The sequence below is a fragment of the Mchenga conophoros genome, linkage group LG5, assembly GCF_057382185.1.
Source record: "Mchenga conophoros isolate Kocher_MC1m ecotype Shallow Benthic linkage group LG5, M_conophoros_male_GT1.1, whole genome shotgun sequence".
Lineage (NCBI taxonomy): Eukaryota > Metazoa > Chordata > Actinopteri > Cichliformes > Cichlidae > Mchenga > Mchenga conophoros.
Window position 1 is genome coordinate 7,149,369 of NC_140530.1, and position 60,458 is coordinate 7,209,826.

Genomic DNA, 60,458 nt, shown 5'->3' on the forward strand with positions numbered 1-60,458 from the left:
GTAACACCAGGCAGACTGACCTGAGTGGGACTGTACAAGACTAACGGTCCACTCATAACATCCATTGGGAACTCACTGGGACTGTGGAGTCCAGCTGCAGTCACCATCAAGTGGACAATATAACAGGGTGATGCAGCACATGTCCGTGCTGCTGTTCTGCATAGGCCTCACACATCACACATAAAATATCTGTCCAAAATATTGTCTAGTGGACCTTTCCTCGTGCCTGGGCCTTAGTTTTGAGTAGATATTAAATATTTTATCAATCTTGACTTCACGCATCTTTTATGCTGTCAATGTGTAGCACAGTCCTCTGCAGCGGCAGCAAGGTTGTGGATGGCAGTAACATATATCACCTGCAGAGGGAGATGTGGTATCATATGATGGTTCTGCCAAAAACCAAAAGCGAGCTTATGCCCTTAATGTAAAACACTTGTTCACATGTTAGACAAAGATTTGCTCTGTGGTTTGTCTGCTGCTGCATCTGCTCCAGCAGCAGCAGCAGCAGCACTCCCAGCACTTCCTGATGAGCACTCCCAGGAAAAGTGTGTGACTTATGATGGAAACACAACTTAGATGACTGGTAAGTTTTTAATTTAAACGAAAGTAAACGAACCAAACAATATTAATGAAGCCGGTGTTCTGACAAAACGTCCTGCTTTGGCAAAACGTCCTATTGTAAGTAGTTTATGCACATTTCTGCTGTCACAGAGTCATTCCAGCACAAATTAAGTAGGTATGACGGTTTGCCACTTAATTTTAGCTGTTAAAGTATGCTTGTACGTCACATTTACAAAGGTAGGACGGTTTGGCACTTAATTGTACCCATCAGAGTATGTTAGTAGCTTATATTCACATAGGTAGGATGGTTCGCCACTGAATTTCGTGTTGCGTAGAAACAACGGGTAGGATGGTTTGTCAGGTAGGATGGATTCCCAGAACACCCTGCACCATCATTATGGCCCATTTTGTCAAAGCTGTAGGGCTAAATAGATCATAAAAAAGTAATAGCATATCAACTTCTTCTTATTTTATTTATTTACAAACTTAAATCAGTCATACACCCAAACTAAGGGACGGTCATACCCACAAGCCACCAAGGAATTACTGGTGACACACTTTAACAGCAGAGTCGTTAAATTATTCTTATCTTGCAAGCTTGTTCGGCGATTTAAAAATAATAATTTTAGAAATTATTTTTGCTTCTTAGCATTTTGACAGCACATTTTGATGTAGTTTACGCCTTTTGATGCAATGTAATGTAAAATGTAAAGCCTACCTTTGCTGTGTTTTTACTGCAGTTGCTCCTTTGGTTTACAAAGGGTCTTATCTTCAATAACATCAGATGGGAAATGTGTCCATATGTCTTCTGGTCCTCCCAAGTGTTGACATTTTGTCCCATTTTCATGAGAACATGTGAGGGTCTAAACTTACTGCACAAGGATATTACTCCTGATCAGAAGGATATTACTTCTAATTGGATCACTTCCAAACTTTCATCTTGCTTTTATTGGTTGATGAAAGCATCAATACATTTCATCACAGTTTTTGTCCTCCGTGTCCCAGGTGTAAACTATAAGAAAGTCTAAAATACTCTGCAAATAAAAACAGCACTTCAGGGATTTATGATGCAGTGCTGGATTTAATTATTTTTATTCTAAAAATACAAAAGAAATCATTATTTGATAATTTAATGGAAAATAAAGGGAGTAATTATAAATCAATGTTTCTAAATGAGTAGCTTTTTCTTGTGTGTGGTGGTGTCAAAAATGGAGTTTAAGTTGGAGGACTTCACGTTCAGTCCAACTAAAGAAAAGGTGAATAGACGTCAGAAGAATGACCTATTACATATAGCATTTTTTTCCATGTGCCAGTGCCCCTAAATGCAAAAAGAAAGAAAGAAAGAAAAGAAAAATAGCTGAAGGAGCTCTTGGGGATTAAGTTGGGTGAAAGGGGTTTAATTTGGTGAGCAGGTTCCTGCAGAAGAAGTTGAGCGAGGTGATGTTGCTGGTGTTCCTACTCCACTGCAAAATCTCCTTCCTCGAGCAGGCAGCTCCTACAACAGTGCTAACCAGCTCCCTACCAGGCAGCCCAATCTAGCTGTAAAAGGCTGATCATAGCTTCTTGTGTGGGTATACAAAATTAGGCTTTATTCTGCGCCACAACATCAATATAACACAATGAATACATTACATCATACACAAAGTACCTCCCAATATGGGAGAGAAAAATTCAAGTTAAACATTGCAGATTTGGCACGTTGCTTTTTTGATTTTTTTCTTCCTGTGGACAGTACAGTACAACATTCAACAATCAATAGGAAATCATTGTGCCATAAATAACAAGTGGTTTAGGCATCATTCATAAGCAGGAATTTTCAAAATCATCAACACCAAGCTTACAAACATGGCTTGAATCACACTTTTTTTGCATTCATGAACTACCGACGTTTTGGTGCCTTTTGTTGGATGTCCATTTGTTTCTTTATTGTCAATGCAGGAGTATAATATGACAGGATGAGCTTCTAGAAAAGTCTCTGACTGCACAGAGGAATGTCCAACAAACAGCAGTGCATATCCAACTGCGTGACCCCTGTAATGTTTTAGTGCAGCACCAGACATTTTTATCTTCCAGTGATACAGCACCCATAACTGTCCCTTCATGAATGGGTGGCCTGCTTATAATTAGGAATTTCCGTTATTTTTTTGGGAATGCGACAATACTTCCAGTTCTTTGGAACAGCTGCAGGTGGAGGCTCCGTTCAGATCTAAGCTTCAGAGGACGCCTGGGGTTTGAGTTTGGCCTTTTCCATGGTCGTACCGTATGGGTCTGATCTTTTAAAGAAGCCCATCTAAAGCAAAGGATGAAGAGATTAGATGCAAAACAATAATAACGTGTGAGCTTCACAACTGATACGTGTAAAAAAAATACACTGTTCCCTGATAACTTACCCAAAATGCAACTCACAACTCTTAAAGAATAGTCACTTTTACAATATCTGGTCAATCCACAAACACTATCTAATGACAGCCATACTGATTTTTCTACAACACATTGTTTTTCTTGCTTCTGTAATGGTTTTTGTTGGGTTTTTGTTCCCGCAGTAACAACTGAAAGACAATCTTACAATTTCCGTGTCCTGCAAGCACAGCTTTAGTTCAGATCACAGCTTTCAGCAGTTATAAGTAAACAAACTGACTAAAGAAACAAAAATCTGTTTTTGGGGTCTTTGGCTCAGGCTGTAACTCAGTAGAGCAGAAAAGCCCGAAGGTTAGTGCTGTCAATCTCATATTTATCAAGAATATTACAAAAACTGCAATGTGTAACAACCAAGTTATTCCAGAGCTGTTTTTCTGTGATCATGCTAAAAGTAGGGTATTTGAACACCTTGTTACCTTGTAAAGTAAGTATATGAGCAAGGCCAGCAACAGCAACCCAGCTAGAACAGCCAGGATGATGATCCACACAGGAACCGAGTACTGACTGTTGGGTTTATTCCACATCACAGCAGTCGCCACCTGAACAACAGGAAACCGCAGAACTGATCCACCGTGCACTGATTTTCATTTGTAAATGAAAAATCTAAAGAGCTTGTGAAATTGTAAAAACACAGAAAAAAGCTGTTGATGTTACCTTTTTGGATCCTGATGGCTTTAATGTGGGAGAAACAGAATACGGCATCCTGTCCACGCTGAAGTGAACGGAGCACTCCAGCGTGTACTGCTTATAGGCTCGCTGTGGACGATCGATAAACAAAAGTTTAATGAGGAAACTTTTTTGTATCTAAGGAAAATCAAAAGCCTCTGTGATTTCTGCGAAATCAGTTTCGTACTATTTCTTTAAATATTAGTTTATCGTTCCATACATCATCTACTCTGTACTGTGGGTTATAGTAGGCTCAAAATTTAATTATAAAATGTCACAATTAACAGTAGAAAGCCTATTAAGTTCATTAGGAAAACTGTTAGGTATGAATAATGATCTAATGTGGATGAGACACACTGTCTGTTTTTGTCGGTCGACAGAGGGCAGCATGAGCACAGACTCCTGCAGGTTCTCGCCTTCATCCGCTCTAGTCTGTTCCTTAGTTGAGTTTCTTCTTCTCAAACTTGAAAGACATGACTGACACTACAGAGCAGTAATGCAGAGTTCAAAGTCCTGTAGTCTCACCTCCATGAACGTTTCAGCCCAGACTCTTGAGCGTACAGTCAGGATGACACTTCGTCCTCTCTGCAGCAGCCCCACATTACACTGCAGCTGCCAGCACTCCACTGTACTGCATGTCTACAGAGGGACAGAGCAGGCACAGCACATTCCAGTTAACCATTCACCGTCATTTCTTTCATTACTAATGACTAATTACTGCCCTCACAACAGCAATTTAAACAAAAAAAAAAACCATGCAAGGATTTTTCTACTACATGATGCATTTGCATACATGTGCTTTACTTTCCTTAGTTTGATAAAAAGTTTTCCATTTGTCAATTTCACTGTTAAGCGTTAATTCTCACAGCCTCAGGGACTGAGAAGCCTGCAAAAGTCTTTTAAACGTTCCTGATTTGTAGGATGATTTGTTGAGTGTACTTCCGTACTTTGTGAGCTTTGGCACTTCAATGCATCATCTGGCAGTCAATATTCGGAGTGGCAGTGACTCTAAGCTCAAGACAAATTTCCTGTAAGAACTATACAGAAACAGCCCCATCTTCGATATAGAAGAGAATACCTCACATGCTGTGATATAACTGCATAACCATAAACCCTAGCAGTCGTTTTTGTAGCAATATAAACACATGGATAAACAGAGATTATGTTTCTTTGTATTATGCTTAGCATTAGTATTGTCAGTTATTATGACTTTGAATTAAGCTAAAATGTTGAAACATGTTCTAAAAATAAGACGGGTCCTCTGGAAAGGCTCACACAGTTAAATGGTTTTGGCAGCACAGTGACAGAGTAAGAGCAGATTACAGTGCAGTGATGATATAAGATGTCAAAGTCACCGGTGCTCTATACAGAGTTGATATGAACCAGTTTGAGCGCCAAGAAAACTTCATTCAAAATCCCACTGACTAAAAACTGAACTTCATTCTTTGGATATAATCAAAAGAAGATTGCTGGCAATTCACATGCCTCTGTTCTCAGATCCCCACAGCACACACTGAAACTCCTGTGATGTGTGTAAATGAGTAAAGTCGTGTATTGAACAAAGTAATGTTGTTGTTTATTTAATATTTCAGCTTTCAGTTTAACCCTGTGAGGTGTAAGTCATTGTCAGTGAAACCCCAGCCCTAAACCCAAACCCTATATATTTTTAAAAAGCCAAGAGGGTCTAAAGTGTCCCTTTGAAATCAACAATTACCAACTGAGTAGGGTTCACATCGTGAATACAGCCTGTCCTAACCCTACCTACACCAACAAGATGTGCCTCCCATAAGCCCCAAAAGAGAGAAATCCATAAATGATTCCAGGGGTCATGAACGGTTCATATGTGTAGAAATATGATATATAACCAACAGTGTTGGTGTGTTTTATGATTATGAATGAACCACACTGTCTGGGTTTCTAGTTTCCTCATGGAAGCGTTAGTCTCCCTGTGCCTGTCCATGAAGCCAGATAACACACACCAATGAGTTAAATTGCAGGAATGTCTTAAAGACATAAAGACCTGGATGGCCGCTAACTTTCTGCTTCTTAATTCAGATCAAACTGAGGTTATTGTACTCGGCCCTGAAAAGCTTAGAAATATGGTATCTAACCAGATTCTTACTCTGCATGGCATTACCTTGGCCTCCAGTAACACTGTGAGGAACCTTGGAGTCATTTTTGACCAGGACATGTCCTTCAACGCACATATTAAACAAATATGTAAGACTGCTTTCTTCCATTTGTGCATCATCTCTAAAATGAGAAATATCCTGTCTCAGAGTGACGCTGAAAAACTAGTTCATGCATTTATTACTTCCAGGCTGGACGACTGTAATTCATTATTATCAGGATGTCCAAAAAACTCACTGAAAAGCCTTCAGCTAATCCAAAATGCTGCAGCAAGAGTCCTGACAGGGACTAGAAAGAGAGAGCATATTTCTCCTGTTTTGGCTTCCCTTCATTGGCTTCCTGTTAAGTCCAGAATTGAATTCAAAATCCTGCTCCTCACATACAAGGTCTTAAATAATCAGGCCCCATCTTATCTTAATGACCTTGTAGTACCATATCACCCTATTAGAGCACTTCGCTCTCGCTCTGCAGGCCTACTTGTTGTTCCTAGAGTATTTAAAAGTAGAATGGGAGGCAGAGCCTTCAGTTTTCAGGCCCCTCTTCTGTGGAACCAGCTTCCAGTTTGGATTTGGGAGACAGACACTATCTCTACTTTCAAGATTAGGCTTAAAACTTTCCTTTTTGCTAAAGCATATAGTTAGGGCTGGACCAGGTGACCCTGAATCCTCCCTTAGTTATGCTGCAATAGACGTAGGCTGCCGGGGGATTCCCATGATGCATTGAGTTTTTCCTTTCCAGTCACCTTTCTCACTCACTATGTATTAACAGACCTCTCTGCATTGAATCATATCTGTTATTAACCTCTGTCTCTCTTCCACAGCATGTCTTTTATCCTGTCTTCCTTCTCTCACCCCAACCGGTCGCAGCAGATGGCCCCGCCCCTCCCTGAGCCTGGTTCTGCCGGAGGTTTCTTCCTGTTAAAAGGGAGTTTTTCCTTCCCACTGTCGCCAAAGTGCTGCTCATAGGGGGTCATATGATTGTTGGGTTTTTCTCTGTATCTATGAAGCGCCTTGAGGCGACTTGTGTTGTGATTTGGCGCTATATAAATAAAATTGAATTGAATTGAATTGCCTACAACAATCGTGCATTGCATGGCAGACTGTGTGATATGTTGGAAACAAAACTAGTGACTGTCACATACCACAGCAAGTCACTGAAGCTACAAGTTATCAAAATTAAAGCTTTTTATCTCTTAAAAATAACCCAACAATGCACATGTACAGTATTCTGCAGCCCTAACTTTCTTCTGGGAGTGTGTAACTGTTGTTCACACTGACCTGTGAACTTCTATTAAGTTAGCACCAATTCATTAATACTAAAAATACTTTAGTTTTTAGAATTCCCACTGTGCAGCACGGTTTATTCGAAACATTTCTGTGTGCTAAGGTTGTTTGGTTTCATCCGAGTGCCATTAGAGATGAGCTGTCAAATGTCAGCCGCACAAAAATAACTCAGTAAATCACAAACGTAATTAACTTCTTCTCACAAACAATTACAGCAAGCAGCTGTCGATGTTGACCAGAGCTCATCATCTTTATTTCCATTTCCTCTGTTGAAACAAACAATCGAATCAGAACAAGAAAAGGCAGAGCTACTCCTTTCTGCAGTCTCATTTGCATCTTTTGGTTTCAGTGCATTGCATACATGTGTAAATACCACTGAACACTACAGTAAACACAGTCCCGTAGAAACTCAGAGAGACTCGACACCCAACAAAAGAGCTTTTGTTTTAAAGTGTTTGGGATCTGCAAGCTAATCTCGCCACTACTCTCCACCCACGTGTCAGACACTGAGGACAGAGACAAACATGACCCGTGTCTTTAAGGGACACATGACGTCCACTGATGAGGAGCAAATGTTGTCACAAGGTTGCAGAAGAAGGAATAAAGTTGGATATTCAGTTTAAACTTGAATTTAGCTAGGTTTGCTACGAACTTACCCTGCTGTGTGTGTTTGTGCTAAGCTAGGCTATACATAGGTTATGGTGCTACAGTGAAGGTTTGGCATGAAGTGCACAGAGATGTCAGACTCTGCTTAGCTCCTGATGGCTTTAAGCTGAGTTAGCTGCAGCTAGAATCTGTAATCAAGCATTTCCATTCATTAATCAAAGAACAGTACATGTTCTCTGTAAAACTCCTTCACAGGTTGAATTTCTATATTCTGTAATGTCTCACCAGGTTTCCTTGTTCAGCCAGAGGATCTCTGTGCACGTCCCTCTTCTGGATGCGGTGCTCAACATTGGACTTCAGTGATGCTGGACCCTCTACTGCCCCAGGCTGAAGCTGTAAACATAAATACATTAGGAGTCATTAGCAAACACAAGCCAGTGTTCACAGTCAAGAATAGACTAACAACAAAGGTGTAAGTGTGTGTCCTCACCTTAAGTTTCAGTGCATTTAAGGTTGTTTTGGAGAAGCAGCTGAGTGGACCCTCAGTGACCACCTCCAGAGGGTAGAGCAGCCAGTGACCATGAGCCTTCAGGGGACATTTCACCACTAAAGATGTCTGGCTCACCACACTGGGACCGTTATTCACCAACTGAGAAAGAGTTTAACATGTTATACTGTGTCTTCTTTTAGTACACTGTACATTGTGTACTGCACTTTACAAACAAACTCCCTTGCATTGTGATTTTAGTAAAAGGAAACACAAGTCCTACGCGTGAAATGACATTAGCAATGTTTGACTGTATCAAGCGCGCCAGCACAGCCATCCACGTCATGATAGTCTTGAGAGCTTAATAAAAGAAGCCGACTGGACTGGTTTGTGAACGTTTCACCTCTCTTCAGTTCTAAAACAAGTGGTCCAGTTGTTCAACAGATGTAGCCCGGATAAAATGAACCGGCTTTTTCCTTTCCATGGATCACGTCATCCAGTTCACTTTTGTCCTGGTTGTTCAAAAGAAGAAATGAACAAGACAAACTGGAGGTTTGATCTAGATTTTTTTTAAAAACCCAAAAACTATTGGATTATCTGATCTTATCCAATCAGGTAATCCTGTTTTCCCTTTGAACAGGTTTCAGGATCCGTTCTGACTGGATTTATCCTACCAGATTACTTGTGAACAAACGCACCCAGGTTATTATCCACTAGTGGAGGAGACCCACTTTGAAACCCCTTGTAGCCACATTTTTAAGGAAAAGAAGACTATCGCACATCTTAGTTAAGACCGACGCATCTCAATATTATCAGCTGACAAGGGGAGGTGCAGTGCTGTTCTCAATTCATCTGATTATCACTCCAAAATGACCACACTTTTCAACAATTTAAGGAGTGTGGTAATATTTTACAGCAACACTTATGAGTTCTTAATGTAAGACACAAGCAGCTACTAGATGAAAGACATGAATTGCATACAACAGCTTAAAAGGGAAAAAGCTACTGACCACCATACATACTGATGCCTACACCGAGATGTTACACCCTGCATATGCATGACTTTCTTCTTGTATCTGCTTATGGGGGTCTCATAAGTGTTAGTGTCACTGAGGAGTGTGGTAATTTTGCAGTGATAATCAGTTGACGATTGATGCTTCGGTCTTTACACAGGAATGTTACTCAGGACGCCTCCTTTTTCTGGATGGTGACGTTAGAAGGAGGAATTCCCTCACTAGAGTTTAATCACCTGCCAGTTTGTTTTAGAACTGAACTCCTCAGATCTTCACAGATCTGAAAAAGTCCAGGATCTTTCAGGCTCTCAAGTTTGAAGATTTGCAACTTTTTGTAATGACACATAATAGTAAAAATAAAACAAAATGAAGAATAAGATCATTTAAAACACATAAACATACAGAAAGAGCATAAGAAAAACTAATGATTATGGCTTATGAACAGCTCCCTATTTACCTTGTAGAACAACCTTAAGCAGTATTAACTTTTAGTCTCTCACATAGCTGTGGAGGCATTTTGACCCACTCTTCTTTACGTTGCTGGAGGTTTACAGGCTTTGGTTTATGCACAGCAGTTCATTCAGGTTGGGGTCTGGATTTTGTCTCAGCCATTGCAACACCTTGATTCTTTTTTCAACTACTCTATTGTAGATTTGCTGCTATGCTTGTTATCATTTTCCTGTTGTTGATCTGTCTGTTAGGCAGATGGCCTGAGATTTTATTCTGGAATATTTATACAGAGGAGTTCATGCCTGACTTGGTGACTCCAATATTCCAAAAAACAAGCCCAAATCATCAACCCTCCACCACCGTGTTTGACATCTGGTCTGAGGTATTTTCCAAATATGCCACTGCGCATTATGGCAAAATGTCACCACCTTGTTTCAGAAGTCTTTTGGTTCGTTTAGATGCAACATTACAAAACTGTAACCATTCTATTTTCTTGCTGGAGAGAAGAGACAATTTGTTTTTTAAAAGACGTTCAGTCTTTTCCTAATTGTACTGTCATGAATTTCAATATTTAACATGCTAACTGAGGCCTGTAGAGTCTGAGATGCAGCTCTTGGACAGTCATTCCTGTGAACACTGGCACCTATGTGTACTTTTTTTGTAACCACAGCTGACGTTTTAAGCCTCAGAAGATAATGTTAGCTTCTTTTTCACAGTGCAAAATGTTTTAGTGAAATAGCCGAGCTCCTATTTTACACGACTATTAATTTAAGCTCACCAACACTACTATACTCACATTAAAAGTTGGTGAATATTTTGAATGTATTACGCTTCTATGTTTCAGTGTGCAAACGTGATAGGACTAGCTTCTTGTGTATCGTAGATGTTATTTTTACCTCGAAGACCTGCTGAAGCTCAGGGCCGATCTCCTGCTCCTCCCCCAGACCCTGTCGCACAGTCCAGTTGGGAGGAGGAAAGATGACTTTGTCTGGCCGAGAAACACTGCAAACGGCACAGTCACACTTTTATCTTGGCAAGAATGAAGGTTAAGAAAAATGATGTCATAGTTATGTGTCTAAAGTGAAGCCTCACCCCTGGAGAATGATGTCAGCCATGGCAGAGACCTTCAGCTCATAAAACACCACTTCGCTCTCAGAGTTATTTGCATTTTTACTAGAACAAACCACAAAAACGTAATGTTACTGAAACAGCCCTGATCACCTGATCAAGAAGCATTAAACAGCTTTACAAACCTGAATTTTGTAGACTTTTAGTGAAGCGAGCTGAGAAGTTATTAAACATATATATATATAAAACTAACTTTGCAAATGCTACCAAAAAACCCTACAAGATAAAATGAATCAAAAATATTTGGATAACACAGTAGGAACATGTATTTTCACATGAGGTATTATTTAACCAGTGGGAGTTTAAGTTATTTTGCACGCTAATAGAGACTTCCATCTGCCACTGAAGGTGCTCAAGAACTTCTACTCCTGCACCATCGAGAGCGTCCTGACGTCAAACATCTGCACCTGGTTTGGGAACAGCACCAATCAGGACAGACGAGATCTGCAAAGGGTGGTGCGCTCGGCAGAACGCATCATTCAATCAGAGCTCCCTGACCTGCTGTCCATCTACACCAAGCGGTGCAAGTCCAAAGCTAGGAAGATTATGATGGACCTCTCCCATCCCAACAATGGACTCTTCTCACTGTTGAGGTCTGGGAAGCGCTTCCGCTCCCTTAAGGCCAAAACAGAGAGAATGAGGAGGAGCTTCTTCCCCCAGGCTATTCGGGCCCTGAACCAGGTGTAGGACTGGACTCTCCCAAACACGTCACTATAAGACTGGACTCTCACACACGTCACCACACGCACCACCACACATTTCCTATAATCCTATAATTCCTATAATTTATAATCCTTATCTTTATAATCTCTTCTGCTATTTGCACATTCTTTACTGTAAATTCCTAAGTTAATTTGTAAATTTTTGTAGTAAATTGTAAATATTGTAAAACTTTTCTTCTGTCATTTAATGGTCGGGCATTGTACAGCTACAAGCATTTCACCCCCATGTCATACTGTGTATGGTTGTGTGTGTGTGACAAATAAAATTTGAATTTGAATTTGAATTTAATATTCAAACACACAACATAAAGACCCCACATTAGTAGATGCATTGCTGGTTTGGAGGAAGTAATTACTGAAGTTATTACAGAAAGTTCAATCAGAGAGAATGAGTCTAAATAAATATCAGTAGTACTGGAAGTAGCTGCTCATTATGAATCTTTTTTTTTTTCTTTAATGGTTAAAATTTTACTTGTGAACAAAGTCATTTTAATTCAGATTCAAAGAGTATTTGGCTCAACCAAGCTCTGACTAAATAAACCTGGGGTTGTTCTTGTTTTCAGCACTGAATCAGTGACAAATCGTAAGATGTTCTAACTTTACAAAAGGTGTTTTCTAGTTGCTGGAGAAAATCTTGTTCACTTTCCACAGAAATAGAGCAACAAACTCTTTTTCCAAGCTAAAAAAAAAGCTCTTTTAAATTAGCAGGATGCCATTTCCTCTCCAGCTTACAGGTTAACTGCTTTAAGGTACGCGTTGCTGAGTATTTCTCATATGGAGCCTTTATTTTTAGAGGAGCCAGAGTATCCAGGTCACTTTCCAGGTCCACAGTCCCTTTTTTTGGTAGGATGAGTAACATTTTTTTCTTGGCATTCTTCCTCTTGTCTCAATGAAGCGTGTTTTGTCAATTTCAGTTTGTTCAGGTTAAGAATTTCCAAACTTAGTACAACTTTCAGTTTGGAAGACTAGATGTGGATCACCATCACCTTCTCAACATCAAAATGTTTGCTGGTGTGATATCACTACAACGCAGCCACATTAACCGCGGTTCAGTCAGGATCACTAAAACAGGCTGTTTCCATCTGCAGCAACTTAAATGCTACTCAAAAAATGAAGGGATCACTTAACTCAGACATCAAGTCTTCATGAATGAAATATTCAGGTTGAAAGTCTTTATTGACACATTGTGTAATTTGTTTTGGTTTCAATGGAAATCCAAATTTCAACCCTTCCAAAAAAATCCTAGGAAGAACAGAGCAGGCATCGTGACAGCAGCCTGTTAAAGGGGAGTTTTTCCTTCCCATTGTCGCCAAAGTGCTTGCTCATAGGGGGTCATATGACTGTTGGGTTTTCTCTGTATGTATTATTGTAGGGTCCACCTTACAATATAAAGCATCTTGAGGTGACTGATGTTGTGCTGTATAAATAAAACTGAACTGAATAGATCAAGGAGCTGGGGTTGAGGTGCAGCAACGTTGAAAGCAGCTAAAGCAGCCTAATAGCATGCCCTATATGGGATTTACCATGTGTAGAAAGAAGTCAGCTGGTGTGGACTGGCAATGACATCAGCTGAGGTTGACTTCAGCATGAGTTAGCACTAGTAGTATGTATGTTTAACTGCTCTGTTATTTCCTGAGGGGTTTCAGATGGATGTGCATATTTGATTTGGCACAGATTTTACACTGGATACCATTCCCAGCATAACCCTCCTATTTATCTGAGCTTCAGAGCAGCACTAAGAGTACACTAATCCCTGAAGTGGCTTTGTGACTCCTGTTCGTCCTACCAGAATCAAACCGAGGATCATTATGCAAATGTGTTAACCACTACACCACAGAATCACAATAACAGTGATGATTACAGATTTACTTGGTTGCCCTAAAGAATTTTTTGTTAAAAAAAACTGTATGTAGCTTATAATAAGAATTAAGAGAATACTTTGGATTAAAATCTGCTCCACTGGTATGCAGTTGCCAAAGATACCCCATCCCACTTGAACTGGAATCCCTAAAAAGTGGCCTACCTTCGTATCTGGAGCTCAAACTGAACAGTATTGTAAGTATCACTGAGTCTGGGGATGGTGAAGCGAAGACCGGCCCACAGCTACAAAAACAGCCACAGAAAATTCACGCAGTTATTTCAGGGAACATGAGAAAGGAAATAAATGTGTTAAATAGAGTCTGGGTTCTTTTTCTTAGAGACGCCCACTTTGGAAACAAGGAATGAAAACTCTTTCAACACAAAAGCAATGTTTATCAGGTTTTATCAGGTCGGTGAGAAAACATGTCGAGTTTGCTTATGTATGAATTAGGCAAGTCAACTTGGCTTAATTGTACTGAGACACAAAGAGTGGGAAAGGCCAAAAATAACATGTGGGTCTTATTGGCTCTTACACTGGTACCAGACTTCATGGGGTTTCCCAGATCACACACGAGATAGCGGGTCTGGTTTTCTGCCTCGTAGCTGCAGGTCAGCTGAGTCAAGCTCTGGAAAGGACACAAAGAAATAAAACTCCATCATGTATTTAACTTTATTAAGTGTACTGCTGTAAAAGCTAAAGAGCTGTTGTCTTGATGCATGCTCAGCTATCCAGGTAAGGAAAGAAGATTCATCTGGACGTAGCGTTTTCAGTGTGAGAAACGTTTCGTCACTCAGCCAAGTGACTTCTTCAGTCTCACGAGTTGTTAGAATAATAAATCAAAACTCTGACTAGAGTTAGAGTGTGACTCTACCAACCAGCTGCATTTCAGGGCTTTCAAAAAATGTATTCAAAACGTAGTAAGTGTATTCACGTTCTTTCACGGCTTTAACTCAACAAGGAGGGCGTCAGGTTGAGAAAACTCTTTTAGCGTAACATTACGATGGCAAAGTGACCTTTGACTTTATGCAAAGTCAAAATAATTTCCACATTTTATTTGCATTAAAGCATTTTTATGCATAATTATCATTTGAATGAAAAAACACGGTGCTTCTGACCGTGATACTTAAACCTCCTTTTAAACGCCACCGACTCACCACGTTGTTGCGTGCTATCCCGCTGTAGTCAGCCTCTGGGGGAAGCGCCACATAGAGCTCAGCCTCGTACGCACCTCCCTCTCCCTCGTTCCTGGCATTGAAGGTCAGGCTCACGGAGTTTTCGCCTCCCAAGTAAACCTCTGTCTTGTCACTGGGCAAAGAGAAGCGCAACATCATCACTACGTTTTCACTGAGCCTTACCTTTTTGAAAGCTGTTGAAAGCTGTTAAAAGAACAGTTTATGCAGACTTCCTGTTGCACATAAAACCATAAGTTCCATGTAACACTGAGAATTGAATCGATTTATCAGAGAAAAACAGTTTTTGAACCAGATTTTTATTTTTTATTAACCTAAAGTGATATACTATAACCAACCGTAACCAAAGTACCCATCATCAACAATGACTCCAACCCTAAACTAGTGCTGTCAGGCTAACATTGAAAACACTCTTCTCCAAAACACAGGGACTGGGTTGGGTCATTACCAGTGATGAGACGTCAGGGTCAGAGGGTTAATATATCACAATCCTAATGATTACGTAATGCACAAAAAGTGTCTGATTGTGCAAGAGTTACACAGTCAACAAACAATCATTTGCAGTCTGCTTTAAGCCACACGATTAAAATAAGCACTATAATCTCCCTCCTGTAGATCTGTTCTGTTCTTCAGCAGCCCCTGAGGAAGCTACTCATCTGTGACTCTTTAGCTGCTTAATTCTCCACAGTGTTTCTCACTCATGTTCGGTTCTGCCAATCGAAGTTTTCAAAGGTTTTTCAAGAGCAGCAAGACTGAACAAAAACAGCCAAAGCAAAACAAAGAGCTGAAAGCAGCAACACTAAGTAAAGTCGGGATTCAGCGTTACAGGCTAAGCTCATTGATGTGAATGTGAATATGCCAAAAATTATCAGTACTTGATGTATTATTTTGTGATGCTGCCACTGAAAGTTGAAACTCTTAATAGAATCTAAATGTAAATTATTTTTTTAAATGACCTGGGGGGTCAGAGTACCTTTTGACTGCACTTTCATAGGTTTTACAGCTTTCCCTACTGATACAGACCACCCCACACCATTCATACTACAAGTAATTAAGTAATATATGAATAATTAAATTCATCAAAACCTCCTGTTTTATTAACTATCTACTACAGAAATGTTTTTTTAATATATAAAAATATATATATATATTCAAAGTGAAAAGAAATCAGTGAATTCACAAGAACTTTCTGTTTTATAAATTCAGGACAGTCTCGGGAATGAGCTACCAAAACTTCTTCTGTAATTTGACATATTTATTTTTTTAATAAAAGCCCAGCATGTCATAGTAATAGATTACAGCAGCATTTCTTTATCATGCGGAGAAACTGAGATGTACTGTTGAAATTATCACAGGGATTTAAAATTAAGATCAAAGTGGGCTGTGTGTGGTCCACAGTGAATTTGACATGCCTTTTTTAAATACACAGATATCATATATGATAGATGATTGTATAATAATGCCATCTTACCATAGTATAGTGAAGTCCTAAGTACATCCTTATACAGCCACTTGCATGGTGTCAGACTCATTTTCTGGCTTTTGGTTCCCTTGACTGTCACAGGCCATTTATTATTCCGTCTTGAAAAGCTAGTTTATTTACTGTAATCAAAATGACTGAAAACAGCAGCTTTCACACACAGCTTCTACGCCAGCAGAGTTCACTTTTCCTTCATTTCCAGATCTATGTCAAGTCACTGGGTGCAGGACATGACCAACGTGGCCCAAAAGAAGGTAAAACGTAATGAAAAGCAGGGACATAAAGTCTTTCCACACAATGAATCTTTGTTTCAGTCTGTCCCCAAAGGCCATTTTCTCCGACATATCATGTCATGAGTGACATGGGAAATGACCCAAATCTGATCACTGTGATTTGTCTCAGGAAACCGACCCCCACCTTATTCTTCGACTTCATAGTGACACCCCTGTGTGCAAACACATTTTCAGAGAAGTGATAAATCCACTCGACACCCTTCAACTCTGGCCCTCCCCCATCAGCTACACTTGGCAGTAGTAAATTCACGTTTCTATTGAGCAGGAAAGGAAGAAAGGAGCGTGGCTGAAGGTTGGAACCGGGGTTCATCTTTCACTCCATTCCCCCCCGCCCCCAAAAAAGGGGTCTGGACACAGTGACCCCAAACTAGGTAAGACGACACCCAGATGATTTTAATTAACCTTGGGCAAATTTAGCAAATGCAGAGGAAGCAACTCTGATCCCACAAACAGCAGACTCTCACAGATGCCAGGAATGGGCAGGAATCAGCAGCTCACAGCTGACACGTTATACTACACTGACTTCGCTGGGAAAAATATAACAGTGGATCATGAAGCTCATAAAAGCATAATTAAAGCCAGAGGATACAACTAAAACACCAGCGACAGACCTTTAGGTTATGAATCTTAAACATCCCACTGTTTGCAAATTCTTGGCAAAGAAGGGAAATCGCTGTGTGCAACAGTCAGTGAAGGGAAACTGTGTTTTAGTGGAAGTGCTGAATCATTCCAAGTTTGGTCCTGTGGCAGCTCCAAATGCAGATCTTTGACTTTTCATGGGAAACTTTTAGCACTGATTGTATTTCTACAGCTAAGAGAAATCACATGGCCATGTAATGCAAAACAGTCCACATATCAGAGCTGGCAGGCTGGGAGGAGAAAGTCTGGAGTGTGTGTTCGCTTTGTGAATGGGCTGAGGCACAGCCAACTATCTGGCTGGAGCCTATTCAGCAACAAGGATTCAGGATTAATATACAATGATATGTTATTGTGCCAAGAGCTAGGAGTCATTAGTCTAGATCTTTACCCCAGTGCACGCATGTTCTGAGCTGTAAACAACCTCCTATTCTTCCTCAGTGAGGGAGAGGGGGATGTGATCATGTCTGACAGCGAAAAAGACTGACAAGCTGGAGTTCGTGAAACATGTAAGCTCATTCAGTTCTGCAGTGGATCCAGATCACGTTCTTTAACCCTCCGAGGTCTGAGTCATCGATGACACTAACCTGCCTAACCTGAACCCTGCATGGTTTTATATGTAAATATATACTGATTGTGCCGGGTTAGGGTTGAGCTCAGGTTTAGGGTCATCGCCAAGATACCCAGACCTCAGATACTGGTGGAGGATTCACTCTGTGTGTATCAGGCTTATATCTTCATATGTTTTTCCTTAACTTCTTTAAATAAATGACTATTTTATAAAGAACTATAGAATTAGAATTATAGAAATTCAACCCAGACCCTAATCTGCATCAAAATATGTTGTTTTTTTAAATTTTACAAAATTATTTTTCCCCAAGTCTTGACAATCAGGAAACAGAGAAACAAACAAAGAAATGATTCTAAGTGAAACACTTTCTGAAAAACGTAGGGAGGGTCGGGGTTAGGGTGTTAGGGTTATCACCTGTGACGAGTAAGACCTCAGAGTTAATTGATGGCTAAAGTCTTTATTTTATGTTTTGCTAAGAATTTGTGATTTCATTAGATAAATAACTTCGAAATTTGCATGAAGTTTAATTCTGTTACCACTTTTTTTCCTGTGTGTCCAGTTATTTAGTACTTAGTAACATAAAACCAGAGGACCTCCATTCCACGTTTTCTGTCTTTCTACACTGAAACTTTCAAAGTAAATTAAATAAAATAATTCAAACAAATATAACTGTTGAGCTTTTAACATGCACCAAACAACCAATCTATGGCTTGGTTATCATTTAAGTCACAGGTTAAAATGACGGTTTGTCAGCAACAGTGTTACTTTTTAAATGAAGACTGAAACATTTAGGCGTTACAGTCTTCCTATTAATAGATTTCCATTTGGGGATTTATTTCAGATGAGTCAAAGTAAAAGAAAAACGGGTGGAACCACATCTACACCTGTCCCAAACCCTTCGCCAATAACAGGGGTTTTTCTTCTTTGCTCGTTTGCTTGCTGGGAATTGTGTGACTGTATAAATGGATATTGCTATTAGTTTTGTTCATGTAAAACAGTTTAAAAAGAAACAAGCCTTTAAAACTGCAGTATTTATATGTATTTAGTTCATATGCAAACTAGTCATGATACTACAGAAAATGAGCAAATGATCATTTTCCCCAAGTTCACTATTTTAGCATCTTTCAGCTCCTTGTTTTGGTTTTAAGGCCTGAAAACTGTGTCGAATTCTGTGATTCACTCTCACCACTCTTATCTACTTTGTATTACGTTACAACTGGAAGTGTTTTATTCTTTGCTTAATTCCCATTGCCGCATGGATAGTGTTAGTAAGTTAACATAACGGAGCTAAAAGACGAGTGAATGCTGGATTTGCATTAGCTACGCAGCCAGGAGCAAGATTACTAACAGCTTAGCAATATTGACTTCATCAAATGACAACATGTCGACTTCTGTTGGTCTTCCTGGCTGCAAAAAGTCGAAGCTTTTCTTGGAATAATTAGAATTGTTGTTGCGTGAGGGACAAAACTATGGCAGTTTAGCTTCAGGTGGCTAGCAGTTTTAACTTGTGTTTATTGGATCAGGTGGTTTCCTCTCACCCATAAACAGCCAGCTTTAGATCTGGGACACAGATGTTGTCATCTCCACAATCGAGCTGAATCTGGGCCTGAAAAAAAAGACCGAGATAAATGGAATAAATAGGAGCAGTAAGTTAGATTTGGTTCCTTGTAAAATCAAAAGGTACAGGGAGAGAAAAGCTCTGGAGGAAGTGGGTGTTGACAGAAGCCAGAACAACAGATTTGTGATTTAATGAAAGGATAAGAGAGGATACAGACTATACATATCCTCTATATACACACAAAAAACTGTAACAATATTTGCATCTACCAGATGCTGGGAAGTTGTGAGAAAACATGACCCTTTAATGTCTGCAGAGTAAAAGTAATACGTGCCTTACACGTATGTGGGAAGGAAGAAAAGGGAGAAAATATGGTGGTGGAAGGTTTAAGAGAATCAAAGGATAGTAATTCCATCTTAACAAGTATTACATTTTTGTGGGAAAGTCTTTTTCAAAAACAGAGAAAAGCTCATATTTTAAAGGCAGTAGGGATTAATCTGCCCTTTAGTCTTACGTGACAGATGACCACAGTACAAGATAAATGTTATTTGATTTAGAAGTATAGTTTTTCTTTAACGTGCCCTTGAGCGTTTTGCTTTATTCCCTCCTTTCTCCCTTTTTTCTGTCTTCTCTTCTCTGTTCTTCCTTGTAGCTTTACTGTCATCGTAGCTGTGGCATGTCTCTCCAACATATGGGAATCATTAGATTCCCAAAGAATGCAACAGAGAGCAAAGAATCAGCCTGGCAATGGTTAACAGTGTCTCAGTGGAGATCCCTGCTTCAAGTTCCTAGTTTTACATCTATTTAGGACCCAAGATGCTATCGGCCATTTAATAACAAACATGCTTGAGTCTAAATGCTATGCAGGTATACACTGTACACTTCTAAGCGTGAAGTCTCTTCCTGTTAAAACTCGCCCACAGTCACCTGTGTTTGCTAATATGAGTTCATTTCGACCGGCACTGGATTTATGTGCACAGACATAGAATTGGAGGATGGATGCAGAGCATAACAGAACTTCCCCTTCATCTGTTTTGGTTTCAGCTGTAATAAAATTTAGCCAAGACCATGTAGTCAAAGTTCTTCCCATCTGCAGTATTTTATACTTGGCAGCATGGCTCTGCTCTGGGAGATTCCTGACTCAATGACAACAGATATGACACTGATAGAGGAGAAGCTGAGGTGGAGGTGGGTGGTAAAGCAGCTTGCAGATGTGCAGAACATTACAATGGCAAAGTGACCTTTGACCTTATGCAACTCAGTTCTTATGTGGGTAAGAACTGAGTTTAACTGAGCTGCTGTAATTATAGTTGCCTAAAATAAGTTACCATCCACGTGCATTGATAAAATTCATTCATGTAGTCCATCCATCCATTTGCTTTGGCTTATCCAGGTTGCAGAAGCCTAAGCAGACACCTCCCTCACATTCTGATAGTCTACACTCTTTGAGATCTTTGAGTTTGGCCACTTACAACTAAACACAGCTGCTTGACGGCCCAGTACTATATTGCGATTCTTTATTGTTTTCTACATAAGTACTCTGGGCCAGCCTTATATACTGGGAGTCATGAGAGGTAAGACGTAGGGTCAGAGAATTAGGTCAATATCAGCCAACATGTGTGAATGTGGTTAAAAAAAAGAGTGGAATCATTGTCTGATTTGGCCTGTTGACTGTTTGTGTTGGTGAGTGCAGTGCTGCTTATGGGGCGTCGCTGTGACTGCACCACTGAGAATAACATGCTCTGTGATACACTTACTAAGATCAAGTGATGAGCTCTAACCTATAATCTCTTCCTTCTAAAAACTCTTCATCTGTCGTTCACTTTCATCTCTTGATCCTCACAAATGTAAAGCATGTTTCCCTCCAGATCTTAAAGGAGCAGGCTATTCTACTGCCATCAACTTCATGTTACAGTGAAAACTCCAAACAGCATCACAATTAGATCTGGCATAAGTTCAGTTTCAAAACAATTTACTGGAAATTAATGACATGTGTCATAACCATTGACCCAAGCGACATTATACAAAAGAGAAGATCTTAACCTCCTGAAGTCCTCATCGTCAACAACCCTAACCTTAACGCTCATCCCAGATAAAAAGTTTTTATGAAATTCATTTCCCAAGTCTTGGTAATCAAGGACAAAGAGATATAATCATTTTCACAAACACTGTTTTTCTCCAAAATATAGGGTTAGGCTTAGACCTCAGAGGGCTAAAACTATATGCCGTCAACCCTTCTTTAAATGCAAATACAATATACATGTTTCATTTTTTGAACTGCAAGACCTTTAAGAGCACATCAACAGCTTGGAAATGTACTGAAGAGACACATTCATCTGGACCCAAACACAAAGTCTCATAATGGTTTGGATAGAAGGTCTTTCCAGCTACGACAGCAGACGAGAGACTAATTCTGCTCCAATGGACGTCTGACTCTTTCCCCAACACAAAAACAATGATGATAAAATGAACTCATTAACTGGACTAGTCATTGACAGCTCAGCAGACTGTGTCATTCTCACTAAACATTGTAATATAACAAAGCAATTACAGAACAGAAATTAATTAACTGGATATTAGTGAAAAGCCATTAATACAGTGAATAATGAGCTCTGACATCATTTCAATTTTCTGCAGTATCCCTGTAGTTGCTGGTGTGGTTGTTGTGGGCTATTGTACTGTCACCACACCCAGCAATGTTCTAACGTGAAATGCATGGCAACATCACTGAAGCATTATCAAGTTTATCAATGGCCTTTACGCTCTGATTAAGTGTCCTGTAGTCCTGCAGTTTACTATATATAAGCCTGTCTGGACGCAGTAAAAAGCAGTGAAACTGATTTTGTCTAGAAAGGCGTAGCAGCAAATCTGTCCACAGCATTAGTGTCTATGGGTACACAGCTCATGGCAATTACTGACAGCTGACTGAGGAAATTTTCACTGGTGCTAATTTGGCATTATGTGAACACAGAGAGTGAAAATAACAGGGCTCAAACTGTAGTTCACAATGTAAAGCATTATGGGACTTGTAGTTCTAAACCCTGTCTCACAAAAAGTATGGCGAAGAAAAATAACAAGGGTTAAACCCCACAAACCCTCAGTGGGGTTACTTTACTATGGAGGAAAGTTTGTGACTTGGTCTTCTGTCATCAGGTAGTTTTTAAAGCTTTGACGTATGTTGGGGCAAATTATCATGTTGGAGTACGCATCCTTCACAGCAAAGGAGCAAAGAAAATAAAAGCAATCAGGGGGCAACTCTGTGCTGAATTTACTTGCAGTCTGATGCAGGTAACCAAAGCCACCATAGGAAAAACACAGCTGATGAGGTGTGACTTTGCTAACACACAGTAAGCATGGTTTAGGTTGCTTACTCATTAAAGCTGTGTTGGAAACTAAAGGAAGAGTGATATTTCTAATTGATTAAGAAGTCTGCAGCTTTATCTAATTATATCATAATGCCAATAAATCTTACTCCGTGTCACAAATCTGCTTCAGTGGAAGCATACAACTCAACAAAATCTTAGCTTTTATGCAAAGGACGGCTAAAACGGGAGATCAACAGATGAACCTGGTAATTTTTCCTTTAAGGATTCCGAACTCAAAAAAGTTTGGTGCACTCAATATTACAAAACTCCAATTACAAGCACATGTAGTGCACACTTACACACCCACATCACACACCCACTTCAGCTTATATACCTCACATAAACATGTGCACATTTGCAGGCCCTGGCTCTTGCCTGGTGGAGGAGACCACTGGCAACATACATAAACAAACCACAACCAGATGTCTGTGAGCTGAGCACCACCCCGCCCAAACGGAGCTGTCAGTCCCCCCTCTGTGTTTTTGCAGAGCCATGACTCGCAAGTCCTCCATAAACCTTCCAACTCTTCGTATATGAAACGCGCGCAAAGGAATTGCCAACAGAGACCAGAGAGCAGAACGCAGCTCTTGATTTAACAGTGCCGACCCGCAACCTCTAACCATATGGGCTTCGCTACTATAGAAGGGCCAATGCTAGCCTCTGTCCTTGCCAATCAAGTCATGTTCCTATATGAAAAGTAAGAGTGAGCCGTGACTTCACCATGTATGGAACAAACATGACTTTAGGTTGCTTGGTAGAGCATCCTCACTCCCCTTGCTCTCCCTTCATCTGGTAACATTTGTGGCGACCATCTGGTTAAACCCTAAGAAGCACGGCGTGTGGCCATATAAGTGGTGTGGTCTAGGATTTTGGTGTGGTAATGTGATATACAGTACAGACAGACTCTACACTTTTACAGAAGCACACACTTCTTATCCTCAGAGACTTTAGACTTCAAAGACAGTTTTCAAAGGGTTACGTTAAAAATGCATCCAAGACACAGCAGAAAAGGGAAATGTTATGAACCCCTGGGATGCATCACATGGTTGAGTTTGTATCCATAGTTAATACACCTGAGTTTGGGGTTTTGTTTATTCTAGTATTTGAAGTTTCTTGCATTGCCTTTATTTTGGGTCCCGGCCTTGTTTATTCTTATTCTTGTAGTGCCTTTCAGTTTTGTGATGTACTTATAGTTTGCTTGTTCTCTTTAAGTTAGCCTTCATGTCTTCCTACTGATAGTTTCCTTGTCTCTGTATTTAGCTGAGTTCTTTTTCCTAATTTACTTGATAACTAGTCGTCTCGTGTGTCTTGCTTTCAGTTTAACTTCCTCCCCTGTGATTGTCTTGATTACTTTTTGTCTTGTTTTCAATTCCCAGTTAGTCCTCAGTGTGTATATATAGTTCTGTCCTTCCCCACAGACAGACACATAGTCCCTCTAAGCATCTGTCTATCTTCCCTCTTGCTCTTTCAGTTTTTCCTGGAACTCTTGGATTTCTGCTGTGTGCTAAATTTGGTGTTTTTGCTTTTAAGCCAGACTTCAAGGTTAATTTTTTCTTATCAGTCTGCTTTGCATCCTTCCTTTGGGTCGTTCACTCTACAAAGTTGACAGAAAAAGAGGAGAAAATAGGTGGGACAGATGCCATGTTCACAAAAACAAAGTGCAAAAAACAGACTTTGCAAGTAAATATGCGGCACACATGAAGCATACAATCTCCACTGAAGCTTTCATTGCAAGATTTAAATAAATGTGCACAGGTGAGGCTCGACCATCATGTTTGGGAAGGTTTTGGTAAGGTTAAATTAGGAAGGAGGGTGCTGGTAGTGCATTTGTTTATCCATAAGTAAATGATATACTTTTTGTATCGTGCTGTTAATGGCAGGAGCACATACAATCCTCTGCACAATGGCTAGTTAACTCAGGAAGTGGTCCTAGTAACCAACACCACATGCTAGAAAGTCCGGGAAAGGTGTCCAGCAGACAGTCAGATAACTTCCAGACCACAACACGGGTTTCATTTTAGAAAGATGGTTGAATTGTAAGGCAATGTCTTTGCTGAAGTAATCATTAAAAATCCAGTGTTTTCAAAGAAACTGCACTAAAATTATTGTCACCAATAATTTTGGGTAAGCTGAGGCTCCTCTCGCCTTTTTAATAGTGCAGGATATGGAGAAACTGTAATCCGCCATAAAATTGCTCCACAGCTTGCTGTAGAAGCATCCAGCTGCAGCCTTGCAAACCAAGTTCATGACACCACCACCCTCACCATTACACTAACTTTAACCCTATGCATGACACACCCACTTCCCTACAGCACAGCTGCAATCAGATATATGTGGTTTGTGTTGCCCACTTTCTTCTGAAGTGGTTTAATGAGACCTGAAGAAATACTTTATCTCAATGACCAATTCCTAATACTCGCATTAGCAACAGAGGGTTTAAACAGGTTTTGATTTGTATTTGCTGTTTTGCTTAAAATGCCTGATGTTGTGCTTTACAGGCGCTACTGGCACCACCAAACTGTAGCATTTCGGCTTTTAATTGCGAGAATAACATTATTATTATTATTATTATTAATAATAATAGGCAACATCTTCAAACTGCTTGTTTAACTCTACCATCCCTGCATCTGTTTCTACATGCATACAACAGTGTATTGTCACAGCGTTTTGCATTATCCTATCATTAGATGATGTACATACCTTCTGCTTTATGAGCTGTTCTGTCTCGTAATTGAGGATAGGTCTGAGGCCATGTTGGTCTAGCGGGGCCTGTGGATCCAAACTGAAATTAAGGCTGATGTAAATGGGGGACAGTTTATCCCGAAATTCTTCCTCAGGCTGAAAGAGAGAAAGAAACAACTGCATTAGAAGCTGAGAAATCTGTATATTTAAATAAAAGAAAGCTACCAAGTGCGATTTCTGAAAATAAGAACAGATTTTACAGCAAAAACTGGCCTACATTACTTTTTCATTGTAGTAACTAATGTCTGGTGTGGCTCACTCTGACTTCTTAGCACACCCGTCTCCTTAGTGAACCAGTCCCATGGATCTGATGACTGAACCATCCCTTAATTATACTGCTACAGGCTCAAGTTCTTTTGCTCTCAGTCTTGCTATTCTCTCATTTTTTCCTCTTTCCCTTGACCCCCAAACATTTGCCTCAAACAGCCGACCTTCCCTGAACCTGGTTATGCCGAAGTGTCTTTTCCTGTTGAATGGGAGTTCTTCTTTCCCACCATCACCAAGTTCTTGCTCATAAGGGATTGTCAGTCGGACTGTTGGTTATCTTATACTATAAGACTTATAGTATAAAGCACTTTGAGGCAACTGTTGTTCTGAATTGGCACTATGCAAAAACATAAATTGTGTGAGTGAAATCAGTTTTAGTAGATGCAGATTGATTGTTTTTTTTACTTCTTTTAGAGTATTTATAGGATATATGTAAGTTAAGGATCTTTACCTGACATTTACAATAACTCCCTGCAAGCTAAACTCCACAAAACTTGTGCTGAGAAGGAAAAAAATACCAGTGCTACTGCTAGCTAGCTTTTAGGTTAGCTAACAAAATACCAGTGATACTGTTAGCTAGCTTTTAGTTTGGCTAATGGGGGATTCAAACCTGTATTCGCTTATTGTGAAGGATTCTGGGTATACAACATATGCAGTCATTCAAATGACCAACAGCTTGATGTGGTTGATGGTGTCTATAAGTGGATGATTTTAATTTTGATTTTGAAAGGTGGATGAAGCAAGAAGCATGAAAAACCCCCACAAAGAATTAAAATTAAAACAGCATGAAACACACAGAAAAGTGGCTTTCAGTGCACCTATTTTTATCACTTGGTTTCACTTCAGCTCTTTGTATGAAAAATCAGTCAGCAAAGCTATGTGTAGGACAAAGGTACAACTGTGATTGAGCCCCAAAACTGTTGATCAGAGAACAACAAATTGGTTTGTTTCTGGTTAAGGGGTTAAAGGAGAGGCTGGCAATATCAACTTATTATGCACTGAGGTAAAGTCAATATAACCAGAGGTTATAATGCACACAACTGATGAACTGACCCAAATTGCTAAGCTAAATTGAAAGGGATTTTGATATTATAACAGCAGTGATATAACAAGTTAGTTTTTAAAGTAATATTACCTTTAAAATGGCCTGAGTGTGTTTAAAGTTAATAACATGTTGCCTGAATTCCCTTTGCATAAACACAATGATGTGGCTCTTTTAAAGAAAGAGTACAGAGTACACAGACAGATAAGTGCTGACTGACATGAGTGCATGTTTGTCAGTTTCTACTCTGGTCTCTTATCCTGTCAGAGACCAAAGTGCTCTGCTCATTATATCTAACAGTGAACATCCACACGTATGACATAAGCGCCTTTGTCAGGCACAATCTTTGATCAGGTCACCACTAAGTGATGAGAGGATTGGTACTGAAGCAGTTTCACCTCACGTAGCACTTCAAACAGCAATTTCAAACCCTGTTATTAGGAAATGACTTCAACCTCGGTATTAGCCGAAAGTTAAGTGCATTCACCTGGTTCTGCAGGTGCAAACCAGTCTCTGATTAGACGGCTCCAATGAAAAGCAGCAGGGCTGGAGTCGTTTCCAAACATTAAGAAGTAGAAAATTTGCAAAAATTATTAAAAGCATACTTATGAAATGGTTGGTCTGAAGAATAAGGGCTGTTTGCACAATTACTTTCATGTTTGTAAATGATATGTGCTTGTTCTCCTGCCCAGATGACAGCATGAAATATGAGCGACTATTTGCAGGCTTATTATCATAGTTCTGCCTGAAAGTACATTTCTGTCCCTGCGTGTGTTTATATCTGAAAATTGCTGGGTGTACTTATCATTATAGCCAATATCTCCTCACCAAAATGCAATTTACATATCTTTTAGCCTTTAAATTATTAAATGTTTTTCATTCCTTACAAAAGATCTGCAAAGCTCATGAATGATTCAGATTCACTGTTTATGTTAACTTTTGTTAGATATGTTGTCCTTTTTTAATGTTTTTTATATGTTAACTATGGTACCAACTTTCAGTATGTACATGCATAAGAAATACTGATCAGTAATCTTACTAGTGGTTGTCATAAAACACGTGTCATTTTTTTCTCTCCCTCTTTTTTTGTGGTACAAATTGACAGGAAATGTGGTGAAAGAGATCAGGGGAACGGCATGCGCCAAAGCTCCAGATGACCATCTGAACTAGTTGTATTTGATGAGAAACTAGAATGAGACTCAAGAGAAAGATTCAGAAAGGTAAGAGAAAGAGCTTGAGGTCTTTCTTGCTTTATATTGTTGTCACAGAATAAAAATTAAGTTTTTGTTGCTGAATTATTCGGTTCATGGATGTATTTCACTGCATTTTTGTACTTTTCAGAGGCTCCAAATCAAGTTATGAATGCTTTATAAGCAATCATGCTAATTATTTAGCTTCATTCATTTCTTATTCATTGAGGAGCACCTCATGTTACAGTCACACAGTGGCTGGACACAGCAGCACAACCAAAACTATTGTGACAGAGTACAAAGAACTTGCAGTCTTGTTGCTGATGAACAGCAGCTCTGTGAACATTAGCAGTCAGTTGTGCTACGGTGATAAAACAGTTTTAAGATTGAGTAAGTTGGTTATCAGTTTGCAACTGAAGTTGGCGTTTACTCACAAACTGTGATAATATGATGAGTTACAGTTATTTATATTCCCAAAATCGATCGTGTTTCTCTTTCACGGCAGGGAAAAGGCTCGTTGCTACCACCTTTTTACCCCTCCTGGATAACATGATATAATTTACATGATATCATGATATCACGGGGCACTAAGATTTCTAACTGGTTGTAAACCTTTAACACATCACTGTACTTTCTGTTCTCTGGCTGACTGCTTCCCACTGGCCTTACACAGGATGGCTCATTGGTATAATTTTATCTATAAATCTATTTGTGGTTTACTCCCCTCTTATTTATCAGACTCTTACAGAACTTGGAAAGAAGGCATTCTCGTTTTCTGCCCAGTCCTCATTGGATGCATTACAGAAGGACTCGCAGCTCTCTCAGTTGCAGATTTAAAAAAATGAAAAAATTACCTTGTAAAATCATCACTATGGGAACTTGTTCCTCTTTTTGAAATGACTGTGTAAACATTAGGCTATTCTTTGTTGTCGTAATTTTAATATGTCTGTCTGAAACAGGTCTCTCTTGTAAATGAGACCTTGAGTCTCAGTGGGACTGCCTGTATAAATAAAGGTCAAATAAAAAAAATAAATACAAATATGGTAAAAATCAGAAATACTTTCCCATCTTGTAAATCTGTTATCATCTACATATACAGAAATTCATATTAAGCAGAACTTCACATTAACTACTTTGAAACAGAAATGAAGACTTTTCTCCAGAAATAATGACATGGGCGCTCAGAAATGTCTCTTTTATACAGGAATGTAACCAGTTAAGTGAAGTACCCTATTACAAAGAGATCTGTGCAGTGCAGACTGCAACTGCAACATGTTATTTGCAAGCCTTTGCCAATGGAGAACCTGAACGTGATTGCAATCAGACCACAACAGTTTGGAGACAGGTTGCTTCCTGTGCAATTCCTTTGACATGAAAAGTGGCTACCCAGTAACTGAGGGTATTGTATGTTCAACCTCTAGGCGACCAGTTGGTTTGCAGCTATTTCCCCTCAAAAGCATTCAGTGGAATCATTGGGCAATTTTTCCTAGTCACAAGGGGGACTAGGAAAAAAAATAGGAGAAGTCCTATATCTTCTCTAGTTTGACTAGATAAATAAATTCTACCTGACCAAAACAAAAGGTTTGCTAAAAAAAAATCAAATGGAAAACATTCGCTCAAACTGCTTGACCTCAAGGTGCAAACACAGCTTGTGTGACTGACCCGCAGATAGATATTGCTGTTGTGACACAGGGGCTTTCTGTTGGTGAGGTTAAAGGTCTTCACTAGGCTGGGCTGCTGGCTGTCCAGGAACAGAGTCCTCCTGATAGACTCCTTCTGCTTCTGCTTCCCACTGTCCAACTGCACCTCTGCCACGAAGCCTTAAAAAAATGTATGACACACACATCTATGTTTCACACAAATATGCCAATTGGTGCAAAGCACATACACGAACGCATATGTGCTCAGCCGTCTGTGTTTGCCTGGCCACATGCAAACACACACATATGCAGGAGTAAATATTATTATGGCAAACAGCCTTTGTGTGCTATTTTGTTCTATGTACAGAAACATAGAGAGCATTGCTGCAGACCACATGACAACAACTATGCAGAGAACAGAGACAATACACACCCACTCACTTCAAATAAACACACACGCACTTTTCTAAACTGCCGGAGCCCACCAAGTTACCCCGTGTTTACACGATTGTTCTTTTATCTTGATCTTAACTGCCAAATTGACCACAGTGAGGGCTAGCATACTTGTGGCTGCACAAAGAAAGCAAGGTAATGGGGACCATCTGTGCGTTTGTGTGTGCATGTGTGTGTGTGTGTGTGTGTGTGTGTGTGTGTGTGTGCCTCACCTAGATGAGAGGGGAGGTGCTTCCCATTAGCCAGCAGGCAGAAAGTGATGCTGACGCTGGAGGTTTAAGACAGACACAAATATTTTTTAAAAATTAGCATGCAGAGCTAGCATGGATGTCTTGACTTTATTTGAGCCGTAGCTCTGTCTTCCTCAGAAAATATCCCCTATTCATAGATTTATTGTTTTGGGGTTTTTTCCCTGCACTAAGACAGTGTGCATTAAGCATCTACAGTATGCCTCTATCAGGCAGCTGTTCAGTAAATAAAGTGAATAATTATGGTTCTTCTCTTACGGAGACCAAATAAAAGGGTCCTTTGATGCTACCTGTGCTTATCCTAAGTCAAAATCAAACTGTATCATTTTTAATTGTTAATAATTCATTAAAAAAATCTAGTATTGTGCTTCTTAAATGAGAAATAGCAGAAAAAGTGTGAGAACCAGTGTATCTAAATTGATGCTGTGCAATAAATTCAGATACAGATTAGAAGGGCCAAATTCAGTCTAAGACTGTTTGCAACCTTCTGAAGACCAAATTCTGCAGAAAGTAATCTGATGACAGAAAGTACTCCCTCTCTTAAAGTTTAGGATTGTATGTATTAAGCAATAATTTAAAAAAACTTATCTGATTCTTAGCAGGTCTTAAAATTAGGAAAATTCAACCTCAGATGAACCATGAGAAGATGTTTGGTCATAATGCACAGCACCACATTTATAGAGAACATCTCATAGAACTGCAGCACCACCAAGCACATTGTTGAGTTGAGCATGAACTAGTCTGTACACCAAAGTATTCTAGAGTCAAATGTGAGGCCGTCTGTCTGACAACCAAAGTCTGGCCAAAATCGGGTCATGGAACGATCAACGATCGCAAGCACAGCAGCAAATCTACAACAGAACGGCTGAAAAAGAAGAGAGTCAAGGTGTTACAGTGGTCCACTCAAAGTCCAGACCTCAAACTGGCCAAGATGGTGTGGTAGGACCTTAAGAGAACTGCACATAAACAGATGCCCGCAAACCTCAATGAACTGAAGCAACATTGTAAAGTAGAGTGGGCAAAGATTCCACCACAATGATGCGAAACTAGGTCATACGGAAAATGATTACCTAAAGTTATTGCTGCTAAAGGTGGCTCTAGACACAGGTGGATTTAAGTTTTTACACACTGCATTTGAGCTTTTTAAAAAAAAAAAAATAATAAAATAGTTTAGTGTTGTTGTTTTGCTTTTATATTTGCCTAACTTTAGAACCTGCTAAGTACAAGATGTTTGTTATTATTACCTCACTATATAACCGTAGAACTGAAATACGGTAGATTTTCTGTGTGCCGTGACTGTAACATTATACTGGACAAAGCAGAAGGTGTGATGGGAAACGATGCTCACAGAGGGAAATGGATGGTTGGATTAACCAGTTAAAACAAGAAGATCCACTGCTCCGCTCCTGCAGTCAGCAGGGGTGGCAGATTGGTAGAGATCAGAATAAAACACTGGAATGCTCCAGTCTATGTTTATGCAACATCCCCAGACAGCTTTCAATTAGATACGAAAATGTTGTCAGTTTGATCTGATTCTAAATTAATTCCAGCCATCCTTGGTCATTTACTTGCATTTAAACCAAAATAAACACTGACTCTAAATGTGCTGGAATAATAACACAAAGTCAGCACTTAACAATTACACTATGTGCTTGAATGGTGCACATAAAAGCACAGGAAACAAGCTGTGTAAATCTGTTTGGCGACACCTGGGAGCTGCTTGGCATCTCGCTGGATCATGTTCTTCAGATGTTTTCAGGAGTTTTGTCATTTCGTGAGATCTACTTCTCCTCTGATTGTACACAGATTTATTTATCCTCTCTAGGCAAACTTGTGATTTGTAAGTTTGGGTTATGTTTGACTTCACCCTCACAGACATGGTTAGGCACAATTCATCTCAGCTGGACACATGACCAGCTGATATGCAACATCACCACGTTCTACAATCCTACTCCCACTGCTTACTCTAAAGTCTTTCACTGCAACCCCCAACCAGTCGCAGCAGATGGCCCCGCTCCTCCCTGAGCCTAGTTCTGCTGAAGGTTTCTTCCTGTTAAAAAGGAGTTTTTCCTTCCCACTGTCACCATGTGTTTGCTCATAGGGGATTGTCTGATTGTTGGGGTTGTCTCTGTATTATCGTAGGGTCCTTACCTTAAAATATAAAATGCCTTGTGCAGAACCAAGAGCAAAAAGAGCTACAGTCTAACACCTCAGACACCTGAGCTTTATTCCTCAGAATTATAACACATAAAAGTGAGGGAATTTAAGTGAAAAGTAAAAATTCTTGTCATGTTTAATATTAGCTGTTGTAACTATGGAAACACATGAAAGGTCCCTTTTAGGAGCTCTAGCTTTGAAATGCACACACGTACATGAATGAACATCGTGTTCATTCATTCCATAAAACTTACAAGCCTTTTCCAACCTTTTCAAAGCCTCCGTCTCCTTCCCAACTCTCTTTTCATTCCTCCATGTAGCTACTCCACCTTTCTCCCACCTCCCCATCTTCTCCTCTCTCCCTCTGTTTCCGTTTTGTTTCCACGGCAGCAAAAAATACAGCAATAAGCATGAAAACAAGACTCGCTTGTATCAACATCAGAGTCAGATACAAAGACACCAGGCAGCTTGGCAAACACCCCACAACAGCATTTAAAGGTTCCACACTGAATCCGATGGTTAAAGTGAACTTGTGGAAAGAGCTTTATTGGGACTGAAAGCTGGGAGAATTTTACTCCTTGTTTTTCCACTGATTCTAAGAATACTCTGTGTTCAGAGGAGGAAACTGGCAAACATGAAGTCATTTGACATTCTCTTGAGGTAAAGTACTGACTAAGATGTGTGTTACATAATTTAGGAGATGCTCCATAACCTCAGAGAACTCTTGAGTTGCTCTTAAACTTTTTTGGTAGACCATTAAAGAAACTTCCACTACAGCGGTGAGTGCCAAAGGCTCGATCACACTGTGTATAATCCACCTATTAATAAGCATATGTTTCGAACTCTGAACAGGAAAATACCTTACCAAGACACAGAAAGACTTTTATTCCCTGTGGTCAGCATGCAGTGCTTCTCCTCCTGGTTGAACATGGTCGGCTGTACTGTGAGAGACGCGCTGGCGTTCACTATTGGCCGAGCTCTGATTGCAGACACGAGACAAGAATGAGTAGAATGGTCTGCATGATTGTGATTACGTTACTAAAAGTTTAAACATACCTGTAGAGGACAGCTTTATCTACCCCAAAAGCACCGACAATCAGGTCTGCGAGAAGAGGAAAGTGACTTAAATCAATAAATGAAATGAAACAAAGAAGAAGCGTTGATAGAGATCTGTTGGAGCCTTTTCTGCAATACCTGGGTACCCGTTTTGATCTAGATCTCTGTTGCCTCGCACAGTAAAGCCAAAACTGGCCGGGAAAGAGCTGAAAGCCCACTGGCCCGAGAGCATCTGAGTGGGGGTGTCCTTCAGTCCTCCAACATGACCGTTGTAGATGAAAACCGACCCCTGCTGGTCGTCTCCTCCGTACGGACAGCCGATAGCCACGTCTGATCGTAAACAGCAACAAGACTTTGTTAACTACATGTATATTATTATGCAAGGCAGCACAACGCACTTATATTCCTTCAACAACAAAATAATGAAGAACAATTGTTCTAGGACTGACAGTTGTTTTTCAAGGAGCAGACTTCAGTCATTTGCTGTGTTTATTGGTTATTTACATTGTTAGACTTTGGCTGAATCTTGAATGAATGAAGTGTAGACTCTGTCAGTGTGTCTGTTAGCTCAGCCAAGTTATCATTCACATTTGGAAAAGCATCTGAGGCCGTTTAAACGAGTGCTGAAACATGAAATCAGTCACTACACCCTTTCCCTTATACTGACTCAGTCATGTAGGAAATAAACAAACAAAACATTTGGCTCTTTATGCTGCGCAAATGTGAGGATTTGCTTTTCCCTGTTTATATGATTGGCACTTTTCACCCTTTTCTCTATCTTTTTATAGCATGAAACAACCAAAGAAGAAACTCATTAGACAAATGGACACTTGAATGCAGATCTGTATGAAAGAAACTACTTCATGGGACAGAAACCAAATCTAAAAAAACAAACTGAGTGCAGTATTATTTCTGGTAGGCAACAAAGTTCACCTCAGCCAGCACTCCCAACAGATCTGCTAATCTGCCAGCCCACAGACAGTTGAGCTGGTACACTTCTTAATTGCACACAAGAGGGCCACTTTTGGCTAAAGGCTTCACCACAGCAAGTAGCTCTGCAGGTTTTGTTTCAGAAACATTTTCATTTATATTTGACAACGCCAAAGGCTTTTGTGTCTCTAGTTAGAACTGAACCAGGAACCTTCTGCTTGCCAAGAAAACCACTACACTACACTCTCATGTCATATTGCCAAAATCTCATATAGTGGCTCCTTTAAGGGTGCTTTAGCATTGATCCTGTTTCCTTTGCAACCCACCTTTACCCCAGATTATCAATTTCATGCTATTTCTGACTTAATCAAGGTTATGTCTTTTGTCAGTTAGGCCTTTTCTGTTTCTGCAGCTCTCCCATCACGTATGCCTGGAATTTCAGGGAGGAACAAGAACAGAGCCATGCATCTGAAAATAAATGACTCCAGATGGAAAAATAATCTTACTTTAACTAACGTGGTCTCAAAAGAAAAGGTGGCATGGTGGTGAATGATGCCTCAAATTTAAAAAAAGCCTTCCTTTTTCTCCAGATGCACTAGTTTCCTCCCACAGTCCAAAGACGTGCATGTTAGGTTCAACAATGCGCCTGTGAGGCTGTCTGTATCTACTGTATGTGTTAATGGTATAATGAACTGGAAACTTGTCAAGGGTTTAACTCTCCCTCTACACCAGGCTCCAGTTTCCCTGCACCCCTAAGCTGTGTAAGTGGTTAAGACAATGGGTGGATTTTCCAATAGAATTACATAGTAAGTTATAGTAAAGTATGTTCAGAAATGGGGTTATGACCTATAGTGTAACAACTGAGTTATTTTGTCTCGTTCTGGTCTATGTTCAGCACATTCTCTATGATGCAAATTTACCATTGAAACCATCTTGGTTGAGGTCACCCAACGGGGCCAGAGAGGTGCCAAACCGGCTGAAGGCCTGAAGACCCAGGAGGTGAGACTGACTTGGTTCCAGCTCCAGAGGACCCCTCTGTAGATACACATACACTTTTCCCAACTCCTCCAGACGCCCGTTAGACCCCCGATGCATGAACAGCGGCGCTCCCACCACCAGGTCATCCAGACTGGAGTTATGGGCAAAAAGCAAATTAAGAAGCTTTATTCTTTCCCCATGAAGACAACAGGAAGACCCTGTACCCTCAATAACACCTCAATATACAGGGTGGGCCATTTATATGGATACACCGTAATAAAATGGGAATGGTTGGTGATATTAAAGTCCTGTTTGTGGCACATTAGTATATGTGAGGGGGCAAACTCCTCAAGATGGGTGGTGACCATGGTGGCCATTTAGAAGTCGGCCATCTTGGATACAACTTTTGTTTTTTTCAATTGGAAGAGGGCCATGTGACACATCAAACTTATCGGTAATGTCACAAGAAAAACAATGGTGTGCTTGGTTTCAACATAACTTTATTCTTTCATGAGTTATTTACAAGTTTCTGACCACTTATAAAATGTGTTCAATGTGCTGCCCATTGTGTTGGATTGTCAATGCAATCCTCTTCTCCACCCTGTATATCAATAAAGAGTTGTTTTGATGACCAGTAAACTGTATAGGCAGAGATCACCCTGATTAACGTCTGATGCACCCCAATAATTTTGTTCTGGAAGCAGGTCTGACAGAAACCACTCAGTTTAGAAAAGAGTAACAATAGTTACCCTTGTACATAAATTAATTACCAGAAAATCCATTGTTTTTTTAAATTTAAAGAAAGAAACTTGTTGTAATGTATGAGTTTTAATTTGCATCATATTTGCTACATCCGATATTTTTTGTAATTGCAGTTGTTTAAAAGGTGTTGTGGAATTTGGGGGTTTTCAGAGGAAAAGCACACTTGGCTTCACAGGGTTAAATGAGGACAGGATGAGAAAATTAGGACATTAACACAGACAATAAGATACAAAGAGTCTAATTTGAGTCAAAGCCACATAATCAGAGAATGATTTTAGGTGCTCCCCTTTTAGTATTTGCTTTTAACACACAATGAAATGAAAAAATGCATTTTTTCATTTCAAAATGTAATCCTCTTTTTCGCTCTTATGTAAATTTAGGAGTTTGCAGCATTGTGACTCAGCTTGAGATTAACGTAATCAAATGTGATTTGCGGTGACTAGCTAAAAGGGCAACTCATATAAAACTGCACTGACTGTTAGCTAGCGCAGATAGCTGATTTTTGCGTGTGTGGATTTCATCTGGAAATAATAAAGTCTGCCACTACATTTACATTTGAGCTTTCTCGCTAAGCCACGACTACTTCTCTCACAGTCCAACCATAGATTTGATTTAAATGCCTGTTGTATTCAGTTTCATTTAGCACTATGTCACACTACAGTTGCTAAATATGGCCTAACTGCCCTTTCACTGTGACTTCCAGTAACATTAACATTCTGGAAAAGCCTCTTATTCTACACAGATACTGTACAGTGTGTTGAGTCCTTTGAGTGAGGTTAACACTGTATGTGACATCATGACTGAAAGTGTAGAGCGGAACAAAGAAGGGTGTGAGCTTTAGAACGTTCTCAGGGTTTAACTTGCTACATTGTGACTCTTCTACTAGTAAATGTTGAAATTCTAAAAGAAGAAGGGAGTGAGGAAGTGAGAATGGCAAAAAAACTCATTGCACAGAACAAGAATACTCTCGGGGGGAAATTTTAATGACACATTAGAAAGCATGAGTAATTGAACCACTGTGGGAAATGTCCAAAAGTCACACTGTTGACCTCTGTTTCAATTGTTTTTAGTTTCTTGTTTTAGCTGATCGTATCTCTCCCATTTCATCACTCACTGCTGATATTTTGTGCCACCATGACAGTCGCTTACCCGTCGCTGTTGATGTCAGTGGTTGCCACTGCGTAGCCAAAGTAGGACCCCATCTGGAATGCATTACAAACAAGACCCAGTTAGCCTGTAATCATACCACAGCGCACAGATCCCTTTCTTTTCTTTCATTTTCTCTCTCTACGTTTCCTTTTTATCTTGCCACCACCACCCCCAGAAGCTTTCTTTTTCTCTCTCAATCCCACAATCCCCTGGGGTCTCCTCTTCTCTCTTTTCATGGGGTTCAGTGTTGACGCTCCTGTAAGTTCGAGTTGAGGTAGGGGGTCTGAGGATTGATAACTACAACTCCTTTAAAGCACACCCAAAGAAAATGCTTGTGGGACTTGGGCTTTCCGGTTTAATTTCATGCCATGTATGAGCATGTATGATAAATAAGGGTCACGTTACATCCTCGTTTGACTCTGATTTCAAAGTGATTTGTAGTATAGCGTCACTGAAGGGTTTCCAACACTTGAAACCTTTGTGAAAAACAACACTGAATACTAGGATTGCTTTCCCGTTGTGCACATGCAAAGCAGCTCTTAACATAAATCACTGAGGCTCAGGATAAAGTTCTAATGCAGCAATGTAAAACTCTGGCATTACTGTTTTGCCCTACACTTAAAGTCCAAGAAAACAAAATCAAGTGCTCTGGTAATGTTCTTCTGAGGTCTGGTGAGCTGTGGTGAGAACAGCAAGCTAGGAAAAGTCAACCACTGATGGCTTTTCAGTCATCAGCCACAACGTCTGGGGTTCCTTTAATAGCTCTACAAACTGCGTCAGGTTTGTAGAGATGAGGACCAGGCCACAAAGTTCTGTAACAAAGTGGCAAAAATCAAACCAATACAGCAGTGCCAAACATGTTAAAATATTCACACATTTGTGCTGCTCGTGCCTTTTGCAGTATTTTTTAAATTGAAATCAGCTAAAAAACAAACAAACTGTGAAACAGTCCAAAATGTTTGATCTCCAGTCTTGGTGAGAAAAATTCGACACACCAGTGTCTGTGTGCATTGCAACCCTACATCCAAAAAGTTTGATTCTGTTCATCTGGATGTAGCTACATCCAGATGAACAGAATCAACCTTTTGGGATTTGCCTACCTGGATGCATGCATTGAGACATTGCAACCCTACAGTTTATGGGCACAGCTTGCTAACCAGCTTGGTAGGGTTTGCCATAAAGCTGAAGCAAAAGCTTTTAAATATGAAGTCCACAAACAAATGATGGTGATGTAAATGTAGCATTGTCTGTCTTTAATTAAGAGCCTTTTTTTTTTACCCATTCATTAAAGCTGCCCTAACCTGAATGCTAATGGTAGTTTATAATTGCCCTTCACCAAAGAAGCTGTGGCTGATGAACAAAGTGGAACACCAAAAGCAGACAAGGTTAGTGACCAAAGGTTAATGAGCAACGCAGTCAAACTGCTAACTCTGAAGTTTAATTTAAACTTCTTCATTGAATCTACGTATGTAGAGCCTACAATTTAACCTACACCCACTTTGCATTTGTACATGTGACGCTGTACCGCTCTGCAACTTTGCGTCCAAGCGACCGACACTGTCGTTTTCAACAGCAAAGCAACACGACCTCTTGGAGAAAGGCTTTCTGGTGTGTTTTCACAGCTGATCTCTACATCACAGTCTGAGCACCCATAGAGAGACCAGCAACAGAGAGAGGAGCCTCATTAGCCGGGAGTTTACACCAGATCACTCTCACTATGACCTGACAGTTTATCCGGCGCCCTCCACCCTCAGATGGACACCTCTGAGCACTTACTGATGACCTCCCAGGCTGCGCCGCACAAACATAAACGCACGATTAGCCATATGCTTTACCATGAGTCCAGGTGTCACATGCTCTCGCATCAGCAAAGCCTAATGACGTAACTGGTATGTCACAACTCAAGCAATACCGTTACCTTTGTGTCACACGACAGTTTGTACAGGGAAAGAGTTTTTCGTTTCTGTTCCCCTTCTACAGTTTGTCTGTGACCCAACCCTAAAGTCAATTCAGTGTCAGAGTTCAGGGACAAGATTCAAATTTAGCTAAATTAATAAAACCAAAATGTGTGACAAAAATTGTCCTTTTCATTTACTGGTTTTAACCTACATTTTTAAGCAAATACAATAAACACAGAAGGAAAATTTATTCTGGATGTAAATGAAACATGTACTCATATTTACATTCGAGGTCAAAGGAAGGGGCTTCTGAATGCCCTCTACAAATGACTCATCACCACCCTTCAGCTTTTTCACCACTAGAGAATTGATAAATAGTATTTTAATGATAGTAAAGGGTAACGTTGTAATCTAGCACTTACATTTTCACAGGAAATTAAGTAGGTGGTTAACAGATGACATTTCACACCTTCAGCTGCACAGCGTTGAAAGTTAACATGTCAAAAATAAAGCTCAATGAGTAGCTGAGCTAAATATACCAACGTGATTAATCTGCAGAGATGGGCAGTAACGCGTTACTTGTAACGCGTTACTGTAATCTGATTACTTTTTTCAAGTAACGAGTAAAGTAAGGGATTACTATTGCAAAAACGGTAATTAGATTACCGTTACTTTCCCGTAGGAACGCTGCGTTACTGCGTTACTAAAACCGTGATTTTTTTTGCGAGAATGTCTCATGACAGTGACGTAAGCGAGTGCGCCGTTAGTGACAACAGCTGTGTGCAGGTCAACAATGGATCATATATCGAGTGCAGGAGAGAGTATGAGCGTGCAGCGTTTAAAGCGTGACCTTACTTTGAGTTTGATTCCATAAAAAGTGACAAAAACATTAGTGTCCGTTGTGCGTAGGAAGAAAACTTTTTACAGTGAAAAAAACCCCCTAAACTTCCAAGCAAGCACCGAGTGCACAACGACGTAATGGGAAACTCACAGAGAAACTCGCGGATTCATCAACTGACCGCGGCACACCTGCACCAGGGTAAACCTCCGCCTACCGCAGTCCTGCTTTACAGGTGAAAATAGAGCAACAGGACCGCTGAGTCTTTGACTTTATTTATTTCCTGCTGTGTTTTACTTGCATCTATTTGAAAGAGTGAGTGTAAACACAAAAAATATTTTATTTTATGTGCTGGAATGTGCAGAAAATAGGTTTAAATGTTAAACTAATTTATTCAAGTCAGAGAATGTTGCAGTTAATTACATTTTTGCTTGATGCATAAAGTTAAAAGATTAAAACTGATAAAACAAGTTTTAAAAAGAGACTTTTCCATTTGATTACATTTTGTATGATGAATTATGCAGAAAAAGTAGAATTGGGCTGAAAGATCTATCGCTTTATCACCTCTTCAGGTTGTAAATCGTGTTTTTAAAAAGTAACTAAGTAACTAAGTAATTAATTACTTTTGAAAATAAGTAATCAGTAAAGTAATGGAATTACTTTTTGGGGAAGTAATCAGTAATTAGTTACTGATTACTTTTTTCAAGTAACTTGACCAACACTGTTAATCTGTGGGCTTTATTTAAAGGAATTCTGTTCAGCACTGGTGCTCTTCAGCTCTGACTGACTTTAAAAATGCACATCCTGAATCAATATGCTGACCACTGTCTTGGTGTCTGCTAACTCTGGGTTTGATTAACAGCTTTTAGAAACCACGAGCTGTGCGTACTGTGACCTGCAGCTCTGACCCTGGCGTAGGCCTCTTCTCCACAGGGCAAATTCCTTCATCTCCAACCCTCCATTGCACATGCCACTTTAAATATAGGACCATACATGAAAACAGCAGTCAGGCAAAAAAAAACATCCAGTCACACTTGTACGTACCTGCTCCCCTGTCAGGTTTAGCAGAGATTTCAGATCACTTCCATTTAATATGGACACCTATATCAGAACAGCAGAGAGTTAGCTATTAAAACCTGTGCGCTGAGAACCTTCATGTTGCCTCACGTTTCCTATTTGTACTGCAAAAATCAAGAAGAACATAGGAACTCCTTACTAAACCATACAGCATGAGTCCTTTTGGAACTCCTGTGACAAAATCTGTGAAAAGAAAAGTAACAACATAATTATCAGATTTATTTTGGGAGGGGGGGTCTGAATGTTTTGGCTTCCTGAAAGGCTAATAACACCTTTCTGTTACTACACAAACACGTTTATCGAAACAAAGCAGCAATCCCCACACTCAGCCATGCATTTTGGTTCTCAGTACTGTAAATATGACCCTCACCTTCCTCACCATCCCCGCTGAACTCGCCACTAGCCACAGAGTAACCTGCAGGAGAGAGGACAGAAACAGCTTGAAGTGGTGGATACAATAAAAGTATATTTTTGCCTACATGCCTTAACCCTGTGAGGTGGAAATCATCATGACACCAACGCTAACGCTGCCCCATCAGAATATGTTGTTTTTGTGTTTTGAATTGTTCTTGTAAGTCTTGGTAACCATGGGACAAAAAAAATCATCATTCTGACTGTCGCTCATCAAAACCTTATTTCCATTTTTCTATAAGCATTAATCCGAAAAAATAATGTAACCCTTTTTATTAATCTTTGAGGTCTAAGTCGGTGGTGACCTCAGCTGTAACCCTAACTCTAACCATCAGACTAAGTCATTTTTTTAAAATACATTTTTTCACAAGCCCTGGCAGTCAGGAAACAAAGAAAATAATCCTTCTTACTTTCATACTATTTGTTCCATGCAAGCAGAACCACAGGGCTATCTGCTGGCCAATTATACACTACTTATACCACACTACACCTGTACTTAGGCAATGCTATGAATACTGTGAGGTATTAAACACAGAATGACAGCAAATAAACAATAAAAATAAATGTATTCTTGGGAAAAAAACTGCAAATAGTTTGTGATGCATTGACAAGACGTAAGCATACATGCAACATAAGGGCCCTCAAAAATTGATATGTCTTTTGAAAAATTGATTTTAAATCCCAGTTGTTTGGATTTTTGTATATATCATGTTGATTTGGCCCCCCAGAGTGTGATCTTCCGTTTGCATGTGTTTGTTTCACATCACGTTCAACGCACGGCAGGTCTTAAACATCACAGGCATTCAACTTAACTGACGACAATTCATTCCAGTAAAGCTGAAAATGTTTTTTTTATTTTGTCAAACTTCATTGTAAATTTTCAGTGTTTTGTGGGCATTGTTGATCATTCTTCTGTTACTCGAAGAATAGATATAATTATATATAGATAACAAAGACTTAAGAAAACAGACATAAAACAAAAGCTGCCCATAGGACGGGTTTATGCTGGGAATGGTAAAGGTGCTTCCTTACCCAGGTAACTGTCATCATAGCTTCCCTGCACCTGTCGGGTTTGAATCTGCCCGGCGACCGACAGCAGAAAGTAGGCAGGATAGTAGGCCTTAACAATCTCCTCTGTAGTGGCAGAGATCAGCTGACCTTCAGAACAGACCAGTAACAAAGGGTCGTGACTCGTGAGGCATGTGTATCTTGAACTTTGGTTCCCAATTATTTATCCATTCTCCATGAAGAAGAAAACAACACTGGAGGATGTGTTCTAAAACAGCCATACGGCATCACATTCCTCTCAGCTCACCTTGCCAGTAAAAGCTGCCTGGTCCTCCAAGCACAACCCTCCCATCCTGAAAAAAACACACACACAACTGAGCTGAGGAATCTGTGTGTCACCAGTTTCAAATAAACTGTGCATGTTTGGTGCACACAGTGTAATCGCCACTGCTTTGATCAGCAAAAAGAGAGAAACACTGACCATGTTCCTGCATAAAACTAGCAAACATTTCTCTTACCTTGGTGAAGTCAGCACTGAATCCCCCCTGACAATAGCCCTGTCCAGCAGGTCCATGTCTTTCTGCAGTGAGCAGCAACAAAACATATTAAATATCAATACATTTATTGAACAACAACTTCACGTTGTTCATAACATCTCTGCCAATAATGGAGTTGCAACCTTTGACATCTGTAGTTAGGGGTAGGGTGTCAATTAGATTAACTCTCTAAGGTTTAAGTTGTCATAAGAGAACCCAAACCCTGTGTAATCCAAATATATAGCTTTGTTACCAAATTGTTATCCTGAAGCTTTTCAGAAATAATCACTCTGACATGCATCAAACACAAACATAGAGTTGGAGTGGGGTTACGGTTATGGTTAGCACCTGTGATGACTTATATCATAAGGTACAATGCTAAAGTGAGTGTGTAAGACTTCATTTGAAAGGTTTAACCAACATTTTAGTACAAATCCAACGCTAACCCTAATTGTGGGTGAGCTGCTGGTCACCTGGTGGATTAAGATGTGGAATCCCCTGAAAGGTAGCTGTTGCTGCTCTAGCTTACCTGTTCGGCATGGTGCAAACTCCACAAATCTTTTGAGGTTGTCTACAGCGAGGTAGCAGGTTCCTGTAACATCGGAGAAGGGTATGTCGTGTTCAGTCCTCCAGTAGTATCTGGGAGCACAAGCCTGGAGACCAGAGAAAGAAGACTCAATAAAAAAATGTAAACTTTACTCTTAAACTTCCTTACAGTTGTTAAGCTACTAGTGCATCGAGTGTGTAACGAGACAAAAATCTGTTAAGACTCTGGACTTGCTGCCTACAGTAAGAAACTTCAATGGCCAAGTCATAGTATAGCATAAGCTGACTAGTCACTTAGCCAAACCAAATCGCCAAACAAACCAAGACGATTGTGAAGAAGTAGAAAAAAAGAGTCACTTGGCTTGTCCTGAGGTTTTGCTCCTGGTCTCTTAAGCTATTGAGTTAGCTGTTGTGTTAAAATGCAATGATAAAGTGTGCTGACCAAGCTTTACTGTTGGGTGTGAGAATGTGTTTCCGAAACCCCATATTAAAGAATTACTGACAACAAAGTCTGCACTATATGTTAACAGCTTTTCAATTAAACACATATGCCACAGGTCACTTCAGCAATCTAGCCAATGAGCTATTCTTACCAGGACGCTGCTACCATGGGCACGCACAGTAGCTCCGAACCACTGATGAGACTTGAACTCAACCTGAGTGTTCACTTCATTTATATAAAAATACCGGTCACCTGTGAAAACACAGAAGAAAACCCAAAAGATTTATAGTCACCACACAGTTTGGTTCTCAGAAAGCAGGACTAGAAGGAAACTTCAGTGATGTCAGGAGTTGCTATTTTAACTCTGATCACCGTGTTGTGTTTGACTTTTGTGCTGTCTGGGCTTCATTTGAGAGAGTTCCCCACATGTTCTTGGCTTTTTACATGGATATTTTATGGCCTTCTTCCCGGGGTCTGCAGTCTTAATCCATCCTCCATGCTATGGCAGACATCAAACAGCTCAAAAGGACTTGGACCTTGTTGTTACTGTAACCCAAACGGTCGTATTTGATTGTCAAGATGTGTTTTAAGAAGAGGCCCTGGCAATACTAAGGCACCGATGAGGAAAGGTTTGGTGGAGTGTAAGGAGAATGTGCCAAAGAGTTTTAATCTTGCAACTTCAGCAACATTACACCTCCAGATTTTTGCTTTTTCAGGGACATTCTGTTAAAATAATTAATTTGGGAAACTAAGACAGTTTTCCAAGTTCAACTGCTTTTCCTGGTCCACAAAACTTGACTCAGCTGAGCCAAGTTGCCTTTATGTCCTTTGGAGCACAGTTAAAACAAGAACCACTTCACTAAGTGGCAAATAAAAGTTGTAGAGATTTGCTATCGGACAATTTCTTGCACACGCATGCTTTTTGTCTCACACGCATAAAAAGGAACATTCAGGATCCCTGATTGCTTAACAAACCCTAACGCCTTCTGCATGCCTGAATGAGAACACTTGTCTTCAGTCCCTGTTTAAGCACTCAAATAATGTAAATTATACTTATAATGTGGCTTTAACTGTAACCTTAACCGTGGTGATTTTCTTGATATATGTTCCTGCTGTCTCTACTAGAGTGGTGACATTAAACTCTCCTGGCTGCAGTTCAGTGTGCCTGTTTGGTTAATGGAGTCTGGCCTACGTCCTCCAACACACCATTAATCCTGAGGCCTGAAATGGGAAAAGCGAGACTACTGAATGTAAATGTATGTGGTGTGCGACTGTAAGCGTGGTTTTAAGTGTTTTCTAATACACTATATCAAGTTTCCGAGACCATTTGTGTTTGTAAACATCTTGCGAGTGTATATTTATGTGCGCAGAGTTTGCACAGCCACATTTCTCGGTCTGTGCAAACCACAATTTGATATCAGCACGCAGTCGGTCGTGATAAGTTACACCCTCTGATCCTCAAACGGTGGTCCTTATCGTTTCCTGCATTTCTGATGGAGGTGATTGTTTTCCTGGCAGGGCCGGGGGAAGGCCGGGTCCTCTGGGGTCCTTGTCCCCGTAATGACTCTGCGCTAATTAAAGAGCACTCACAACACTGGGCCCCGAGTCGAGGAGAAAAATCAAAGCTCTGTGAAAACACTGCAAACGCAGCTCATTGCCCAAAATGGAAACCTTAGAGAGGGGTGGGGTTGAGGAAAGACTCAGTCACCATTAAAACTCAGGAAAGACATCAAAGGCTAGTTTCAATCAAAACACATGGCCCCTAGATCGGGCGATGGAAGATGGCAGGGAGCCGCACTCCTGACCTCAAGGTCAAGCACAGCGGCGCTTAACTGGGGGAAGCTACCCATAGCTTCTCTCAGCCACTTTAATGGCGAGGTAAAGACAGCTGTGCGTTTACTACACATTCTGTTTCAACTATTTCAAGGTACCTTTGGGGAAAGTGACATTTTAATACTGTGGAACAATATGACCTACGAGCCACTGCTGTGATTATGATGTAGGGAGAATCGTCTCCCTTGGATTTTAAATATTGAGCATGATTTTTATCTGTGCCGGTGCAAAGAAGACAACCGTTAATTTAGATTTAACGAGACACCCTACCTTGCTTGTCAAAGCTGATAATGGTGCAGTTATTTTGGCTCCACGGGCACATGTACACAGCTCCTCCTTCAGTGACGTTGGGCTGGCTGGTGTTGGCTTTCGGGGCACCGATCAAAATGTTGATGCTAGAGCAGCAGAAAAGAAAATATGACCAATTTCTGTACAGAAGCGTAATTCCAAAACTATATCTACATACATTTTTTGGTGATCTCAAGACAGTAAGAAAGTCATGAACCCTTCCTGGCTGTAGCTTCTAGACATGAACACAGAAATTATCCTTTCACTTGAGCAAGAAATCAAATATGTCCATTTCCCCAAATGCTGCACAATTCCTTTAATCAGAACTCAAATGATGACAAAGAGGAAACCAGACTCTGACAGTCTGTACTGCCGGCTATGAAAACACAGCCATAAAGATTTGAGAAGTTAGATCACATTGTTTTGTTTATAGAAGTTTGTAAAGTTCAGCACAACTGTTTCATAGAGGTATGTTAAGAACATTTAAAGAGCAATTTGTAGCTATTACCTCAGCATTCCCACCGATCCCTGCCATTACCAGTTACTTTTACACCAGATGTTAGATACAGTTACAGGACGTTGTCTGGCACTGCTAAACATAAATCTACAGACAACACCAAGACTTATAGTCATTTATCCTGCCCTCCATTTTAATGCTCTGACCCCAATCTGAATCCTAACTTTAACTCCAGGCCGAGGAAATAAAGATATGCAATTTTTTTTTCTCCCAAGTCTTTGCAACCAGGGGTGAAATTAACTGATATACATAAAAAAATGTACATTTTTTCCCAAATAAGTCCAGTTTGCCTCCAAAATTAGTAGTTTCGCCTTCTACACATTAGTCCCCATCACTGAAGGTTCACTTTATACCCCTCTGTGGTTTCTATTGGCAAACTTAAAAGGCAGTTTTTTCTGCACCTGCAATCTGCTTTGCAACCCACTTTAACCCAACTCTTCCTTTCATCCTGTGTCTGACTTAATGTCATGTATGTTGTCTGCTAAAAGCTCAGAGTGCTGCATAAGTCCCAGTCCAGCTTTGTCTATTCTGGGCTGCAGTCTTGTTTTGCTCTGCCCACCTCCAGCTTCATGTTCTCACATGAAAGGTAGAAAAAAATCCCAGAACAGAGCCTTTTTCTCCAAATATAAATTGGACCTTGGACCTATCCTGGTTATAGTTAAATTTCTGTTCTTATATTTTGTCCTACGTAGGTGACTGTGACCTGTTTGGAAATTATAGACTCAAAGTGTTGCGATGACAACACGTTGGTCCCAGAGTATTGTAGCTCTTTTTCACTTTAATGAATGGCAATCATCTTTCTCAAAGCCTTGTTTAGGTATGGTTTTAGCCTTTGATTTGTTTAGAAAGACAAAGACGTGGTCATTTGCTTTTTTGTCTTACAATGACGAGAAGCTATTTATGCAAATACAGTAACTCAGTGTTTTCACTTAGCGCACAACCATGTGGCAGCTCCTTTAGGTTAAAGAGATATAGATTTCTATCTCTCAGTTATTACTTTCGTGCTGAACGTACTTTTGCTTTGTAGCTAGAAAATTAAACAAACATTGGTGGAAAAAATGGGAGAGTAGACAAGAAGTATCCTGAGATGGTTGTGCATATTTTCATGATATACTCTGGAAATCAACAAAGCAATAACACACATTAATGTGACCTATCAAAAGCTGTTCTAAACATTTGCTTGCATGGATATAGATAAATATCATGCAAATATATACCTACACCTGTTATTCATGCAGCCTTGCTAAAAAAAAAAAAACCCAGAGCCAATGGCACAGCTTAAGACAGTGGTGACTGATGACATTAGCAGATATCAGACAGACTCTGTACTCTCCCCATCCCCCAAAATGTCTTAGGAATATTTACACGGCTGGATGAGCTTTCCTTATAAACCATTCACTCCACAGCCACTAAGGAGTGCAGAGTACAGGCTTTCAGTGGCTCACTTTTTCAAATCAGTATATAACTTTTATTCACTCTCTGAGGTGACTAAAAACACTAGAGCTACAAATCCTGAACAATAGGATGTTTATCAGTAGAATGACACTATTGAGCCCCGAAATTACAGGATTCCTTTCCTTGAACTCATGTTCAACAGGAACAGCTGCGAACAGGAAAGAAGCTCAGGAGCAGTACAACGTATAATTTTTAGTGAAAGATTTATGACCTCCATTGAATTTACTCACAGTCACATTATTCCAAAATAGGTTGTGTCCTAATGGTGGCATATTTAAACACAAAATTATATTTATTTGTGTAGTTTCACCACATCGGGTCTGTAAAATGATCCAAACAAAGAACTGGTAGAACTGCTCATGACCTACAGGCCTATTGATCCCGTGATAGGGATCAGTACTGTCTGTAGACACAACCTGATTAGCATGGTTGGGAACTGCTGACGTGCATCACAGTGCTGTCACTGTTCAGATTTTTTAAGATTTTATCAGGGTTCTTATAATAAACAGGATATGGTGTTTACATGAACTGGACCCCCATACCAAAAATCTGCTGTATTTGGTTAACATGTAAATATACTCACTGAACTCACACGTCTGCGTGTGGCCCAGAATTCCCTGAAATACTGCTCCCTTAGTGTCTTTACACTTGTGACCATGAGATCATTACTGAACCTCTATGAGTAATCAGAGCAAAAGGCAAGTGTAATAACCGAATCTCCAAAACTGCACCAAAGTAGTGGAAAAAAAGAATATTTTGGTGGCGGTAATAGACTACAGGAAGTTATAAATCTTGGTATTCTAAACGTCTGTAAGAAATTTCATTTCAACACTGCAGACTGTAGCCTAGATGTAGCCACATTACATTGGTTATTAGTTTTCCTTAAAAAGCCTCAATACAGCATTTTGTTCACCAACACGTACGTTTTTCTGGAGCCAGTTTTCAGCTGCTGATATAGATATCTGCTAATCAGTGTTAAGTAACAAACCAATACAGTGTTAGAAATTCCCTCATGACCTCTGAAGCACTGCGTACTGTAATACTGGAAGGACCATTAGAAATGAAAAAGAATCAATTTATTATGCAGTATTTATGAACAGGGAAACTATCCAAACAAATTGTAAACCGGCTTTATAATAACGTTTAGTTGTGTGTTTTAACAAGCAAGACAAAAGCAAAACAGTCCACTACAGTATCTCACTAAGATGAACACATATAATTAGTATGTAATATATAATTTTTTATACATCCTTCAGTCCATGAATAGCCATATAGTCAGTGACACCTTAAAGGCAATCGCACATAAAGCATCTTAGGTGTTAGGCAGCTTTATTGTTCTCTAGATCCTCCTGGTGTCGAAAACTTTACAGTCATGGCAAAAAGAAAGTACATGCTGTGTCTGTTCTAAGATTTTATATATCAAGACATAATCAGAAATTATCAGTGTCATAACATTAGGCAAATATTACCTGACACATGCCATATTACACTGTGTCAGTATTTGCAAAATAGCTGTATGTAAAAAACTAAGGACACCCCATGTTTCAGTAGCTTGGAGACCCACTTTTGGCAGCAATAACTTGAAGTAATAAATAATTGTTTGCTGTATGATTTCATTGGTCTCATATTGTGGACCTGCTCTTCTTTACAACACAGTTTCAGTTCACTGAAGTTTGCATCACACCATTTCAGGGTCACTGCAAAAAATACTGATTTGCTTTTTCAACCATTAAGTTAAACACTTGCTGCTTTGTTTAGGAGCATTGTTACATTGCACGATCAAAATTGGGTCAAGCTTTAGCTGTTAGACCGACGGCCTCATATTTCACTCGTGAATGCTTTGGTATACTGAGCGGTTCATGGTTGAGTCCAGCTGCTGTAGCTGCAAAACAAGCCAAGATCATCACGCCTCCACCACCGTGCTTGTAGTTGGCATGGTGTGCATGTTTGTGCTGATATGCTGTGTTTGGTTTTCTCCAAATATACACTCCACTCAATTCAATTTTATTTATATAGCGCCAAATCACAACAAAGGTCGCCTCAAGGCGCTTTATATAGAGAATGTTAGAAGAACACTGTTAAAGAAGCCTTGTGGTTGCCATGTTCTTTTTGGGGGAAAGGGGGCTTTCTCCTGGCAACCCTGCCCAACAACCCATACTTGTTCATTCTTTTTCTAATGTTACTGTCATTAACTTTGACATTTAACATGCTAACTGATGCCTGTAGTGAGTGAGCTCAACTTTGTGAATAATCTTCCGCACTGTAGAATAACGAACTACAAATGGTTTGGAAAATACCTTATAACCCTTCCCATTTATCTCTAAGATTAGTGCTGATGTCTTTTTTCCTTAGCAACATGTTAACACCTGAATGCTCCGGCACAGCAAACTGCCAAACCTTCTGCTGCATAATTCCTGTTAAATAAATAATGACCTGATATGTGATATGCCATGTTTTGTACTTCTGTCACATTCCAGATAGGACAGAATTCTTTCAGCACATGAGAAGGATTTAACTGTTTGTCTACAGCTCCGAAAGCTGTAGTAAACATTAGATGACTTTGTTCTCCAAACCAAGTCACTCGTCTGCATATTCCTAGCCTAATTAAGAAATGCTCCAAACCTCTCTAATTTTTGCATAGTTTTGATTTCCTCAAAAAGCCACAAGACTGTCATCCCAAAATGCTTCTCATTACTAAGTGAATACATGCACTGTCCTAACAGAAAACCTAACATATAATTATTCACCACAGCACCTGATATGAGCTAGAGAAAGCTTCCCAAGGCTCCCAACAGACAGACAGCGAAGCAACTGCCAGAATGCATGACAGCCTGCAGAAACTATCCCATCAGCAGAATGAAAATTCAGCAGTTGCATCCCTTTCCTGTGTTGTTTACTCATCGCAACAAGCACTAGATTCACAGGAAGACATTCAGCTGCATTTCTCTGCTGTCAGTACGCTTGAATTCGGTGGAAGACAAAATGTGGTATTGTTCAGCATAGGCAGAAAAAAAAGATGTGTGTAAACCAACATCTCAGGAACCACTCCACAATATTCCCTCTGACTGCCACAAGCTTAGTTGAGCAAACTCACGTAATCTTAACCGACCTCCTTAAATGAAAATATCTACATTCATTAAACCAACATTGACTTTAGTCTGTGAGCCCCCAGGGATGACAATGGTGTAAGTGAACTCCAGCAAAAGTAGCTTTACATTTGACTTCCAATGGCTGCCAGCTACCAGCTGCTCTCCGGTGTGGTAACATAAAGCAGATTAAACCTGCAGCAAAACTGAACTACAACCCTGTCATCATCGAGGCTTGCAAACATAAAGTGCTTTTAGGTGATGTAACATATCTTCCAGAGGCTGTCAGCAGCTGTGAACAGCTGGCTAAAACAGGGCGTTTTGACTGGACAAACCAACATGGATTTGTTTGTCTCCAGGGAAAAATAGAAAAATGTGGTTGAGAACTTTGAGGGTATTTGTTTCTGTCAGCTTGTTAGCAGTTCAGTTGTAACTGGTAAACTACCAGCACTAGGAAGACTGTGTAGGGGGGTAATGCAGTACAATTTACTGTTAGTTGTAGATAATCAAGGTCGCTCCATCCGCCCTCTATAACACTAACTGCTGACTCTGTTGCAGCACTGACTGAACGGCTTTATCGCTGTCTTGATGCACCCTAGTCAATCTGAGAACTGATTGTGAACGGTCACAAGGGCAACAAGATCGCAGGTTCATTGAACAAAGTTGCATTGATTTTGGTCCTGCCCTGTCTCTTTCTCTAGTGTGACTCTAGCATTCATCTGATGTACTGACCAGAGACAGCACAATATAAAAGATGGATATAATCACTATGACGTCACCCACAGTTTGTGATGTTCCATTTTGAAGGCTGGATATGAGTCGGTTTGTTTGTTTTATCATTTTTGTTGTTTAGAAATCAGATGTGACACATAAGGGGCGGGCCTGGCTTGGAAACCACATGTTCATTCGCTTGTCAATCACAATATGTCAGCAAATGAGCATCTGCTGAAATATTTTCCTTTCTAAAATTTGGAATAACCAAAATTTTCAAAATGATTGGCTGAGACCATAAACTGAGCAGGGAAGTGTTATACAGAGGACCAAGTTTGTTTGTTTGTTTGTACTGTTTGTACTGTGACGCGGTTTTGTTTAGAGCCATTGACAGAACATTGTACAAAAGACTAAGTATTGGTGATTTATACATCTGGCTACACTGACCTCCACAAACAGTACAGTTCATGACTCAGTAGTACATTAATGTAAAATAAATACTTTTCTGAAAGAAAAAAACTTTAAACAAATCCATAAATTACTGCTGCTCACTTAAAAATATATATGAAGGAGGAGGGGAGGACGTAGCTCAATAGGTAGAGCATTCGCCCCATGATTGGAAGGTCAGGGGCTCAAATCCACCAAAGAGCTACCCTGAGGTAGCCCTGAGCAAGGCACCATCCCTACACACTGCTCCCCAGGCGCTGGATTGGTGGCTGCCCACTGCCAGAGAGTAATTTCCCTACAGGGGATTAATAAAGTATACAAAAAAAAGAACAAGGCTTTTTTATTTTCCATACCAGCTATAAAACATAGCAGTTTAGCCAAACCTGATCACAGTTTGTTGTGTGACAATTTAAAACACACGTGTACACGACATCGCTATAACAGCAGATTGTAACATTTTCTATTTGGCTTATGTTGTTTAAAGAAAGTAGTTTTTTCTTTTCTATTTACAGCTACTGTGGATTCAAACTGGGAAAACCAGGTTTTTCTTTTCTAGCACTACACTGAATATGTTTTCACTGACTGAGTCCCTGAAGTATTGCAGTCTACTATAAACGTTTTAGTTTTTCATGGCACTGGCCTCTCAAACAAATCTGATGCAGAACTGTAACTAAGGCTGGTTTTGCTTGATAAACTTCACACATTCTTCAAAATCACTGTGTGTGCTTTTTCCACTAGTGCCCAGAAGAGAGGAGATATAGGTGATGCTAAAGGCTGTCTGTAGGGGAAGGTTTGATCTTTAACTTCATCTCACCTGGCAGTTCCTCATCTGTCAGTAAAGAACATCGGGAAACCCTTAATGCCCCTTCAGTCTTCATTCAGAATAAGACTTGCATTTTTCTTACTTTGCTGTAGGTTAACCCCCTGCTCCCTAAATCACACAGACACACACTTGTGTGTCTGTTTCCAATCAGAGTTGGGCCTATATCCAGTGTGTGTGTGTGTGTGTGTGTGTGTGGTGGAGGGGGAGAGAGATGTATGTGTATATGCATGTGAGCTTCATTTCATACATTTCCCCCCAGCCCATGCTGTTTAAACCTTTAAAGAGCTGGGACAATGGCCAATAACACAAGTAAACACACATTTAGGCTGTGATCCAAACACAGAGATGCGTTTTTAAAATCTAAAATCTGTTTCTCATGTCAGGATTGGTGGCTCTACCAGAAAATACTGCTCTGTGTCTCAGGGTGATGTTATAGGGGCGCCAAAAGAGAAGTGGGTTACTGCGTAAAGTAACCACAAGGACAAGATTTTAATCTTACACTAGAAATAAAAAGAAACTTTACAAACTGTAAGGAGAGCCGGAAAACTTCCCCTCGCTGACCTGGAGAAAGAATCCAGCTCTGTGGCCGTTCCTGGCACTTTACCTGGATGAGTTCTTGAAAAATTCCACAGAATAGCCGAAGTAACTCCCCGGGGGTCCAGTGAAGACGACGCGGTTCTCCGTGTCCAAGTTAAAAGCGGCGCCAAGCTGAAACCAAAGCACCACTACAGGTAGAGCCAGCACGGCGCACTCACAACATTTTCCCCAAGACCGGGTAGGTGAAAGTCCAGGAACGGTACCCATCTCTTGTGCTGCGCGTCTCTTCTTTCATTGAACAGCCGCAGCGCCGCAAACGCATCATGCGTGCTGTTCCTTCCGCGGGACGCCTTTGGAGTCGTAATCATAAACTGGTGTCCTGAATATCCTCTCCTTCAGATGCAACAGGTCCGGTGTAGAGTCCCACAGTGAACGATGAACTGTAAAGGAAGAGGGTCAGAGTGAGAGGGAGGGGAAGAGTGCGGCCAGATATGGGGGTGGAGTTTTTAAATATTACCAGACAGTCTGGTTCCCAAAGAAAAAAATGCTGTAAAAAGCTAAAAGGCACGAAATCTGAAATATCACAGCAGAACCTCAAGTGTGGGCTAAAGCTCTTTACCTCAAGGCACCGAAGAGAGAAGTGGTTATTTCAGCATTGCACATTGTAAATAAACAGGCCACTACTGTAAGTTACAGTGACTCCAAGCTGCAGTATCAAAACTGTATTTCACTTCTACAGCAAGAGAAGATGTATTTTTGCAGTACAATAATCATACTATAAAAACTTTGCATTTTACAATACTGTAATTCAGTAAATTTGTTTTTTAATTTGATGCACATAAATATATATTAACATTTCCACTATATTATTATATAGACAAACAAAACTGCAACACATTTTAGCTAAATGCATATAAATGCTAAATGCAGTCATTTTATTAACGTTTGGATTAATGTTAGCTGAACTTTTTATTTATTCAAATGTAGCCCTGTTAAATCAATTAAACTCTCTTGTTGCCTCATTTCGATTTACATGTCAATGCTTATCTTAAACCAGAGGATTGCACAGGGTTAGAATTAGGACTATGGCTCTTACCAAAGATGGTTTAGACCTCGTAGTTAGATGCAGAAAGATGCCGTGGATTCAAAAATGACAGTAAAGTGCTGTATTTAGAGTGTGACTTACTAGAAGAAATGTGTACAGTACAAAGTACAGTTAATATCTGTAATGTATACATAAATGTAAGGTTTCAGCATTCAGTGTATCCCATTCATCCATTCACTTCTGCTTATCCATTCAGCATTACAGGAGGCTGGAGCCTATCCCAGCTGTCATAGCAGGAGAAGCAGGGTACAACCTGGGCAGGTCACCAGGCTAACACAGGACAGTTGGCAACCACTTGCTGTAACTTTTACGGCTCCCCAACTGTTAAATATTTTACATTTAGCATAATAAGACTATTCTCTAAATGTCATTCCAATCATGTAACAGGATTTGTGACTTGGCAACAAGTTTGGAAGTCTAGCTTTTGCGAAGAGTTCATGATTGAACGATTAGGGAAAAGTGAATCCCATTACTTAACAGAAAGGAGGAAATTTAAAATGGAAACATAGACATCAGGTAGTGAAGAGCGGGGTTTTAAGCTTTTTCTTTTTTTATTGCTGCTGCAGTGGAAAATAAGACTATGTGACGTCTAAGAGTAAGCCAACAACTGACATTTACTTGTCAGACATCTAAAGTTCTTATGAAGGTTCCAGATTTACCTTCATGTTTTTGCAAGAGTCGACTCCTTTATGCAGTGCTACCAAATCACAGCTGATGCACTTCCAAATTTTACATTAGGTTTCAGCAGAAATACATTCCCAACGCTGCTACACTAATAAATAAAAGAACCGAACGTCGGTATAAAGCTCTGTATTGCTGAAAGGAGCTGCAGATTGACGTGACAGTTCACTGGAACATTGTTACTTTGTTTTCATATTGTCATCATTGTACCAACACTGATTATAGCTGCTCTTAGCATTTACAAAGATCTTCCTGGAAAACATACAAAGAAGAAATTAACTCTTTTATCTTTGTTCTTGCTGTTTTGGAGTTTCACTCATCCGTGTGTAGAAAAGAAGCTGTATGTTTTCAAAGTCAGACTTACTGTCAGAGTTGTGCTTTTCCTCTACCATGCAGACATGTCAAGGCAATTCGGCATGACTAAACTGGGAAAGCCCACAGAGTTCCACCTTCAGCTCAGTCTCTCGTCACTCTGCTGGGAATAAACTTTCTGCTATCATTGCAGACGTGCAGGCGAGTATACACTGTGTGATTATTAGTCTCCTTTGGTCATGGTTATGTGTATGTAAATGTGCAGCCTATAGTAATAGAGGGCCCCAGATTTGAAAAACAGTGAGTCAAAATGCATTACCTGCCAAAGGCAACAGCACTTGGACAAAGACTGTTTTCACTCGGTAAAAACACATTTTCACATGGCACAGTGGTCCTCGTAGCAACTCATAATACAACGCTTAGTTCCCCTTATAAAGTCACAAATGCCAGCTGATGTGGTAATGTGCTGGGTTTTACGTATTTCCTTGTCCAAGAATGTATTTCAGTAACAGATTTAAATAGCACATCCATGAGACTGAAGGTCTATTCATTAACTTTAATGAGTTTAAAACATTTGTGTTTCCTCACAAGTGCCTGTCTCCACCACTCAAAACCTATTATTTAGCAATATACTATAAGTGGAGATGGTTAAAATTCAAAAGGAGTTGCGGCTGTGAGGTGAAGACCTGGCTTAAATCGAGTATATACATTACCATGTGTTGTACAAACTGCCTGGATAACTCAAGCAACCTGTGACCTTTGTTGACCTCTGTTGGCCTGAGGTATGAACTGCAAACTAGCACCAAATACAATGATAAGGGTTTAGTGGCACTGCTAAACACACAGTGCTATGTATTTGGCTTGAGAGCCATCTGGTGCTGAAACTACAATGTAATATGCAATGAGGCAATAAATTATTGCAGCACCTCCCTAAGTTTCTCTCTACTGACGACAAATCACACGCACTTAGTGTTGTTGCAAACAGTTCCACTGACCCATGAAGGTATTTGTCTTTTTGGCTGACTCTTTATTTTATTTCATTTTGTTCATTTAGACATATATTTTTGTAGATATATAAATAAATTATTCAACTTGTTTTGTAGCAGTTGTACAATTTGATGCAGGGGACAAATGTGAAGACCACAAGCAACATTTTCTGTTGGTGTATTCAAGTGCCCACTGACACTCTGGATATCTGTAACATGGTACTCATATTTATATTCAGTTCAATTCATTTCAATTGAATTTGATTCAGTTTTATTTATAGAGCACCTAATTATAACAACAGTTGCCTTTGTAAGGTAAAGACCCTACAACAGTAATAATACAGAGAAAACCCCAACAAGCAGATGACCCCCTATGAACAGGCACTGGGAACAACAGGGAGGAAAAACTCCCTTTCAACAGGAAGAAAATCTGACAGAACCAGGCTCAGGGAGGCCCGATTTTATTTCATTAATTAAAATGTTAAATTTGGTTGTAACATTTTTAAGACTGCAGCATAGCTGTAACTCTGCTTCTGGAAAACAGTTATTCTAAAGGATTTCTCTGTTCACTGTGGTAAGTTAATTACAGAAGCTGAATACCAAGCAAGTGCTTCAAAACGACAGCTGTGCGTTTAGTTTATATTAGCAGTACCCAGTGCTTGAGATCAGAAGTGGAGACCCCCTATAGCAGAGGTGGGGGGACTCCAGGCCTCAAGTGCTGGTGTCCTGCAGGGTTTAGATGTGCCCTTGATCCAACACAGCTGATTTAAAGGTTAACTGACCTCCTCAACATGTCTTGAAGTTCTCCAGAGGCCTGGTAATAAACTAATCATGTGATTCAGGTGTGTTGACCCAGGGTGAGACCTAAAACCTGCAGGACACCGGCCAGGTTGTTTTGATAGAAGCCTCAAGCTTATCTGTGACTCTATGGGGTCATGCTAGGCAAGTTTGCTGGCCAATCAAATACATTAAACCCATTTTGACACTGTGGGCCGACCACCACCAACACCAGCAGAGGACATAATACCACAATCATCAGATTGCACTTCACACTGGACTACAAACACCTTGGATTCTGTGCATCAAACTGACTCTAGGGCCTTGATTTCAAAATAAAATACAACATTTACTTTCATGTGAAAACAAGGCCACCGAGCAACAGTGCAGTTCTTTGTCTCCTCAGCCCCGGTAAGGTCTTGTGATGTTGCCTCTGGTTCTGAAGTGGTTCGATATGAGGAACCTAACAGCTGCGACCCCTTTGCTAAACATGTCTGTGTGGGATGGATCTGAAGCCTCAGTCAACTCCTTATGAAACTCGCTAAAGTTCTTGAAGCAACATTTATTGACAATCCTCCCAAGTCGGGGTTCATCCCCGTTGCACTTTTCCTACTAAAAGGGACTCAAAATAATTCTAATAATTTGAGAGGATTGACAGAATTTCTGATTTTCACGAGCTGGTCACCACAAACATCGAAAATAAAGTAACATTTTACAGATAACGAATGTAGAATATATGAGAGTTTTCCTTTTTTAGTTCAATTACAAAATTAAATAAATGCATACATACACAGATTCATTCATAAAGTTATTCCTGCTGGTGACTGGTGACCTGTCCAGGGCCTACTCCACCTCTCACCCTATGGCAGCTGGGATAGGCTCCAGCACCCTCGCGATCCTCAATTTGATAAGGTGAAGAAAATGGAGGGATGGACAGAATAATATCTTTTTAGATACACCATTACTTTACTGAAAATTGGCTTATTAAACAAAGCAATCATCACATCAATCACACTCTCTGCATCTGTGCTTACTATGTGTTTCTAACCTTAGTTTCAAAGCAGAAATAAGCAGAGGGAAGTGCACAGAGGTGACCTTTACTGATTTGGCTCGTTGCTGTGGAAAAAAAAGACGACGCTCTGAGCTACAAGGAGCATGCTGAAACTGCAAAAGCTCAAATGCCTGCTGTGCCGGCTCTATCTGCAGTCGCTAATTGGAAAGGCCTGAGAACAGAAGCACACACTGAAACAACCTTTTCAGCATTTCTGCAATCGTTTGCAATCGTATGTGCTTGCAGAGTTTAAAGGGTCTCATTTTCCACTGGTCCACTCACCAGCCATGTGTGGGGACATTATTTATGCCTTTTTACAGCCAAAATTCCCTTCAGCTTCACCCCCACACAGGACTGTCTGCATCATGTCAGGGCGAAGGTGATAAGAGACATAACACACACACCTGCTAGGAGTGTCTGCATGTTGTCTTGAGCACTGAACAATGAAGGTAAGGGCACTCTTACCTTTACACACAGAGCAACAGAATTACTGCAATTAAAACAACAACATGTCTGCTAATGTAGGAGTTTGGAAATGTTTTTCTAAGGTTATTAGTTAGGTATTTGCCAAGCCTGAAATAAGCTGCCTCAGGACAATCAGACTTTTTGCAACTGTCATTAGGTGCCAATCGATGTGTGCTTATCCTAATTCTGCACACTACTTTAAAAAGATGATGAACTGAAAAGAGTTTCAACTTATTTTGTAATTAAATCTCTCTATTTGAGGTCTTACTACTGTTCATAGGTCTCTTTTTGCAAGTGGTTCTTTTCTGTTTCCCAGTTTGCTGGACGTTGCATGTTTAGCACGAGCACTTGTAGCTAGGTGGATCAGTAAAAGCTGCAACCATCAATATTGTTGTATCTCCGTGCTTGTCACTTTCCTCTCCCCTCATTACATCAGGTGGATGACCCTTCCTGAGCTTAGTTCTGCAGAAGGTCTCATCCTGTTAAATGGGAGTTCTTTAACCCTTTGGTGCTTGTTCATTAATAAAGTGTCTACATTGTGTCTATAACAGCAAAACATTTGCTTTTATAGAGGTGCTCACAGTGGGGTATTAATCAGGTGCATTTGATTACTTATCCTCTTATGTCCTGTGGAAGCAGTAAGGGTATACTTTTTTTCACAGCTTCCTGTTCCAATAAAAGCTAAAATTCCCTGCTGTCACGTGTCTGTTTGATGCATTTTTATTATAAAATACTTCTTTATAAAGAATATACAGTATGAACAGTGGTGTTCTAATGTTTTTTCTACTCTGCTGTATCACAGAGCAGCAATCTCACCGATTCCTTGAATGGTTGAGCCTGACCTTTGACCTTTCTCTGCTTGCTGACTAAGCAGTAGAGGAAAAAGAATAGTCTTACAGGAAGAAATAGAGATTAGAGATTTCCCATTCGTTTCCACAGAGACTAACTTCTTCAGTCATGGCCTGCTATGAAAAGCCACCACTTCCGTTTAAGTGTTTGATTAGCGTTGATTAGCATTAGTTCTCCATTTATACAGTAATGAATGAGGTACGTGTATGTGGGGGCAGGAGGGAAACATATTTATGAATGAGATCCAGAGGTGTGTGAGCTAGTTTTCCCACATCTCATTTCCATCACTTTCATCCACAATGAACTGATGAAGCCGTGCACGGCACTCCACAGCCTTCCAGAGAACTCAATCCAAGCGAATCTATCATCTGCCTTGTCAACACAAAACTGCTTCTTAATGAACCTGAGCTAATGCAGCTCTTACCCAAGTTGAACCTACTTGCCAACTGCTCAAGGGGAGCAGCAAGGAAAACTCACACTGCAAACAAGCAGATCAGCACGAGGCCAGCGGAGAAGAAACAGGCCTCTGATACTGTCTTACCCGGATGAAGGCCCCTCATTGAGAAAAAGACAAGTAACAATAAATTATATTCATACTGGAGCAAATCCCAGAGTCTTCCGCTGTGAATATCACCTTTCAATATTAACCTCTTGGTGACGAAGCAGCTCTATTAATAACAGAAATCCATCAGTGACCAAGATTCAATCTATGAGGGACACTTGGGAGCATGGTTGCCTGCGGCCTAA

At 40.1% G+C, this 60,458-nt stretch overlaps 1 protein-coding gene across 1 annotated transcript; it reads right to left on the bottom strand.

The window, feature by feature from the left end:
- Positions 1-1,669: 1,669 nt before the first annotated feature.
- On the bottom strand, positions 1,670-53,903 carry LOC146573678 (integrin alpha-5-like). The gene is made up of 30 exons (XM_085272981.1): positions 53,553-53,903; positions 45,892-46,016; positions 43,940-44,040; positions 43,330-43,453; positions 42,783-42,844; positions 42,572-42,617; positions 42,289-42,414; positions 41,216-41,260; positions 40,985-41,028; positions 40,813-40,869; positions 37,033-37,085; positions 35,064-35,272; positions 33,352-33,543; positions 33,214-33,259; positions 33,023-33,136; positions 29,965-30,020; positions 29,322-29,479; positions 25,119-25,256; positions 19,034-19,101; positions 14,480-14,630; positions 13,858-13,950; positions 13,488-13,567; positions 10,707-10,787; positions 10,511-10,616; positions 8,155-8,313; positions 7,950-8,057; positions 4,171-4,284; positions 3,634-3,735; positions 3,396-3,518; positions 1,670-2,851 (listed from the first exon to the last, which is right to left on the bottom strand). The coding sequence occupies exons 1-30, from the start codon at positions 53,750-53,752 to the stop codon at positions 2,768-2,770; spliced, it is 3,165 nt and encodes a 1,054-aa protein (XP_085129107.1). The 5' UTR covers positions 53,753-53,903; the 3' UTR covers positions 1,670-2,767.
- Positions 53,904-60,458: the final 6,555 nt, after the last annotated feature.

What these genes read in the sequence shown, in the direction of transcription:
- LOC146573678 (XM_085272981.1), bottom strand. Translation starts at nt 53,752, where the DNA reads ATGGGTACCGTTCCTGGACTTTCACCTACCCGGTCTTGGGGAAAATGT. An exon ending in GATAAAGCTGTCCTCTACAG is followed by an intron (nt 33,137 to 33,213) that starts GTATGTTTAAAC and finishes GTCTGCAATCAG; the next exon opens with AGCTCGGCCAATAGTGAACG. An exon ending in GGGCTGAAACGTTCATGGAG is followed by an intron (nt 3,736 to 4,170) that starts GTGAGACTACAG and finishes GATCGTCCACAG; the next exon opens with CGAGCCTATAAGCAGTACAC.